The sequence below is a fragment of the Denticeps clupeoides genome, chromosome 13 (genome assembly GCF_900700375.1).
Source record: "Denticeps clupeoides chromosome 13, fDenClu1.1, whole genome shotgun sequence".
NCBI classification, from domain to species: Eukaryota; Metazoa; Chordata; class Actinopteri; order Clupeiformes; family Denticipitidae; genus Denticeps; species Denticeps clupeoides.
In genome coordinates, this window is record NC_041719.1 from 16,554,247 (window position 1) to 16,626,335 (window position 72,089).

A 72,089-nucleotide genomic window follows, 5' to 3' on the forward strand; every position below is an offset into this window, starting at 1 on the left:
AGTCAGTCACCCTATTGCCAATCTTAGAATCACAACAGCCATTCAAGATTCAAGATTCAAGATTGGTTTATTGTCAGTACAACAGTATAGACAGTATACCGTGTATTGAAATAAAGTTTCACACAGACCCTCCATAGTGCAGTCATATATATATATACACACACACACACACACACACACACACAACTAAACTAAACTAACTAAAACAAAAACTTAAATACTGCACAGATCTCTATAAGAGAAAACGAAAAGTCTTGCAGTGTCTTGCAGTTACAGTTCTGATGCTGCGGAACCGTCAGACGGTAGGAGGGAGAACAGGGCGTGTGAGGGGTGGTGAGAGTCCTTCATTATCTTCTGAGATCGACGGATGAGGTGTTCATCGTAGAGCTGGGAGATGGGTGGAAGTGGAACCCTGAGCCTTCTGCTCAGCGATAGCGCAGTTCCCGTCCCATACAGTGATGTAGCAGCAGGGAACACTCTCAATGGTCTGTTGCTCTGGAACCAATCCACCAGATGTTTTATCTCCTCTCTGTTAGCAGACTCATCGTTGTTGGTAATGAGCCCCACTACTGCTGTGTCATCTGTGAACCTGATGATGTGGTTCGAACTGTACTGTGCAGCACAGTCGTGTGTCAGTAGAGTGAACAGCAGTGGGCTGAGCAGCATCCCTGTGGGGAACCTGTGCTCAGTCTGAGCGATTTGGCTGGTAGGCGAACTGAAGTTGGTCAAGATTCTGTGGAAGTTGGGTCTTCACGTGGCTGAAAACCAGCCTCTCAAAGTACTTCATAATGATGGGTGTGAGTGCTAGTCAATGAGGGCTGGTAGTCAATGAGGCAGGACACAGTTGACTTCTTTGGCACTGGGACAATCTTGGTTGTTTTTGAGGAAGGTAGGTACCACAGACGAAGAGAAAAAATTGTCTAACTTAATTGAACGTGAGATGTAAAATGCAAAAATTGGAGGACCAGTTTTTATTTTGGAGTTTTAAAAAAATGAACCGTCGAGATGTTCCTCGACTTTTGTTTTGTATTGATGAGACTTTTATTTTGATATACATTCGTTGCTAACGCGACCCGGAAGTTGCTCTGGGAAAGCTGCACGCATGAACTAGTGCAGGTAGTTACTTCATCAGAACAGAAAAGAGGAAAAAAAACATGCCGTTTTAATGTTGGCCGCTGCGTGGATACATACACGTGACTAAAACAGATTTCACTATTTATCATCTCCGTAAGGAATATCGGGCATTACAGTCAGACGTCAAAATGACACTCGATCATTTATGGAGGAACCTGCGCGACTGACGGCGCCTTCATACTCTCCGCGATGGGAATCCTGCGCTTGTTCTCGAACACCATGCTCCGCATCGGCACATTTAGATCATACCAGATCGTCCTGCTTGCCTGCGCGGCTCTGGCCGTCGTCGCGTTTTACTACTTTGGCTCAGAACGACAGAATTTCTCCAGCACCACCAAGCGCATCAAGGAGACGCAGGCGAGCCACAACGCCAACCGCAACGACGCCGACCTCTCCGTGGACACCGGGCCGCCGCCCGAGGCGGACCAGGTCCGGATGAGGAGGACCCACAAACAGGCCGAGCTGGCTCGCCACTATCACGCCCTGATGATGTTCACCAAGCTGGACCGGAGCAAGGGCCTTCAGGCCAAGTTCCAGGTGGCCATGCGCTCGCTGGTGGAGCACGGCCGCTTCCTGGAGGAGGAGACGCTTCTCCTTCACTTCGTCAGCGACGATGCCAGTCGGCAGCTGGGGGAGAAGATGCTTCCTGGCCTTCTTTTGGACGCGTCCTTTAAATATGACGTGAGTCTGTCACATCGCATTTTACATTTCTGGCTTCCATAAACTTTGGTTGGAATGTTGTTTCCCTAACCATGATCACACTAATCATGAACCAAGATAAAAAGAACCCCGGACCAATGCCTCCACAGGGTTAAAGAGCCTGATGGGCGCATCAATTCACACGTCCGTCTGGACTCATCTTAAGCAATGCCATCTTCAATATTCAAGAGAGGTTTATTTTCAACACAGACCCCCATAGTACGACTACAAATGATACACACACACACACACACACACACACACGCGTATATATATATAAATATATATATATTTTTTAAGTGAAAAACTGCAGCACAGTACACTGTGACACAACAAAACGTGTCCTCAGCAGTGTGTGGGGACGGGGCTCTGCTCAGTGGCACCTTGGCAGATCGGGATTCGAACCAGCAACCTTCTGATTACAGGCCTGTTTCTTTTGCCCACTAGGCCACCACTGCCTAGTGTGTATATATATTTATATATATATATAAGTGCTGAAATTAAGCTAAACTTAAATTCCTACAAAAGCTCTAAAACTTTCTGTACACTACATTTACATTTACGGCAATTCCGGTTCACTAGGACCCCAACTATGAATACAATCTTTTTATTCACTCTATTGTAGATTCTGTACACAAGTTTCGACAACAAGAAAGTTACAATTGAATCTAAATATTCTTTAAAGAGGAAGGTCTTGAGCTGCCGTTTGAAGGTGCTCAGTGACTGAGCTGTTCTGACCTCGAGGGGAAGTTCATTCCACCACCGAGGGGCCAAGAGAGAGAAGAGTCTGGATGAATGTCTTCCTTTTACCTTTAGGGACCAGGCGAGCAGTACTGGAGGCTCGGAGTATACGAGGTGCAGTGTGAGGTATAATAAGGGTTGTGAGGTAGGATGGTGCTACTCCATGTTTGGCTTTGTAGGCCAGCATCAGTATTTTGAACCTGATGCGTGCAGCTACTGGGAGCCAGTGGAGGGAGCGTAGCAGAGGGGCGGTGTGGGAGAATTTGGGAAGGTTGAAGATCAGTCGTGCTGCTGCATTTTGTATTAGTTGTAGAGGTCGGATGGTACATAGTGGTAGACCAGCTAGAAGGGAGTTACAGTAGTCCAGTCTTGAGATTACTAAGGACTGATCCAGTATTTGGGTGGCCTGTGTTGACAGATAAGGGCGGATTTGTCTGATATTGACACTAAACATCAGCAACATCATATAAGACGCTCCAAATGGCTGTGCATTGTGCAATGGAACGGTTCCAATCCGGACACACAAGACAAACATACACAAAATGTCAATGTGCAAAAATGAGCAGATTTAGTGTGTAATGTCAAAGGGTGCTTAAGACTGGAAGTGTATTGTTGAGTTTAATAGCTTTGGCAAACACTGGTCCTGGTTCAAGGTGGTTATGTTTATTATTAACACGTGTGCCTGCTAGTGACTGTGATGCTGGTTCCCCACAATTTTTCTGGGTTTTAATAATGCATTAGACAATTCTTAACCCAATTTTAGTTCTTTCAGTGACCTTGGTTTGACTCTTCTGACAGAGTGACATAAGCATGAGACGGAATTCACTCACTTTGTCACTTTAGAATGCCATCTGAAACAAATTAATCTTTGTAGCATTTAGTGAAAGGTTTTTGCCTGTTTGCTTATTAAAATACAGGTGGCGGGGGGGGGGGGGGTGTTCGGTGTATATGTTCAATGTCACATGCAGGACAGGCTCAAAAGCCTGAAAAGAGCAAAACTCATTTTCCAAATTTATTGTCACTAATGGAGTATATAGTAAACGGTTTTTGCACATAGATTGTGGATTTTGAGTCTGAACTTTCAGGCTGTAATGAATTAATATTAGTTGATTAATAATTATTGCCATTTTATGTTATAAAAATATCATATTTTTGGTAGAATTTGTTAATAAACAGGAGTTAACATTCGGACAAATGCACCCTTAGCGTATAGATTAATACATATTCTTTGACCACATGGGGGCACTATTTCACTTCTCTATTTAGTGAACACTACTTTGTTCTCCCCAACTCCTGTAACTCTTAAGAGTTACCAGAATTAGTCCCTCCACAGACTTCCCAGGTATGCAGGGAATGCAGCCATGGCCTAGGCTGCATCAGAAGGAGTTACCTTTGGAAAATACCCTTTAATAATAATGAAAAAATACTGAATTCAAATTCCGAATGAGCTGCTGCATGTGAATGTTGTTGGTTCTGCATGCTTTGCTGTCGCGTTATCATCATAAAAGCAGGTTCTTGTCTTTGATGACGGGACGGTAGAAAGACAGAACAACAAAACGGATCCTGCAGCATTTCTGCATTAGCCAGGTCTGATCGGATTACCACAGGTGGTTGAAAGCCAGAGCGGCAGATTACAGTTTCTTTTAATCCAGTCCTTCCTTACTCATCATACGCCAGATGCCATAGGTACTTGGAGTCATGTAACTTCTTTTGTTCTGTGACAAAGGCTGCATATATAGAACATTTAGTAAATTTAAAGGTGGATAAATGTAATATTTAATACTCTGCTGTTAGTTGTGGAAGGCTCTGGGTGGTAGTAGTCTAGTGGGTAACACACTCGCCTATGAACCAGAAGACCCAGGTCCAAATCCCACTTACTACCATTGTGTCCCTGAGCAAGACACTTAACCCTGAGTGTCTCCAAGGGGGACTGTCCCTGTAACTACTGATTGTAAGTCCGATTGGTTTTGAGGCCTGAGTCACCGGTCTTGATTGATGGCTGTTGGTCCTCTTCTCCAACTTTTAATTTTTTTTTTTTTAGCTCCAAACATGTAGTATCCTTCTTTGCAGTTATAATGCATTACATATTTGACACATATTTTGTCAAGTTATAGTACATCATTCATCATAGTCATCATATGCTAAATATTAGTAAATATGAATAATAAAAGCAAACTTAAGTAAATATTAGTGAAATAATATGATCATTATATGTTTATACATATACCATGGTGATTTACTACCTTGATATGTGTGTATACATGTATATAGCATTATTTTGTTTTTATATGTATTTGTGAATTGTATTTCTTTGTATGGTAAAATAAGTGTACAGTAAGTAAGTGTAACTCTGGATCCTTAACCCTCCATTTAGCTATGTGATAAGTGTGTTGTGTAGCCGTGGAGTAATTACACATATCATACTCCCTTCCTTTGAGGCTTGCTGGCAGACAATAACCATCACAGGTCCTCTAGGATTTAATACAGTGAACAGGCTTTTAATTTAATGATCTGCTGTTCCTCAAGTAAGTAATTATTCCGTAGTCCTTTGTGTGCAGCAGCTTAACCCCGATTCCTCTGGTCAGTAATTGAGTTTGTTGGATCTTGCTGTACAATAGAGGCTTTTGCTTTGTTGCAGAGTCGCCTCCTTTTACCTTCATGGCTGCTCCCTTCACTATTGTCCTTCAAAAGCCGCTTCATGAGATACTTATTAACATGATTAACAAGTGTTCAGGACTGTTGGAAAATGAATCCAAGAGCATGAAATGCTGCCATCACATCAAAAGCGCCCTGCTTTGGAGAGATATGAATGTACAACTTTTTGCCTTGTTTATTACATAACCTCGTATGTGTTATTTTTATGGTCTTTTGTCTTCAGATTTGTTCTATAATGTAAAAATGCAAGATCCATTTATAGGTAGGTGCGTTCAAACCTTTCACTGGTAGTAAATAAGTATGTGGTTTTATCTACTTTTTATTGCAGAATGTGAGGCTTGGAGGCTTTAGGTCTATTTTGGTCTGCTGACTGGGTGCCTCTGTCTTGCTGATGGAGTGAATTATTTACAACACTTATGACTCTTTATATATATTATATTTCAATGAATACATGTATTGCATTAATTACAACACATTTCACTCACCCATATTCGCACACTTTGTCAAACATTTCATCACTATAAATTTGAAAATGGAACAGTTTTGAAAAGCCTAAAACCCAAATTTCTACAATGTGTTGCTTATTTTAAATTCCAGAATGACCAGGTATCTGGCAACCGTGCCTGAACTACCAGGAGCAGGTTTACATCGAACAGACTCCTATATTAAAAAAAAAATTTTATAGCCTTTTCAGATTTTAATGTTAGATTCCCAAATGATTATTTTACTTTGTGGTGAAGACTACCTGAGGAAGTAGAACATGTCTGCAAGGATCTGGCCTTTTCTGGTTTCAGGTGCTGTTTCATGATGTAGCTGCTCTGACCGAGAAGCTGTACCCCATCGTTGAGGCCATGCAGAAGCACTTCAGCGCTGGATCTGGTGCCTACTACAGCGACTCCATCTTCTTCCTGTCTGTAGCCATGCACCGCATCATGCCCTCGGGTGAGATGTTAAAGGTAGTCGCCACACATATACACATAAACCTCCTCTGTAGATAATTCATCCATACTTCTGAAATATTTGCTAGTCAATAATATTAAAAGTGTCCAGGTTGTTAAACACTCTGTCTTGCCACCCTACACACACAGGTTCTGAAAAATGGACAAACCGTAAACAGTGTGTGTGTTTCAGCGTCCATTTTCGTTTGATACCATCTGTTTCATGCAGAATCAAAGCGAACAGACAAACGTGGATTACAGCGCGACCAGCTGCAGTCCATCACATCTATGTGTGTGTGTGTGTGTGTGTGTGTGTGTGTGTGTGTGTGTGTGTGTGTGTAATCTTCTCAGACTGGGCAAGGCGTTTTAATTCCATTAGGATCCGGGCTGGTTGAGAACTTTAGCCTTTTTCGGAGAGGGCTGGGAATTATCTGTGCATGTTTGTCCTTGCTCTTGCAGGCGTAGAACAGACTTCGGGTCCTCTGTGGTTCACAGTGGAAGCATGAGTGGGGTGGGGAGCCATGACTGTCCATTTTCCATTTCTCTTCTCCTATCTGATGTGTGAGCGGATGGCTGTCCCCGCCCCTGTGCTTAGTGTCCCAGGACGGGTCTCCGCCACCTGCGTCCCCAAAATAGATTAAGTGCTTAAGGATAGTGAGTGAACATCTGATGTGTTTTGCGCTCCTTCAGCCATGTTCTCACCCAGAATGAAGTGCTGTTGATGCTTTGGTTGCTCTGCTGGTGGAATGAATCCACTCTCCAGGCTAATGCTGTAGATCCCTGAGCATTGCTGGATACTTGGAAAATATTGAACTCTCCCTATTATTTGAAGTATTTGTGTAAGACTGATGGCTTCACTTGAAATCTTTCTGTAGGTATATTTTTGGAATCAATCAAAACATCAGACGCTCTTTTGCCCGTTATTATCGACCCATCAAGAGGGAAATAATCCATAATTGCATTTCATATCCTTCTCTGTGAACAAATGTTAATAGTTCTAAATGAGCATAACACCTAAAGATTTTTCAGAATGGCAGCAGTGGTAACAAAATGTACATTAATGTAAATTAATATATGGTCACTTTATTAACAGTGACCACAGCTCGATTGCTTGATGTCACCTCCTTTTATTTCTTAAATATGACAGTGTTACCAACAACACAGTTCTGAGTTAATGGGGTGTGTGTTGTGATGAAAATAATGACCCTTACCTGCAGATTTATTCTTGTTTAAGATCATAGCGATCAGTTTGTATGGCAAATGACGTGAAATGTATTATTGGTGCTGTGACGAGAGTAAGCCCTGATGTTCTAAGCTGTGCTCGGTTTTTGTGGTTGAGTGGGTGTTTATGAATGGCACCATGGAAAACAGGAGGAGGCAGTAGGAGGAGGAAAGCCGGTGCATGGTGACGCTTGTTGACATCAGACATGCGGTATGGGGATGAGAAGATGATTTGATCTGAACTACCTTACTTTCTTTCCATAGATGGCTGACTTTGATGTTGTTAAAGACAAATACTCTCTTTATAACGTTGTCCACATCCCTGAAGATGTACTGGGGAATGCCACAGCGGTTGGCCAGTTTTGAGGCCAAAGCTAGATCTTTGTCATGTTCCTAAACCACCCCTGACAATATTTTAAGGAATATCTTTCACACTGCCTCCAACCAGCTCACCACGAGCAGTCCTACTGCCAACCACACGAGGTCAGCAAGGGTGCATGGACTGGTGCGCAGCCAGACGGCCCCAAATGCAGCCAAGCATTTGTTTTCTGACATCTGCATTGAAGCTTTCGGTTATTTGTGCAACCGTAGCTCTTCTTTGGCATCAGAGGACATGGGCCCAGATCCTTATAGTTGCCCATTTGCCCTGGTACAGGGAAGTAAAAAATAAATGTATTTTACATAATAGTTTGTAAGCCATGATTTTCCTGTAGTGAATATCAGAACATTGAAACATGGTCATCCACAAGTCACTTACACAAGACTGATCAATAAACCAGACTGGCATTCCTGACAAAACACAAACTCCCACGAGGATGAATGTAGGAGAGTTCAGGATTCACATAAACATGACTTTTTCTCTGATTATTATTTAGCAGAAAAAGGAAAACACAAACTTCCACCATCAAACCAAATGAAATTTGGTTGATCTGCAATTCAGTGCAGATCAACAAACTTTTCTATGGTCTTACACATTGCATTTCAAAAATTAGGTTGGTCACCATTTTTGCTTATGACCAAAGTGACATGGAGCAAAAGATTTCAGCTTCAGTCTGTCTTGGGTGACCATATGTCTTCCCCATCTTTGCAATATTAGAGAAAATTGTGTGATAAAACGATTCATTTGATTTGCGATATATATTATTATTTATAAGTCCTACATGACCCAGCTACTGGGGATACATGTGACCGTGTTCTTCTTGGTGCTGGTCTCAAAACCAAGTTTTGTAATGTCCGATGTGCAGACAGCCAGACCGGTTAATAAGCTGTGGTGACCTGTAATGGGAGCAGCTGAAGGAGGAAGATTTAGAAGACCTCCATAACGTCTTAAACAAATTAATGTCTTAAACAAAAACTGTGTATTAGCCTTCAAGGTAGAACTCTGGGAGAAGTTTAAAGACTACAACTTTGCTGTCAGAAAACCTATGCCCATTCTCTTAAAACGGCATGATCTTTTTAAACAATGGAATTTGCCGGGAAATACACAGTGTCAGTTGCTCTAAGGTTCTGCTCAACAAACCAGCCTTGCCGGCGTCGGTTATTGATGAACCCGACAGGCGGGGTTCGATTGCTGGAACAAGCCTGGCAGGGGAGAATGGGATATTGATGCGAGCAGACAGGCCCACTCCGAGCTGAGCTGTACAGGGAAAAGTGTGATCATTCCATGAAGTGCAACAGAGCTTTAATTTACCCCATTGCACATCTGTAAAAAAAAAAAAGGACTGCTTATTAAACGGTAGAGGTCAGCAAAATACTTTTTTTTTTAATGATGAAATGACCCATTTTTACCTTTGTCATTCCCATGTCCACATAATTAGCCCTGTGTTTGCAAACTGAGGTCCTTCCACCCAATCATTCTAATATGTTTACACCATATATAAACCCACACACACAACCCCAATTGTCATGGTATAGCCTGTTTTTTTCCTCTTGTGAGTGTAGTTGTTTTACTGTGATTTTATGGCCATTTGGCTCACAGTGGTAGCCTAGCAGATAAGGAAGTGGACTCATAACTGAAAGCTTGTGGGTTCAAATCCCAAACAGTCAAGGTACCACTGAGGTCCCCTTGATCAAGGTACCGTCCCCACACACTGCTCCCCGGGTAGCTTTCATGGCTGCCCACTGCTCACCAAGGGTGATGGGTTAAATGCAGAGGACCCATTTCGTAGTGTTCACCGTGTGCTGTGCTTGCTGTGTATCACAAAAAAAATTCATTTGAGGTTCATTTTGTTGATCTTTTATATAGTATTGTGTCCAAACCAAAATATTGAATTGGATATGATGAAGCTGTACCCATGGATTTAAGCCTTCTTCATCTCTGTCTTCTCCCGCTTATTTGACGTCGGGTTGGCGGGGGCAGCAGCTTGAGCAGGAAAGCCCAGACCTCCCTCTCCCCAGCCACTTCTTCCAGCTCATCCGGGGGAATTCCAAGGCATTCCCAGGACAACTGAGAGACATAGTACCTCCAGGTCTACTGACCATATACTGCTCCACCCACACGAGATACCCTATGGTGGACCAGAATCTCCTCAAAGCCATTTGGAAGTACTTTTCCATGGCCTTACCAAACTCTTCCTATGCTCAAGTTTTTATTCTGGCAACCGTCAAAGCTGCATTCCATTTGGCCCATAGGAACCTTTCAGCTGCCTCTGGGGTCCCACAGGCCAGCAAGGCCTGAAAGGACGCCTTCGCCATCGGAGCCAACTGACCAGAAGTCCAAGTATAGGTAAAATTACTAGAAATGAGTGAAGCACCCTACCAGAATTAGTCGAGGCCGCTTCTCAAAGATTTTCCAATCATTAACAAAGACGGTATTATTTTGTGGACACCACTCAGTCAACCAACTATTCAGCAAGGAAAATCTCCTATATGTTTCATTGGCATGTGGGCTTGGGATGGGACCAAGGCAGAGAAGGACCTCAACATCTTTTTAGCAAGCTTATAGACCTATTTTGCCAGCACTTATTAAATTTGATGTCGGCTGTCTAGCGCCAGTAGTGCAGTTGACTGTGGTATTTGGAGACCTTTGCATTTTAACTTTCTTAAAACCAAATCCCCATTTATAAAAGAGGGAAAAGGGGTTAGAAGTGCGAATCTGCAAGAATGAACATGACTGGGATGCCATTCAGTCACTCAGATACCTCGCTGCTCAGGCTCTGGAACCACGGAGATCGTAACACTAGCTCTCCGGGCGTGTCAGGACTACCTACATCCACTGTCTCTGTGCAACTAATTTGTGACACGTCAGACTGTTTGTACAGACTGCAGCCGGAGTCGCGTACGGACAGAGGTAAGAATCTAAGAATGCCTCAGGCCTGCTAAACATGTGAAGAGTCCGAACGCGCTCTTATTACTCTGCCACCTTCATCATGGCAGTCACTAACCTTCACTTTTGACAAATAAATGTGGCTTTACCGGTAGTGACTGCAGAAGCATAAGTAGAGAAAATAAACATTCTACAGCTAGAATAAGAGATGGAAGAAGAATCCATAACTTTCTTGTGTGGGCAATTGACAGACAACAGTTAAAACCAGTCCCCCTACCCAAAGGCGGAGGGAGGCTTCCCTCCTGTCAACTGGGGTAAACACCAACGTACAGGCCCCGAGCCTAGGGGCAATGAGTATGCCTACACATACCTCTCACCAAGGGCAACTCCTCTTAACGAGACTGGTTCCAGAGCCCACACAGTGCGTCGAGGTGAACCCGACTAGATCTAATCGGAACCTCTAAACCTCACGCACCAGTTCACGCTCCTTCTTCACCAGAGAGAGCAGCTTCCATGTCCCTAAAGCCAGATTCTGTAGCCGATAGTAGGGTCAACCAAGGTACCCGCTTTCAGCCACCATAACACCAGACCTCCTTGTCCCCTACCATAGGTGGTGAGCCCATGAGAGGGGGACCCACGTTGCCTCTGAGCCGGCCGGGTCCCATGGGTGCAGCCTTACACCCTAACCCTGATTTTCATGCTGCTATAACAGACACAGTGAACAGGAAGCATCTGCCAACAAAGCTAAACGTGCACTCTTTAATTTAAGCCTATCTTAAGCACTAGTGAATCCAAACCATACATGCTATTCCTCTATAGGGAGCTACAGATAAAAGAATGAATGTAATGATGATAAATGGGCGGATGGCTGGCTGTTGATGATGGTTAAGTGATGGTTGAATGATGACAGCTTGATGATTAACAATGAAAATTTCTGGAAACTATGACAACACCTTACTTAACTCACAATTGATTATTGAACAGAATAAAGATGAAACAGCACTTTTCCACCACAACACTGATGAAATATAAATGTAGAACAATCATGAAGAACAATCTGTATTTGTTTAAAGCTCCTGTAAGGAGGCCACCAGTTACCTAGGTGATGGGTCCTCATGGGGTTCGGAACTGAACAACTGCTCATACAGTCACCGCGCATCTCAGAGCGAGCACTTCCGGAAAATGTCACATGCTTCACACACCGGTCCTCCTCCACCCCCTTTCATCCCTGACCTCAATTAGGTATCAATCATAACATGAACTGGACAAAGGACGAGGGAGTACCAAGCTCAGGGTCATGGGGGGAAAAAAAACACGTCAGTACATTTCCATTTTAATATGTGGCATATTAACAAAGGAAGGTGGGGAAATTACGTGGAACAATTGTGCCTGACCTACTTTCCCAGCAGACGGCCGACATTTACGCCTGTGTGTTTTTGAAAGCTATTCAGGCAATCAGCTGTCTGTGAGCAGCATCCGATTGACATGTTTTACACACACACACACACACACACACACACACACACACACGCACATGCACACAAACTGACATACATAAAAACACGTTTCTTCAAAAAGTGCAGGGGACTCCAGCGGCTCTAAGTGCTGCCTTCACAAAGGAATAAGTGGTAGCACAAGCACTCTGTAGGACTCTGGAAGGTTCTGTTTTGTAGGCCTAGTTCTCAGCCAGTATCGAGACATATCACACAAAACTGGCATTCAACGCTTAAACCAAACTAGGATACTGGGCCATTTGTCCTCATCTGTTCAGATTATTATTGTTATTTTTATTAGTGTGAACCTTGGGTCGTGACTGGAAGAACCTGCATGTGGATTCAAGTGGTTGAAGTGAACATCGCTTGGGTAGATTTAATGTCTTTTTTTAAAAAAGTGATAAACCATAAACCACATGTAGGTCTTTTAAATAATACCATTCATTATCCGCAATATAACCAAAGTAGGGCTGGCTGATATGGCGAAAACACTGATCATCTTATAATATTCTGTTTTGAACGATTAGATTTTTTTTTTTTTACTATTTTGCCCAGATGAGACCTTGAAATTGCGTCCGTCTGGGTTTTTGAGCATGTCATTGGCATCCTACACACCTATACACTGGTCTCGTGCTCAAAGTATCGGTAGCACCCCCTCCCAACCTTCCCATTTCCGTTTTTTTTTTTTTTTTTTTTTTTTTTTTTAAATTGAAATTGGTAAAGCTCTGTAGAAAACAAACTGAATAGACATTGAAAAGTCATCCATCAAGTAACTGTGGCAGCAACTGCTTCTTTTCTTCTCAGCAAGTGAGACTCACTGTTTCTTGAGGCCCAGTGACCTACATTCTGCCTGCTCGCAGACCAACTTTGTGCAACAGAGTGGTGTCCTCAAAGTCGGTAGCTAGATTTGATCGAACATCATCTTGAGCCAATTACAGTGTGATTATGAACAATGAAATTTACACCAGGCGACATTTGGCTTTCAAACAAGTTCTCCTTTTACATCTCCCCAATATTATGCTGAGACTTCTGACCCATCAGACTTCTGAAGTGTCCTGTTGGATCTGGCACCAGAATGTAAGCAGCAGATCCTTTAAGTCCCGTAAGTTGAGAGGTGGGGACAGTGGGTTTGTTGTAGTTTTTCCCCACAACGGAGTCACACTGCCTTCACGTCTGCTTGTCTTCTTCCCATAATGCACCCTGCTGTAAATAAACATCGCACACACCCGATCATCAACATGATATTAGAAGAAACATGATTACGTACTTTTCCCGCCGTGGGCCCTGATAAAATACAGCATAACCATACTGGTCATACTGATAAAGACAGAATAAAAAAATAAAACAAACAATTAAAAGTTTCTCAGTTAAGTTACCTAGTTTTCGTGGAACATCATCCCAAGCTAAAACCAACTAATATATTTTTATGCTAGTTTTTCAGAAGGTAACAGGGGGCCCTTCTGCGCCAAGCTCGTTCTGATGCCCTTCTGCATTATGTCTGTGGGATCATATGAAGTTTGTCTTTTGAGCAGCGTCTCATAAATAACATCCTATCTAGCAGAGCGCGCCCTAAATTTCATTTTTCCCCAAATCAATACGTGCCTGCAAGTGAAATAGAAAATCTGACCTACTTTTGTTCTAAGCAGGCAAGCTGGTGCTTATTGATGTTCCTCTTAATTAAGATGCCCGATGAGCACAAGTGGAGAAAGGTGAGGTCCAAAAAGCATCTGAGGAGCTTAACTGTTGTCCATCATCGTTGTGGAGCACTGCGCTGGACACCTCACTTGGCAGTAAATCATTATTCAGCAACACCATAGCAACAGGCCCCAGGCCCTGTGAGTGTGTGTGTGTGTGTGTGTGTGTGTGTACGTACACGCGTGAAAGAGGATATAAACCTTTTGTTGACCCCAGCAGTTCTGGGAAGCGCCTTTTTTTGCTGCAGGGAGCTGGTGAAATGACCAAACGGCCGCCACCGCGTGCCACTTTCTGCTTTTGTGCTCTTGCCCCCATGCCTGGCAGAAGGGGGACGTCCGAGTGCAACACGGAGTCACTGTTGATCGTAGCGTAAAAGCCTGGGTGGGTTTCTGCATTAGCCTCCCTGCCTTTTCCAGCCCTTTAATCCCTCTTTTTAAAAATGGTGTGAGAGCGTTGTGCGAGGGCCGGCGGTTTGGGGAGAGGGGGGGGGGCAGCCAGTTGGTGTCGGGTTTAGTCCACATCCGCCGCCTGTTTGCACAGACACCTTTTGTTCAGCTCAGTCGCGCGGAGTCCCGTGTCTAGTGGGGTCTTGCATTATTATCCTTATCGCAGTAAGATTAGCTCCGGCCTCCGCGTTTTTCCTCTTGCCAGCGAATGTCATTGTCTGCGCAGACTAGCGTCACAATGGACCCGAGGCTTTCGCTAGATCAGAGCTAGCGTGAGCAGTCTGACGTCAAGTCACCCTGACTAATCATGTTCCGCTGGGGTTCCACGTTTTTTTTTTTTTATTAATTAGATATTTGGTCATTTCGGTCCATGAGAGCATAAACCGGCAACGTGTATAAAGGCGCTGGCCTTCCGATGTGTTAGAAATGACGTGCAGAAATAAAGCCATAAAGATATTTCAGAGCACAGTGTTAATGCTGCGCGTGGTTAAGAGCGCGGCCGTAATTAGCCTCGCGCCATTTTTTCTCCACAGAGCTGACTCGCATTGTGCAGCTGGACCTGGACCTGAAGTACCAGGCGAACATCAGAGACCTGTTCCAGGAGTTCGACGGGTTCCCGCCAGACGCTGTGATTGGAATAGTGCGGGAAATGCAGCCTGTATACAGGTAGGTGTGACACACACATACACACAAAGTGATCGTCACTGTGATGCACTGCTGCAGAGCACACGGTGACACAACAAAATGTGTCCTCTGCATTTAACCAGTCACCCTTAGTGAGCATTGGGCAGCCATGAAAGGCGAAATTTGAACCTGCAACCCGAATCCACTTCCTTACCTGCTAGGTCGCCGCTGGCCACCATATGAGACAGAAGTTTAAAACAAGCTTTGAGGAGCACTGGGCTGCCGTGTATGATCACGCCGTTATCCTAGAGACAACTGGTCAGTCATGAGATGACAGGGTCTCTTGTGTTTACCACACACACTCATCAAGAATTCCATTTTTTTTTTTTTTTAATGCTAGCTGAAAAAGTCTTGTTGTGCGGCATTCTTTTTTTTATGGTAATAAAGAGGTTCTTTGCAAATTGAACAATTGACTTTACTGCATTTCTTCTACATGCACAGCCCAGCAACAACAACCAGAACAGAGCCAGACATTTAATAGTTTGCTGCCTGCCGCGAGGAATTCACTGCGGTGTGGCGACCGGGTCTGCAAGCCGGCCTGGTGGTAAATGTAACAGGATGTGCTCAGGGAATGGGCTTGGGCGCATCACACCTCTCCCATTGGGGGCACGTGGCAGGGAGGGCAGGGCGGCAGTGTGGGTGGCAGCAGGAAACGGGTCAGTAAAGTCATATGTCTGGACAGTGTGGCGCAAATAAAGCGTGAGCTGCCAGGACGTGCCACTTTCACAGACTGTTGGTGGGCGGGGCGTGAGGATGGCTCCCTCTGGAACCCAGTTGTCCTCCAGCCGTTGTTGAAATGGTAGGATTGTGAGGGGATCAACAAAGACAAGGTCCTTTCTGAGTGTTGCCTCACTCTTTCTTTTGTGTTGTGAAGGTCAGCTTTTTTTTTTTTTTTTGAGCGGCCAACAACAGGATCCCTGCTCTGTGTTTGTTAGGGTAGATGCCCCACTGGAGGCTGAAGCAGGTTTTTCTGCCTGTGAGCTGCTCACATGACTCTCTTGTTAAAACTGAACGCCTTTTTGCACAATTTGTCAACTCCAACAACCCAATACTCAGTGTTCAGCTTGAGTATTGCATATTACATATAGATCAACATGCCTCGCCGTTTTTCTTTTTCATTCGCGGATACTAGCTGCTACAGGCAGCTCATCAAAAATACTTAAATAAGTCACAGTCCTGAAAGTACCAGGATCTTTATTAAATGACCAGGAGACATCTTCAGGTCATCTTCTGTAGTCTCAGTACTATTTTTTTTTTTTTTTCATTTACTGTTGCTAAGTAAGCAGCTCAGAGCAGAAGTTGCTTTAATCAGCTGCTGGGATGTCTCTGGAGCGTCACCGGTGGGCTGTGCAGCCCTGGCGATATGATCTGGCACCTGCGCCCACAGGAAAATCTCCTGGTGCCGTGTAATTAATGTTTAGTCTCTTTGAACATTGTTTGTTACACCTGACTCCCTTTTCCACATGCGTGGTGCTTTCGTCATCTATTCTTCCCTTTGGAGTCTTTGGTGGTTGTTTAATGACAGAAGGAGTGAACATGATGCAGGTAAACATCATGATGCTTCTTGAATGCGAATAAACATCATGAACTTCAATGACCTAAGAACGATGGTTCGAAAGGAATGGTCCTCTGGTCTAAATATTTTGCTTTTAATCTCATGTGAATTGAACAAATATTACAGGGAAGTGATTTCTTGTGATTCTTGTGATTTTCAGTTCTGACACAGTGCTGTCATTGAACATGTAATTATGTTCAAAAGCTGTACTTTGTAATAATAAACAATGGCTAACACTAGTTATGTACTTAACAAAAAGTGGAGACCTGGCCTCCACAGTCACCGGACCTGAACCCAATCCAGATGGTTTGGGGTGAGCTGGACCGCAGAGTGAAGGCAAAGGGGCCAACAAGTGCTAAACACCTCTGGGAACTCCTTCAAGACTGTTGGAAAAGCATTTCAGGTGACGACCTCTTGAAGCTCATCGAGAGAATGCAAGAGTGTGCAAAGCAGTAATCAGAGCAAAGAAACTAGAATATAAAACATGTTTTCAGTTATTTCATAACTCCACATGTGTTCATTCATTGTTTTGAGGCCTTCAGTGGAAATCTAGCAATGTAAATGAGAAGGTGTGTCGAAACTCTACCATACCAAAGACACACACACACATACCCACAAACACTACCACCACCACCACCACTGTTAAATTAATTCAATGAATGTGTGTGAGACGTTTATTTTTTTGGAAATTTGTAAAGAGGACATTTGTAAAACACTGTTAACATTGAAGGTTCCCCATTTTATTGTCAAACCTATGTCAACCCTTTACCTTTACAAGGGTGGTACTAGCCTAGCGGGTAACACACTCGCCAATGAACCAGAAGACCCAGGTTACTACCATTGTGTCCCTGAGCAAGACACTTAACCCTAAGTTGCTCCAGGGGGGGACTGTCCCTGTAACTACTGATTGTAAGTTGCTATGGATAAGGGTGTCTGGGGGGGGGGGGAAGTAATAAATAAATAAATAACCTGCACATTTCTGGCATTTATCAGACATGCTTATCCAGAATGACTTACATTCAGTAGTTACACTATTTCTCACTGTGCACTATTCTCCAGTGTCTCGCAGAGTGTTTGGGCTCTGCCTGGACTGGACTCAGCCCTTTTCAGGAGGAGGAGCGTATGTAGTATTGAAAGGATAAATAAGGAAATTGGCAAGAGCTATTGATTTGAATCCCTGTGAGGATAGAAGTGGTTTTCTGGAGGGTTTTGACAGGCTTCCAATCTCTGGACTTATTCAACTCTCATGTACTTGAATGAACCTTTGAAAGTTCACAATGCGGTGAACCGGTGGAATTGGAGGCTTGTGGTCACATTCAAATCCACCGGTTACTTTTTCATTGTGTTTGTCTTCCGGAAAATTTGTGTGTTTGAAAATTGGCAGATTGGATGCTTTTGTATTGAATGTCGATCCACACCGCCAGCTCACCCCCCTTTTAGTCCCCCTTCCTCTGGGATCACCAGGAATCGTTTTTTTTCTGGGGCTAAAATGGCGGAAGTAAGGTTGTCACACCAGGGGTGCTGGCAGCCTTGGAGTGAAGGGCAGGATGCGGGCTTGGTGATTGGAAGCAGAGTCCCTGGCACGCAGAGAAGAAATGGATTTTTCATCACATTGACAGACACACACCATTAAGTTATTATCTTTCACTGTTCTCCACGATTTGACTTGCAGCACATAGAACCAGTAATCAAATGCCAGGCTCATTTAACTTGACAAGATGTCTCCATGAAGACTGAGTGTGTGTTTAAACCCGGGGCATCTTCCTGGGGGGGGTCCTGCAGGTATTTTTCACTGCCTCGCTGTTCTGGTTTAAAAGGTCTTGACTCATGTGTGCGTGTTTCCTTTATCACTGGTTGTGTAGAACATACGTTTATATACCCACCACTTGGGCTGCATGATAAATCTAATTGCAATTGCAATCGTGATGTCTGGTTGTGCGACTACAAATTATGAGACTTATTTCATATTACTGCCTGATTTTGAGTTTACTGGCTGCTCGGTCATAGGTCTGTTAACCGTTCCTCCCGTGTTTGGAACTGGAGTTGGGGAACGCAGGGTAGAGCTGGAAATCTTGGCTGGTTTAGGCTCAATTTCAATTTCAATCATTTTTCAAGTCAAGTCGAGCTTGCGCGGCAAGTGATTGGTCAGCAAACTTATCCTTTCTGAATGACTCCTGCTTGTAAATTTGTTGTGGTGATTGATTAAAGGTTTTCGCATGTTATAAATTAGTTTTATTGAATGTTACTTTTTTAATGTAATTTGATGGTCAAATGATGCTTTAATTATCGAGAGAGAGATACGTAAATGGATGCTGAGGAGGTGAAAAGAATGTTTTAAACCCACTCATTTTGCCACACAAGCTGTACTTGTTGGGTTGGGTGGGATTCTGTTGGACCAGGCCGGGCCTAACTTTTTAGACTTGAATACAGCTCTAACGCAGGGGAGGCTTGCAGCTCCAAGCCCGAAGATGGTTCAGTCCAGAAAATTGGATATGCAACATATATAAAACTGTGGGGCTAACTGTTCTTCCGTGGCAAGCAATGAGCCAAATAAATACAGAGAATTCATTATTGCAGGGGGTTAAATAACTTTTCACAGGTATTTAACCGAACACCACACCTCAGTTCTTACTCAGTTTTCTTCATCATCGCAACGACAGCCCAGATGGGAATGGACATGCAGTCAGGCAACGGTGAACTTGAGGTTAAAAATCCAAAAACCACAGGCAACAAAACAATTTTGTATCAGCACCTTAAACATCCCATTTATATCCAGCAGTTCCTATATATGGTTAGTTAGTGGTTGGCCTTGAGGGTTAGGAAACAGACACAAAACCACCAAGGTGCCAATGAGCAAAGCAATGACCAATGGCTGACCATGGCTGCCCACTGCTCACTTTTTCTCTTTCATTCTTTTCATTCTCTTTCATATGTAGTACATCTTTCTTAAAATGTACCTATTTTATAGAAAAACATATTGATTATTCATTGTTATTAAGCAGTATTGAGACAATGACATTTGAAGTGATGTAAAGATCATATTGTATTTTGCAATATTAATCTTAAGTAATCGCAAAATCACTTTTTTTTATATTCCTCAAATGGTGCAGCGCTGCCTTCCACCTTGTACTTTATTGCAAACAACTGATTCACTTTCTAGATGGCTGGGTGTCGGATGAGGTCACCACACGTTGATTAACCTATGAATTAAGAAACATACAGTAGGCAAGTAAGTAGCGGTGACTGAGGAGATTGTACAGGAGGATGAGGAGTGTTTATTATTTGGTTGCTCTGTGGATTCTGACTCATCTTCAGGCATGAGGAAGCCCTCCTCAGCACAATTCATTTTGTATTTTTCCCCCCAGTTGCCAGGTTCTGCCTCTCGGGTGTGGAGAGTTCTTCTTCTGGCATTTCTGAAGGAACTACTTTAAAGGTCCACACCACAAATTTGTTGCAGAAGTTCTCTGCACTTTACCCATCAGCTTGTGAGTGGACAGCCATGAAAGGCACCCGGGGAGCAGTGTGTGGGGAAGGTACCTCATTGGCACCTTTGTGGTTTGGATTTGAACCCGCAACCTTTCTGTTTCCGCTTCCTTAGCGGCTAGGTCACCACTGGCCCTTTCTTTAAATGTATCTATAGAACGTATACTGGGACGGAACTTCTTCCAGTCAGCAGTGGCATTCCAGTGAGGTACAGCTCATCCGGTTGGGAGGACTGGTGTGATGCACTGGACCAGTTCCAATATCGAGCCGTCCAGCCCTGACACACATGCCTATGGCAAGACCCCCCCCGAACCCCACCCCCACCAAACTCCTGTTTGGCGAAAGTATTATAGCCAGGCCATCTGCCACCCTCTGTTCGCTTCTTCATTCATCAGAAATAATCATGGCTTCGTGGAATGTCCTGTACGTGTAGTGCAGACTTTATCTTTCTGGTGGTTTAGTCGCAGCATTGCCAGTTTCAATGTCTCAAGAAAAACCCCACACACATGCACATTCGTGTTGTGAAAGTATTTATTATTCTCGTCCATACTCAGCTATTCACGATTAGATTAGAACATTTAGTGGTTCAGCTAAAACGGCTTTGTCTGCTGTGTAGGGTTTTTTCTTTCCAGCCATGCTTCTCATGAAGGGCTTTGGTTTTTTTTTTTAGGCGGCTTTTTTCCTGTCCGGGTCTTCTGCTTGTCTGCAGGCTGTTCTTTGTTTGTTGTCAGAATTGGATGTTTAGAACGATGGAAGGAGGAGCAGCAGAAAGAAGTGATTGTTAGGATTCGGCATCCTGCCCTCTCAGTCCTGCTGGGACGCTGGCCGCGCCCGCACGGGAAGTGATTTCGCAAACAATCTGCCTTCCTGGCAGCTTTTTGGAGGCGTCCAGTTTTCTGCAAACAGATCTGTGCAGCGGATCACGTGGTCCCCGTCCTCCGTCCCATCCTCCCCCCTGCTCTTTGTGTGTTCCAAGTTCGGAAAACCCCCATTAACTCTGCAGAGCATGGCTGCGGACATGCGGACATGCGGACGTCACTTACAGCATCTGGCCCCCCCCCCCCCCGCGCCTGCCTGTATTTACGGTATATAGCCCGGCGTCGACGTCAACCAAGGGCTTCCAATGTTTTTAAGTGTGCTCGCCCAAACGGTGATTTATTGCTCCGGTTAAGTGCGGCTACAGGTAATAAAAGTTTGTTTTAATCCGATCTTGCCCATCCATCTTTTTTTTCCCCTTACAAACAATTGAATCTGGCTTGTGTGGCGCAGAGCCGACCTGCGTCACGTCAAAAGCCTCCGTATGAATAATGTTAGAGTAACTTCACCACCTGTTTTCCCAGCAGTAGTCGCCCTGGATTTATATATTTATCACCTTCTGCTGTCTGCCCTGACAGAGGCTGAAAAATCACTCTGGCCAGCGTGGAGAGGTTGCTCCAGCCCACGATCTTGTGATGCATTGTGGAAAGGGTGGGACGCAGCCAGAAGAGTTGTGACATACAAATGCCACAAGGTAATCTTAAGCACGCTGTCAAAAGAATGTTCAGTAATTGCCAGCCTCTGAACACTCTGTGATTTGCAGTAGGCAGGCATGCAGGCAGCAGTATTTTTGCATGGTCAATGCTGGTTGTCTGAGCTGCTGATTTGGTGTTAAAATGTCATCCCAGGTCATTCAAGGCTTTCTTGCGGACAATAACAGTGGATTGTGAATTTGTGTCATTGTGCTGAAGACACTCAAGGTGATTAAACTAAAGCCCTGTAGTGGGCTAGTGGGTAAGGGAACGGACCTGTTATCGGTCCAAGGTGCCACTGAGCAAAGCACCGTCCCCACACACTGCTCCCTGGGCACCTGTCATGGCTGCCCACTGCTCACCAAGGGTGATGGTTAAAAAAACAGGACACATTTTGTTGTGTCACGGTGGGCTGTGCTGCAGTGTTTCACAATGACACTCACTTCACTTTCACTATTTGGCCAAGGCTGTACCTATACAGCACATATTTCAGTATATCTTTATCCTAGGCCTCATGCAGCTTCCCTGAGGACACCCCCCCCCATGTGTGTACATATGTATATGTATATTAGGGGTGTTAGAAAATATCGATTTAGAAATATATCATGATATATTGTGGTGATAATATAAAATATTTTCTTTAATACCACTGTGAATATACCTGGGTGGTATACAAAAAAAATCTCGATATTTTATGTCCCTGTTTCGTTACAATATCACCACATAAAATATCAAGCACATATTTCAAGCACATATATCATGCTGTCAAACGTTTTTTTTTGTGAGGTCAGCAGAGATCAGCGTGTGACTACAACCTCCACTCCTGTAGATGCCGCTATACAGCTGGGTACTTTAAATTACTGCTTGGCATTTCAGGATGTTTCATGTGTGACACACACATTCACATATATAAAAATAATACACACACTACTCACAATAATTTAGGGATATTATGAGAGACTTATTGGATGTCATTACATACGGTGTTTGTTTCACTTCAGACATTTTTCGGATAGGGAGCCAATTGTATTGGGGTGATAGGCACACCACATTTTGTTTTTTCCATGTTATGGTTTTATTGTGTACAAGTGTGCCTTATATTGGGGCCAATACCAAGAGACAACCTTTCTCAATGTGGCATCAATTTCAACATTCTGTGGACATAAAAAGCTGGTATTTTCAGTAAATCATTCCAAGTTCATCATTCAAACAGCCATGAACACATAACGTAACTTAACGGACGAGCAGTGTCACCTGGCCATGGCGTGCCTTCGGGTCGGTGGCAGGCAGTCGAATGTTGCTCGTCTCAAAGTGTCATCAACAGACTTGCATCAAAACACAGAACTACTGGCAGAGTTCATGAGTGGAGCCCCACCGCTTTGGCTTGAATACCAGACAAACGTTGCAGGTGACTTTACTGACACCAAGACACCACCATGAACATTTGCAGTGAGCACAAGACCATGTGACCTGGACAATGCAGCAGTGGTCTACAGTTCTGTTCACTGATGAGTGTCACGTCAGTGTTGCTGGAGAAGACGAGGTGAGCGATACGCTGAGGTCCCCAGGGTTTGCTTTGGTAGAGGAGGTGCCATAGTCTGGGCAGGCATCACCAGTCACTGAGGTGCCACTGAGCAAAGCACCGTCCCCACACACTGCTCCCCGGGCGCCTGTCATGGCTGCCCACAGCTCACCAAGGGTGATGGTAAAAAGCAGAGGACACTTCTCTTTCACGTTCACTTTAAAATTCAGAGCAAATAGAAAAAGCGCTCATGTAAATAAAAATATCCCTAATATCCCTAACGTATTGTGAGTATTGTGTGTGTGTGTGTATATATATAGATAGATAGATATACATACATAGATAGGTATTACACTGGGAGTTGTGGATTTATAAATAATAAACAGTTCATGAATGTTCTCCTTACTAGTGGTGTGCCTACTCCAGCTGTAGTTGGCTCTTGGACCCACACTGTGAAAGCCTTCCTCAGGAAACAGGTGAAAAGTGTGGAAAAGGCGATGTTCTCTGCTGGGTTTCTTCCGGTCCCTGTGTTTGCTAATGCACACAGTTTGTCACCTAGGAGACCTGATTAATGAAACATACCAATGACTGCGCATCAGCCACCTATACTTGACTTTAACAGGAGTAAATACTGATATACAGTAAATTAATTTAGGATGTTTATAGATAAATGCATCAAATATTTTGTGTTGCTGCACCGAGCTCTTTAATTGTTACGAATAAAACAAAAAGAGGAAAATCCTTCCTTATCTAGTGCCATTTTTCTGCCAGTGTGAAGGGACGTCTTCAACCTGATATAAACTTGATACCTGTTGTCATCTTAAAAATATTTATGTTTAAAATGTAAAGCTCATTTAAAAAAAATATTTGGAAAAGAATCTGTAAATTCTGCTTTTGTGTGCAGTATTTCATTTTAAATGCAGGCCAGTTGTACGGACTAAATACATCTTCATTAATAGTTTTTGCTGTGTTTTGTGATGTTTGCTTCATTTTGGAAGGTAAAGCCTGAGTCCTTACGTCACCTTGTGAACAAAACAGAATAACATTTTTCTTCAACCTCTTTGAAAGATTTACAGGGTCAGGTTGACTTACAACATAATGGTCAATATAATGTGTGGATCAATATAAAGTAGGTTCTAAATTCTATTGCCAGAAGAATATCAATAAGGCGCATAGGATAAGTAGATAAATTGATAGATGAGCAGATCAATAGATCAACAACGTTTAAATGTTCGTCTGTGAATGATGTAACCTGTATCAAAGGGCAAGCTAATCACACCATCAAGTCCTCCAAGAAATGGCACGAAAAGAAGAAGCAAATGATTATTGACTGGTCCTGTCAAAGCATTATTTTGGAAATTGTTTGAAATTGTAAGTACATGCAAGAATGGGAATTTTGCATAGAATTCTGCAACAGTGTTTGTTTTACTCAAGGGTCTCATACAGGCATATGTACTTCACTGTCGATGTTTTATTTAATTACACATGTAATTAAGTTACTAAGTGCATGGGTGTTCGGAGTCTGTGCTGTACCTTTTGGGAACGGCACAAAAGCTGGTTAGTGGCGGGGTCTGGTTGCGGTGCTGGACACATTGTCCTGTTTTGAGAGTGAGCGAGTGCGTTGGCTGGCTGACTCTGCCGCACACATGGGGAATAGCGGGTGATTGGTCCTTATTCTCAGCCGTCAGGCTCTTGGCCAGACTCATCTAAAAGCACGGCGAAGCAGCTCTTGAGATCATAAACCCATGTTCCTGGGTGTCTGTGAAATTTCATTGGCCTGTTCTGACGTACGCATCATACTATTACTTCAAATAAATGTCCAGAGTAGGCAGAAAAGCCTGGCAGCTTTGTCTGTGCAGATGGCCTTTGTATCTCTGACCGCGATTCGGAACTGATTGTTACCGCGACCACTGTAATGTGATTGTATCGTTTTGAGGGTTATTTTGTAATTTTCTTCGCTAGTGCATTCTTGCACAACCCTGTGTTGAGGTCTTGTTTCCAGGTTGTGGAAGGTTTCCTTTGAATGGTTGCTATTCATTTAGTGAACAGTGGAGTTGGGGTCTGGTTTAGGTTTGTTTTTGGTTATGTCTTTGTTTTTCGTCCAACCGTTCATTTGATTCTTTAGAAGAAAATTGTATGAATGACTATTCAAAGTGACCCATCTACGGTGAGGGTAGTTCACTCCATGAATCACCAACATAAAAATCTGTGAAGTACATAGGCCATCAGCGTTTTAAGCGTGCTGTTTTATTTACGGTCCATATTTCTTTTGATGAGTATATGTTGCAGACAGTATAGAAATAGTGCTGTCTCTCTTTTTTCAGTCTGCTGAGGTCGAGCTTTATTCTGGTGGATGGTGGCCTACCAAAATAAATTCTGCTGTAAAATAGAGCTGAGCTTTTATTTTTTTGGTTTTGGCTTTGTGCTGCTCTAATTGGGTTCGAACTATGGCTGTCAGTGGAGTCTTCTGCCGACTGGTGCTGCGACTGACCTGAGTAACGGGGTAACTCGTATTTTTACCGCACTGCATGAATTTTTTAAGTCCTACAAGACTGGCCTGAATGTGCGCTGCTATTTCTGCTGGGATGCAGTTTTGTCTCTTCTTGTTCTCGCTGTTGTTCGCTCGTCAGGTTCATCTGAGAGCATATCCAGAACAGGAATGGCTGGTGACCACCAGATGAAGGCAAGCTTCCCTAGCCGGGCAAAGCCAGTCTGGGCCGACACTGACTGACAGTCACCCCCTCAGGGTCTCCACGGGCTGGGCCCAGGCCCAGGAATTCAGAATGTCATGCTGCAGATCCCCTTACTGAGAGCCAGGGAGAATTCACAGACGTTGCGTTACTGCGTTTGTATTTTGCCCCCTTGCATAGGTAACTCTATTGCACCTGACCCCTTTATTTTAGCCTGGAACTTACTTTTTCAGTTACATTTTTTATATATATTTTTTACTTCTTTAGTTTATGCTTAATATAGGTTGAGCCTAAGGAAAAACATATATTGATAATGTGTAAATAATTCATCATGAAGACTGAAAAGTTTTGCCCTGGTTCCAGTTTTGGCATAATCGATGACTGAACCAGTCAGTTGCTCACTAATGACACCCAGCATATACAGAAAAAAAATCGATGGCACCAGTCATCTGTGACTTATAGTGCATATTCTGCAATTCATAGCAAAACAACAGTATTTATCATGAAATAACTCTTTTATTGAGTACATATTGAGTTTACTCTATGACTTTCTTGCATATTAAAAGTTTCTTTAGAAAAAAAAACCTCAACACAGCGGAGCTGAAATGCACAGTTTAAAAGAAAAACCTGGCCACATCTTCAAAGGCAAATTGCAGGTTGTGCTTTCCTGTGGCTTCAGCCTCACTGCATTCACTTCAAAGATTTCAGCTCAGCAGATATCCAGAAGAGGGAAAAAACTGTAAGTTTAGACCAAATTGGTGTCACTAGCAGGAGGATAAAAGCTGAGGTTTCATTTCATCTTGCGCTCTGTGTTCTGGCTGATAGGAATGTGAATCCCCGGTTGTCCTTTACTGCAGACACGCTGCACTTTGCTACCCCACACCACAGATTTATTGTAGCTCCTTAATAACTTTGCAGGTGCAGAGTTATGTAAATCTTCAGTTCATAGGTAGTAGTTATTATACACACAGGTCATCTTTGATCATGTGCCTGGGAGATGCATGTTCTGTTGCTTTGCCAGCTTTGTTTATTGCAGGACTCCTGGGAACCTAGGTCAGAGGTCGTGAACTATGGAGGTTGGATTGAAATGGATTATCCAAATAAACCTGGATCATGAGTTTGATAAAGAAATGTAGTATTTTATGTGAGATTCCTAATCAAAAAGTTGTTGGTGTCTTCCAGGGGGTGGGGACAATTGATTAGTTCTAGCCCTCTGAAGGGAGGTGGAGGTGGGTGGTCGTCTGGTCTGTAGTTCTGGAATATGCTGAATAGACTAGACTGAATAAATAAATAAATAAATAAATTAGAAATTAAAGTGAACATCTTGAGAGAGGGAAAAAAAACTCAGTTAAATGGCCGCTGACATGGTTCTGTCTTTTGAAACTGTCCTTTATTGCTGTGGTGTCCCAGACTCCTCTCTGACTTTGTACTATATCCTCCATCCACTGCGGCTTAACTTTTAATCCGTTCACACTGTTTAGCGGGGCATTCCCCCAAAGCTGGGGGATAAAACCAAGCTGCTGTGAATTACCCAGTCTGGATTTATTGGACACTTTTGTGGCACTTGCCTTCAGAGGTGAAGGGGTGCAGCCTCTCAAAAAAAAAAAAAAAACTACACCAATACTGATGATGGCAAAGCAAGGCCCTCAGAATTAAAAAATATTTTAAAACCTATTTTCTTCTTTCATTTTAGCCCGATGACTAGAAGCTTTATCCGGATTAAATTCCAGCTTTATAAGATCATTTATTGCTGTACATTTATATGGGGATATCCTTGCAGGTGATAAACAATAAATATAAAAGGTTGTTCTTTTTGAGCTTTCCTGGGTTAATGTGTGTGTGTGTGTGTGTGTGTGTGAGAGAGAGTGGGGCTTGTTTGTCTGTGGGCACTGCAGATTGCTGAGTTGGCACTGCCCTCAGGTGTTCCATCTGGCCTGTGTACCCAGGCTCTTCCTGTTCTGGGCATAATTCACCTTTACTCCCCTCTGGAGACTACAGAAAGTCCAAATATCGCCCTGTGGCCCACTGCCTGGTAGGGACATCAACATAAGAAGAGTGGAGAAAAGGCAGTTCCCCCTTTCCTGCTTTTCCTGTCAATATGGAAACTTTTTCTTGTTGTGATAACTACCATGAAATTGTGTTATGGCACAGTGAATGAAAAGTTGAGGGGAAATCACATTAATTCTAGTCTCTCTTCTCTCCGGCCTCCAGGCACACTTTTTGGCAGTACCGTAAGGAGAACCCGCGGTCCGGAGTGGGCGACCCACCCCCTGAGGGCCAGCCGGGTTTCAACAGTGGCGTGATGCTGCTGGACCTGGAGGCCATGCGAGTCTCTGCACTCTACAACCAGCTGCTGGAGCCGGAGCGCGTGGCCCGCCTGGCCGACAAGTACCACTTCCGCGGCCACCTAGGAGACCAGGACTTCTTCACCATGATTGGGATGGAGCACCCAGAGCTGTTCCAGCCGCTGGCATGTGGCTGGAACCGGCAGCTGTGCACCTGGTGGAGGGAACACGGCTACGCGGACATCTTCCAGCTGTACTACCACTGCGACGGCCCTGTCTACATCTACCATGGCAACTGCAACACGCCCATTCCTGATGACTGAGGGCTAGGAGGACGTCGAACGTGCGAATCAGTCACCAGCACTCAGTCTCCTGTGGAACGGCAGGTCCTGTCGTAGCACCTGGGTGGAGTCTGAATCTTGAAAACCTATATGAAGTATAGTGCAAAATGGACATGTCTGGGAAGCTACCAATAATTGTTCATATTGAATAATTCAGGATGTATTTTAGACCTAAAATCATGTTTTTTTTTTTTTTTTTTTCTAAAGACAGATGATTGGCAGCTGAAGTGAAGTGATTGACTTTCAGTTGATTTCTTATTCTGTGTTTCATAAAAAAAAAAAAATGAAAGCACCCTGTCTGATATCCGTTATTGGCTGTCTTTGCATTGATCTGGGTTCACCTCTGCTGTCCCTGTGTGGGTAGGAAGTTGTCCAAATGATATTAAGTGACCTGAAGCGTATTATTAAGTGTGTAAACCACACACACACACACACACACCGCATTGTTGGTTAGGTTGGTGAATCTCAGGTATCAGTTGAGCTTTGGTTTAGACCGTCTCTCATGAGAGAGTGACAAACTGGCCCACTTACAAGTTTTAGGACTTTGTTTTTCTTTCCTCCAGGCATCTCTGGCAGGCTAAAGATCGTGTTCTATTTGACTTGAGTGGCTCACTTGTCTGGGTATTTGTGGTCCACCTCAGGGGCAGGAAGTGGTGCTCGGGATCCCGCGGGGTGGATCTCTCTCCTAGCAGAGTGCCAGTTGATGCTGTTGTGCTTGGATGGTAACAGTCACTCTCCTGAGAATTTTAGACTGCTGTAAAGGCACTAGTTACACAGGAGGTGTCAAATCTCTGCAGGCCCCAGTCCCCTCATGTTTTTTTTTTTTTTTTTTTTTTTTTAGCTTCGTAAGGCTGTTCCGAGACTCCAAGGTTTTGTGAGTTTGATGAGGGTGGTATGGTGGAGAGGACTGCCTGCCATTGCACCATGTGGGCCTGGCTGCAGCCTGAATAAAAACAGTCTATCTGCTGGACTGGTCCATCAATTGATGCGCAGGTACATTGGCGCTCTGTTAATGAGTAGCCCTGACCCAGTGCTGCAAAAAAAATGCCAATCATGGAGTCATTTGTTAATTGTTGAGTTAACAATGTTGTATTTATCATTGATCAAAATGATGTTTTTAATGCTTCTTGTTTGTTTATTCTGGTTTGATGTTGATGCATGTAATACAATTTCAGGCTTTAAAAAACAAAATGCACAAAAACGTTCTTCATACTTTTTCTTTTAAATCCTAGCAGACTGGACAATTTGAAGCAATGTCCTGTTTTGTGTGTGGGTTTTACATACTGTATGTACACATGCAAAGTATCCTGTGTTGATCTTTCGCTCTTTGAAATATCAATGCTGTTCATGGATGTTGCACATATGTCTGAATATACAAATATATAAAACAAGTTCATTCCTTGTTCCAAATTCTGTTCATCAAATAAAGAGCATCTTAGAGCCATTCCTATCGATTTGGTTTTTATTGCAGCTGCCACCCTGCCACCTATTTCAGTGACATGACCGAAAAGACCTGTTGTTGTTGCCAAGACAACAGCCCCATCCCTTCCTTTTCAGACATTCATTTATGTATATGACCATTGGCACCTTTTACTGATAAATCTGCAGGTTTTCAGTTTCAGAATCACAAGGTGCTATGACCTAGTTTCATTACCCCCTGCTCTCTCTGTCTAACTGTTTTATGTGGAATAATAAGAAGCTACATAGATCTTAGCAAATTTTTGTTACATAAAGTGCATAGACCATTTTTTGTGTGCATAAAGACTTGATAAAACCTTGATAAAAACCAAATGCAATTCTGCATTACTGCAGCATTTAGCTCCTGTCTTGCCTCTCTTCCCCCACCATATGATGACCCTGTGCTCTGCCTACGCACAAAGCCAGTGTTCCTAAGGCTGCCCATGCAAGCGTCACTGCTAGGTTCATTACAACATAAAACGCCGGGTGGATCCAAATGGACCGTAGCCTCTGACTGTTCCTGACCCACAGGAAAAACAAAGGGGTTAGTTCCATATTGTATTGCTTCTGTGCATGTATGGTTTTATTCCAAACGTTTTGTAAATATTTATTTAGTAAATAAGTATTTATAAAAAAATTGTCTGAATAATTGTTATTATTATAGACCTGTAAATATGCACCCAGTAACTACTGGTTATTTCAAAATCAAGCTAAGGTGTTATTTCACGATCTATAATGATATAATAAAGGGCAGGAGATAGATGATTGACAGCTCACTACTGCACACTACTTCCTCTTTTTGAATGATTTAAACCCAAACTCATCATTAGATCACAGGTGTCAACATTGTTAAATATGGTGTTTTCTTTTCTGTCTTAAAGTCAGTTTGAGCGATTCACTGGAAAACGAAACCAAAATGCATCTGAAACATGGTTACCTCTCGTGATTCAAACTTTTTACTAACTTCAATTGACTTCAGAGCAAATTATTATCATAAACCAGACATTCAGAGTTCAGTTTATATATATGTTAGATTGAATAGTGCATCAGGCTTAATTTAAAATATTAATTGACTGAACCACAGTTTAACTCTTAGTACTGGCTAACTTGTGTTAAACTTGTAAATGTCCTGTGCATCGCTAATTAGCACATGTCAGTACTTAGTGTCACCTTTGAAATTAAAAAAATTATTATATCCAACACAAAGCCAGACCAGTGACGTGAAACAGTGAAATTTTACAGCAACTGTTTGCATGTCCTCTAGTGAGGTATCGGTTATTTGTTCAGTGCATGACTCTGTGAGAAGTTACGCAGTTAAGACCTGTAATTGGAATCAAAGCACCATCCCCCACACACTGCTCCCCGGGTGCCTGTCATGGGTGCCCTCTCAAGGGTGATGGTTAAATACAGAGGACACATTTCATTGTGTCACCGTGTGCTGTGCTGCAGTGTTTCACAATGACAATCGCTTCACTTTCACTTACTATTCATCTCCAGTGATTTTTTGTGATTTCTCCAGGAATTAGATCCTGATCGTAGCGCACTAGCTGTAACTCTGCAGATGAAAGTGCCTTCAGGATCTTCTTAAATCCTGCAATGGGTGATGCTGATTCCCACTGATTGTCACATATTATTTCCTGTTCTGCAATATAGACAACTGTTGTGCTAGTCATGAGCTGTGCATCGTAGTTGGAGAAATCTTTTGCAGTTTGCACAATTGGAGAAGTTTCACCTCTGCTAATGACTGCAGCCCTGACTAATGACTTCACTTGACCACCAGCTAAATGGCTTGTTATTACCAGTGGTGGAATGTTACAAAGTATTTGTACTTCGTTACTGTACTTAAGTACATTTTTACGTATCAGTACTTTCTACTCCACTACATTTCTACAGTTTATGCTGTTACTCGTTACATTTTATGAACACAATTTCCTCAAAATCCTGCATGAAAAAATAATTAGCCTATTGCGTTCTTTTTTTTTTTACATTTTCAATACAACGTCCTGCTATCGGAACCTCCTTCAGTCTTCTCCTTCTATCTGTCATACAACTGAACAATCATGGCCAAACCTGTTGGAAAATGAACAAAAAGCACTGATAATGCTGTGCTTATAAGGGCACCAAATGGCACTTATACTCTCATGTTCGTGAGAGAGTCATTTTTACCCTCTGACCTTTGATTGCCTGGCCAGTGGTAAAGTTTTCATTTGATGGTCCTTCATTTTAAGTTTCTTATTCTAAGATCTGCCCTTTGTATTTGTATTGTAAGTGTTGAGTTACACAATATTGTTTTTTTCTGCAATCAATAGATCATTGACAAGATTTACAATTACATCTGTTTTTCATATAGACTTGTGTTTTGTTAAAGAAAAAGCTCTAAACAAAAAGTATTGATAATGCTAGGTTGATCAGGGGACTGAATAGCATTTATACTGGCATATTCTTAAGAGCCAACGGTCAATTTTTATTTTCAAGGTCCTTTGTTGTTTCTCATTCTAACATCTGCCTTTTGTATTGACTGTGTGTTGTGTTATCCATTATTAAGCCAATGTTTTTTGCTTTTATGCAATCATTGGAACATAAACTTTGTATTTACTAGTTTTACAGTTGCGCTACATTTGTTTTTCATGCAAGCCAGGATAAAGGACTTTAGAAAGCAACTCTTGTTGAACAGAATGTGCTGGTGATACGAAGTTGATTAAGGGCTCGCAATGACACTCGTACTGCCATATTCTTGAGAGTGCCACCCCACCACTGGTGTTTGGTTACTGTTGTGTTTCCCCTTTACAGGGAGTGCAGAATTATTAGGCAAGTTGTATTTTTGAGGAATAATTTTATTATTGAACAACAACCATGTTCTCAATGAACCCAAAAAAACTCATTAATATCAAAGCTGAATGTTTTTGGAAGTAGTTTTTAGTTTGTTTTTATTTTTAGCTGTGTGTGCAGGTGACTATTACTGTGCATAATTATTAGGCAACTTAACAAAAAACAAATATATACCCATTTCAATTATTTATTTCTACCAGTGAAACCAATATAACATCTCCACATTCACAAATATACATTTCTGACATTCAAAAACAAAACAAAAACAAATCAGCGACCAATATAGCCACCTTTCTTTGCAAGGACACTCCAAAGCCTGCCATCCATGGATTCTGTCAGTGTTTTGATCTGTTCACGATCAACATTGCGTGCAGCAGCAACCACAGCCTCCTAGACACTGTTCAGAGAGGTGTACTGTTTTTCCTCCTTGTAAATCTCACATTTGATGGCAGTAGGACTGAGAGTTGAGCTTGACTCCATCCTCAACCCGAAAAGGCCCCACAAGCTCATCTTTGATGATACCAGCCCAAACCAGTACTCCACCTCCACCTTGCTGGCGTCTGAGTTGGACTGGAGCTCTCTGCCCTTTACCAATCCAGCCACGGGCCCATCCATCTGGCCCATCAAGACTCACTCTCATTTCATCAGTCCATAAAACCTTAGAAAAATCAGTCTTGAGATTCTTCTTGGCCCAGTCTTGACGTCTTGTTTAGTGGTGGTCGTCTTTCAGCCTTTCTTACCTTGGCCAAGTCTGTGAGTATTGCACACCTTGTGCTTTTGGGCACTCCAGTGATGTTGCAGCTCTGAAATATGGCCAAACTGGTGGCAAGTGGCATCTTGGCAGCTGCACGCTTGACTTTTCTCAGTTCATGGGCAGTTATTTTGCGCCTTGGTTTTTCCACACGCTTCTTGCGACCCTGTTGACTATTTTGAATGAAATGCTTGATTGTTCGATGATCATACTTCAGAAGCTTTGCAATTTTAAGAGTGCTGCATCCCTCTGCAAGATATCTCACTATTTTTGACTTTTCTGAGCCTGTCAAGTCCTTCTTTTGACCCATTTTGCCAAAGGAAAGGAAGTTGCCTAATAATTATGCACACCTGATATAGGGTGTTGATGTCATTAGACCACACCCCTTCTCATTACAGAGATGCACATCACCTAATATGCTTAATTGGTAGTAGGCTTTCGAGCCTATACAGCTTGGAGTAAGACAACATGCATGAAGAGGATGATGTGGACAAAATACTCATTTGCCTAATAATTCTGCACTCCCTGTACTGCTCTTAACAGAAGTGTTGAATAGTTTTGCAGGTACATAAATGATTTAAAGATATATCATGTCCTGATTGGTTTATCTTAATGGTATATTAGTGGGTAATACCTAGTAGATAACTTGTCATCCACATAACTCTAAGGTACATACAGTATTGCAGAGTGCACGCACAATAAGCACACCAAACTTTCCAATACACATATACTGACACATATAATGACAGTACAGGCATAAGTCAGTATATGTACTATGCTTTTACAAAATGGCACACCCCAGATGTTGAGACAAACCATTGTGTGAGTACTTTTACTTAAAAAAAATACTTTTAAAGTAAGTACTTAGGACTTTTACTTAAGTAAGATTGTTGATGTAGCACTTCTACTTTTACTTGAGTACATATTTTGCAGGTTACTTGTACTTTTACTTAAGTACTAAGCTTCAGTACTTCCTCCACCACTGGTTATTACGCGAGTCCAGGGCATATCAGGCGAGTTAGGCAGAAGTTCCTTGTCGTATAGATTCTGAATAAACACAGTGACCGTGTTCTCTCCTTTTTCCTTTGTTTTCAGATCGGGTATGTTTTGCACTGTCCTGTGTACATTGCAGCTGCAGTAAATAACGTCACACTACCACAGCTCCACAGTCTTTTCTGCACCTCAACCAGATCCTCGCAACTGTAGTTCATGGCAAAGTCGATTTGCAAGATGCAAATATCACTGTCACTTTGTCCATGGCCTGTATACGTTTCACGTTGACGTGCAATTGCAGGAAACTGCAATGAAGCTTTGAAAGCAAAACACAGATGCAACTGTGGCGTTCTTTGCACGCAAGTCATTTGTTTGCATCTTTGCACCACTCTTTCCATGTTCCTTTCTGTGATAGCTGATCATCTGGAATGTGGATCTTCTCACCATTGCAGCAGTTTGAACACAGTCCTTGCCAGCATGCAAAATTCTGGGTGTCAAGTGTTGTCATTCCAGAATTTGGATGAGTCACATTTGATTTATGTGCAACTTCAGGTTTTCACATGTCAGGCACTGATACTGATCAGCTTTTTGACAATTGACTGTCATAATCAAGAACATAATTACCTGGTATTAGATCCCTGGGTAGCACTTGTTCTGGTAATACCAAAAACATTTATTTCATAAATTGTGTTCTGTAAATTACTAATGACATCACATAGATATAAACAATTGACAAAGGGTCAAACTTTGAACTAAATGACCACTACTCTTTTATCCACAAAAACAAAATGGAACCATCTAACATGTGCAGAGCATGCAAAATGGAGCGTTCGTTAGGACAGAGGAAATTGGCCTTCAGTCGTAGTCTTTTAGAGTTGGATTATTCCTTGATTATCTTGCTGGCCCATTATCTGATTCTAGTATTGTCCTGAGAGTGTTTGAAAGGTAGGTGCGTTACAAGTCAGGTGCTTGAAGGTCACAACCATCTGAGCACAATGACTTTGAGAATCAAGCAATATCCTGGAAGTGACTAACTAGTGCTCCTTATGCCATTCATTATACTGTGGCTCTTGTCGGGTCATTTCTTGAAAAACTACACTCCTGTCTCCCATTTGTTGCAGCGACCATGTGCATAAATCATACATGAGTCAAAACAAAAAGACACCTTGTTGAATAATCAAGATTAGAAAAAGCCTGGTAAAAGACAGTTAAACCTACGTGTATTAGCACTTTACACTAAACAACTGAGATTAAGGGAGCAAGCCACAACTCCAGTAAAACATCCATTGATTGAGTTGGAATAATTTGAAATTCAGATTTTGTCAGGCCAGTATAGGTGCATGGTGGTATTGTGAGACAGGCCATGCTTTAAAACATAACACTGCAACACAATGCATCTTAGTCTTAGAAAATTAGTAATTGCTAATCATCGTTGGTTGTTTATTTATTAGTATTTAATTTTTTTTATTTCGATATTGTACCTTTAATGAGTTTCACTAATGGGTCCCATTTGGTAAAGTCATTCAAATACAGAGGCATAAGCAAATTAGACCCTATCGAGTTCCAATATTGATTGTCTGAATTTCACTCTTGCTTGGGCCACTATTCTGTTTGTCGATGGATGTGCATAGCAGATAGTCTGCAGTAACAATGGAAGAATGATATTAATCTCTGAGCTCTGAATCCACAAACAGAATCCTTCATATGGGCAGGGACATATTAATGAAAATTTCATCATCCAACATCATAGACCTCTCTAGAGAAAGAATGAATGACATGGTGTTATGGATCTATGATGTGGTTATGATATGACAGCTAATTCCTTCATGGTATTAAGATCAGAGACTTGTATTTCATCTGTAAATTGGAGCTTGAGTTACCAGTTAAAAATATGGTGTTAGTAGCTTGGTGGGAAATGCACTCGCCTATGAATCAGAAGACCCCAAAGTCACAGGTTCAAACCCCACTTACTGCCGCTGGGTCCCTGAGCGAGACACTTAACTCTGTGTCTCCAGGGGGACTGTCCCTGTAACTACTGACTAAGGGCATCTGATAATTGCTGTAAATATAAATATCTATAAACAGAGCAGTCTGCTTCAGAATGTCTGGGGTGTCAGTATATAAATCTAGAATTTATCTTGTGTTTGGCTTTTGAAGACCTTATTAACATCTCCCTTGCTGGTGTGTTTCGGAATTTCCCAGTTTGACTTTTCAAACTCATAATAGAATTTGCTGAATATGATGGGCAGTTGCTGGTCGTATAATAGTTTGGTCTACGTTAAACCAGGCTGCAAAATGACTGTTTTGTAGAAAACAGACTTTATCTTTTGTTGTAAGGTCTTCTAGCCCACTAAACCAGAGTGGGCTAGTATAGTGCACCACTGTTCTGTCATACAAAGGCTAGGTTGACTTGGTTTTACTTGTTAAAGTTGACTGGTGATGCTGTACACCACTCTGGGTCATGGCTTCTGCAGTCAATTCTTGGACATTGGGAACATGACAGTGCCAGCCCACCCACACCATTCCCTCACTCACATACCAGGGACCAATTTGGAAACATCAGTCCACCTAGTGTGCATGCCTTTGGGCAGCAGGAGGAAACCCAAACCAACTTAGGGAGAGCACACACACACACACACACACAAAGAAAGAATTTTTAACCATTGATCTCATATGTATGATGCCACTATGGTGCTTGTTACACATTAAATCAACCTTTTATGTTCAAGTGATTACTGAACATGGATTTGTGTGCCTTCTGTGGGTGATTGACAACAAAACATTAAAAGTGAAGGGTTTATAGTAATATTGTAGCAGAAGCCCTTTGAAACAACAGTAAAAAAATAATGTAGTGTTTCCAAATGGTTTCTGCTGGCTAATAGTACTAATCAGAAATCTAAAGATCTTTGCTAATGATGCCTGTTTCATGAAAGGCCACTCTGCTCCTCAAAGGTGCCCTTTTGTTTAGAAGGATATAGAGACGCATTATCATATAAATGATAATGTGAGTCAGCTCAGTCTTGTCAGAAAACCTCGGCTACTACAGCAGGCTGGACTCTAACTCAATCAGGGCAGGCACGTCACACATGACATTTGCAGCGCTGGGTTACTGACATGCCACCTCACATGCGATTCACCAACACCGTGCCCTCATCTTCCGCTTTTTTTCTCTCGTCCATCTGTTTTGTTCTGCATGGTCGCAGCGAGAGGTCAGTGCTGACAGGCACAGCTGTGAGAACTATGAAGGTGAGGCCACTTTTGTCCCACATAATTATAAAACACTGCGGCCTATTTCCCCCAAAATTGTCCCTTCAGGTGCTTTCTTTTCATGAAATGTGTCATCTGCTGGCCCATAAACCAACAGGTGTGTGAAGTAATATGAGCCCAATAACATCTACACTGGACTGTACTATAGATTATACAATTGTATGTGTGCATAGAGTCGTTTTCTGTCAAGTCAGCTCAGTTTGATTATCCCGTCATTAAGTAATAAAACCACCAGCTATTTATGAAACTAGGTGCTGAAGCTACCTGACAGATTTGTGTATAACAATAATTGATGTACCTTATAACTGACTATAATTTTGTCTGGTGCAGCATGCCGACCTTGGGCTTTGGATAAACTCACAACCAATTCTCATTCATATTCAGTGTCTTGACAGTTGAAAAAGAACACTCATAAGACCATATCACCCTGTATCTTCACCAGGGATGTTTTCATTTAATTTCCTTTTTTTATTCCAGCCTCTGTTAGAATTGTATAGAAGAACATATTGAAGAATGGTTAATATTGTTATTTTAATTAATTATCCTCTACAAATTAAAATAATTTTAAAATAACCATTTTTAAAAAAAAAAAGGGTGTTATAACAAAGAATTTTATACAATGCACTGTTTCCAGCTTTATTGAAATAATTTACTGGGAATTAAATGAATAAATCAATTGCTTGTTTTTTTGTGTGTGATGCACAGACAAGTAAATCCCTTCAGGATTGATCATCAGTAATGTTTATACAATTTCTTAGAATGAAGAATAAAGTTATTTATAGAAATGGGAAACTGGAACGATTTCTGAAATCATCTCTGTTCCTGTCTTTACATTCATACCAAAATTTCATTTTCTGCTCTCTCTGCCCATCATCCCAACTGCAGCAGACTGGCAGAAGGCAGTGTTCATTTTTATCCTTCTGTTCTTTAATGACACCCACAGACAGATAGTGGTTATTTACCTGCCCTGTGGGCCCTGCAGGGACCCTGGCGTGATGAACATGTTTCACAAATATCAGGCCGACACCAAAGTGATGAAAGTGAGGTCATGCTTTGACAATTAATCCAAATCATGAAATTCTATTTATTTAACAAAATGAGTGTCACATTGACAACTGTTTCAAAAAACCCTCTATTACTCAAACAGTTTGTTAAAAATGTTTTGAGGTTTATGAAGGTCGGCTGTGAAGACAGTTATCCCTATAGGCCTTTTAATCATATTTCATGGTAAAATTCATGTTCCTGTTCAAGATCCAGGAACCAAAGGCAAATGCATAAAACCAGAGAAAAAGAAATTTTAAGATAGTGCCTTGTGAAATTTAGTTTTGCATGACAAACACAGCAGTTTGGCAATAAATGTGGTATTGTGTGCTTCATATTTTTGCTCTTGATCACTCAGCAGGAATGCTGCATGTTGAAAAAAGCCACAAAGCATCATCAATTTCCCATGATTACTGCAACAATTGAAGAAGAGTAAGATACTTTTGCACAAATATTACCTCTGTTCTTTAAACACTTAAGGACAAGTGCAGATCTGTTGGAGGAGGAGAGCTTAAAATAAATGCCGCAGTGGCAATCAATCACACAATTCATCAGCGAGATTTTCATTTCCTGTAAAAACCAGGACTGTTTCTTTCAGAACAGAGTCTAAATTTCCTTTCTTAATGGTAAGAAAGACCCCTGCAGAGATTCCAGTCACCCGCTTGCTTGCTGGACACTTGATTGAGGGACAATCAGAAAAGTGCCGTTTGGACACACGTGCCCCCTGCCGCTCACGTTCCTGTCACCTCAACCAGGTGCCTGCAAACCTGCCCCCCCCCGCCCCTCCTACAGGGCTGCCATTCATGGTCCGTGTCATACGATGGCTGAATGGTTTCCTGGGCCAGCTGAGACTGAATGGTTGGCTCTGTCAGGGGTCGACAGAAGAATGAATGGCTGTGATTCAACGACTGCAGTGGTGATGACCACCTGAGATGGAAAAGAGGTCACATCTGAAGAGTGGTGACCCATTACTGTGGTAGTTAAAGTTGATTGTAATTGTACAGCTGTATTTTTCAGACCTTATCAACTGTTTCCTAGTGCAATTAATATGTCTTAGTTAAATTAGATTCTTGCTGGTTTTTACTGCCTTTGTTATTGGTCTGTGGTTCGTAAGACTAAGAATGGTTCGAAGATCATTGATTCCTCAATTAGGTTGTGATGGAGAAGGTGTGCGGTTGCTAATGCTCCTTTTTCCACGAGTTCACTGCATTATTAGCATTGCCTTTTCACTTCATAACACCTGAAGGTTGCCCGTAATAAGCAACAAAGGGATTTAAATATTGATGCATGATGGGATGCCTAATTATCTCAAGAATATGGAAGCAGCTGGATGCTTTCATTGTAGCCTGTTTAATTGACTGTTTCCATTCATCTTCCAGCCCATTAGAAATGGTGTAGGGTGTATTGACAAAGGAAACAATGATAGTGATTGTGAAACTCTGCAGCACAGCACAAAGTGACACAACGAAATGTGTCCTCTGCTTTTAACCATTAGCCTTGGTGAGCAGCCATGAAAGCAGTGTGAGAGGACGGTGCTTTACTCAGGCCACCACTGACTGCTCACTCAACAGCGTTTACGGGCAATTGGTTTAATTGCTCAAAATAGGGTTTACAATTCTAGATGTCAAACCCCAGACTCATTCACTCAACGCAGCAGTCAACTGGTGGACCACATGGACCTCACCCATGGACTGATGCACCACACCTGCACCTCTTTATTAATGGTTCAGATAAAGCACACCCTGCCACACCTTTTAATACTCTAACACTGTATTGCTAGTTTAAGTCATTGTCCCAGGAGGGCCACTGAGGGCCATATACTTCTGTATTTTTGAACTAACTCAGTACACTCTAATACACTCAGTACACTTAAATTAATCATGAAGCCAAAGACTTTATGGTTTGGAAATGGAGATTAAATGAATGTCAGCAGTATGTCCAAGAGTATATTATGTTTTAAAGTGTTCACTTAAATAGAATTTAATTTTGGAATTTAGGTTTTAATGGGTGCTTGTGTGTGTGTGAACTTGGTTTCAGCAACTGATATAGTTAAGGTAAAAATGTAAAACATCAATGTTAAAGTCATATTTATATAATATTAGATGTAGGACATGTAGTCCCATCAATGTCTGTATGCATCATGTAATGATATGTAGGTCAGTGTCATGGTGTGTTTTGTTTCTTGACTGCTATTCCTTCATCTTCTCAACTCATAAGTCTCACACAGTGAGGCTCTTGAGAAATGCTATATCAGACAGAGCAACAATGGAGCCTTTTTCCCAAGTCTCCAACCGTGCAGGCATCCTTTGCCTCCTCATAGAAATCCAGCAGAAAGAAGGGAAGGACTTTACTGTTGTTATTATATAGCATCTGAAAGATTCAATATTGTGCTGAGAAAGAAACATTGTCTTATGAAACTTCAGAGTTTGACCCATATGGCTACAATAACACCACATAACTTTGATGTTCATTTTTGTAGCTTTGACATATGTGGGGTCTAAGAAGACAATCAACACAATTGGTGAATTGTTGCTTTAGTGTTGGTCCTCATCCTGATCTTGGTTCTCTCTCTCAGGGAGATTGCATGACCCCTGTATACCATGTGGCCTAATGGGTAATGTGTCTAACTTTGGATCAGAAGATTGAGGGTTCAAGACCCTGCATGGTTGACCCTTGTTCTAGGAAGAAATTGGGTTTGTTATCATGGGTAACTTGGACTTGGACAAGCAGATTTGGAGAAGAGATAGAATTAAATAATCTTATAGTGAAAAAAACTGGCAGGGATAGAATTTTTGGGTGCAAAAAAACAAAAAACAATTCTAACAGGATGTGCAGGAACAGGATGTGCATTATACATTTTGAAATGCCTTTTAATGTATGTCTGTTACATTAAAGATGGCTGACTAATTCCTCTATACCTCAGACATGCATAAAAAAAGGCAAATCCACAACAGGATCTGATCAGGTGAGCCTCCAAAATGTGTCACCTCCCCAACTCATCATTTGCGTCAGCAGAACCTTTAATGTACATCTGCAGCTGCTGTAGAATGAGGTCAGCCTAAGTTCACATTAAAAAAGGTCAACTGATCAATTTTTTTCTCTGCGGGAACTCCTGTGCCGTTATGCCGTGGCATGCCTCCAATCAGACTCATGCCGCTCCAGAGTGCATGTACCTGCCCCCACATCTGCCTCCTCTAGGGAGTCCTTTTCCGGAGTCATTATTGGTGATTAATGCTGCACATAATAGAAAGTGCCAAAACAGCAACAACATTGGAGGTCCTGTACTTCCAGTGATCCAGTCAATGGTTGAAAACTGTCACGGCCAACGTACCACCTCCAGCCCACCAGAGGGAGCAAGATCAGCAGGGGAGACAGCGACCGGAAGCGGAAGTGAAGGGGGTCAGCATCCAGTATATAAGTCATGTGGCCAGGTGGGACACTACCCGTTCTTTGGCGAATTAGCTTCTTAGAGATGCTAACCTTCTTTGTAACACATTTTCATCCTGCCTTTTTTGACCACGACCTTTGCCTGCCCTCGACCTTGAGTTTGCCTGTCCCCTGTTACAACAACGGTATGCTGCCCCAATACAAAGTGGTGTACACTTGAGAAGTGGAACAAAAATCATACATGATTCCAAACATTTTTTACAAATAAATAACTGAAAGGTGGGGTGTGTGTAATTATTCAGCCCCCTGAGTCAATACTTTTGCTGCAATTACAGCTGCCAGTTTTTTAAGGGTATGTCTCTACCAGCTTTGCACATCTAGAGACTGAAATTCTTGCCCATTCTTCTTTGCAAAACAGCTCCAGCTCAGTCAGATTAGATGGACAGTGTTTGTGGACAGCAGTTTTCAGATCCTGCCACAGATTCTCGATTGGATTTAGATCTGGACTTTGACTGGGCCATTCTAACACATGGATATGTTTTCTTTTAAACCATTCCATTGTTGCCCTGGCTTTATGTTTACGGTGATTGTCCTGCTGCAAGGTGAACCTCCGCCCCAGTCTCAAGTCTTTTGGAGACTCCAAGAGGTTTTCTTCCAAGATTGTCCTGTATTTGGCTCCATCCATCTTACCATTAACTCTGACCAGCTTCCCTGTCCCTGCTGAAGAAAAGCACCCCCAGAGCATGATGCTGCCACCATATTTGACAGTGGGGATGGTGTGTTCAGAGTGATGTGTGGTGTTAGTTTTCCGCTACACTTAGCGTTTTGCATTTTGGCCAAAAAGTTCAATTTTGCAGCTCGTTCACCATGGGCCTCTTGGCTGCATTCCTGATCATTCCTTGTTTGGCCTGTGAATTTAGGTGGACGGCTTGTCTCGGTTGGTTTATAGTTGTGCCATACTCCTTCCATTTCAAAAAGCTTGGAATCATGTATGTTTTTCGTTCCACTTCTCAAGTGTACACCACTTTGTATTGTTCTTTCATATGGAAATTCCAATAAAATAGATTCATGTTTGTGTCTGTAATGTGACAAAATGTGGAAAAGTTCAAGGGGGCCGAATACTTTTGCAACCCACTGTAAATTCAGGTGTCCTCAGGATCAGAAGTGGAACGTAATGAATTACATTTACTCATGTCACTGTAATTGAGTAGCATTTGTGAGTAATTTATAATTATAAGTTGTTTTTGAAATAAATAATTTTACTTTTACTCAAATACATTTTACCCATATTTTACTTTGCTAAATTGTAAAAACCCCTGTTAGTGAGTAAAAAATGGCATCTTCTGTAGATCCTAGAGCTGGTTCAATTACCAGTCAATCAAAAATAAGAAAAGACCTACAGCATAGCCAATCAGAAAAAAGCAGTATGCAACACAGCAACCAGGAATTCTTTGCGTTATTCTGATACTTGTGATGAGAACAATGATGCAATCATTTCAAGCACAGAGTACATTGTCTTTTGTTTTAACCTTATAACAAATTCACAATTTGTTTGACACAAACAATGACAACTTGACTGCTGTTACAAAATGTTTCCCAGATAATTAGCATCAGTTTTTCAAAAAATGTCCAACTTTTACAGCCTGCAGCCTGATCGTATGTGGTAGTAAGTAGAATAGCCTGTACAGTGCATCCGGAAAGTATTCATAGTGCATCAGTTTTTCCACATTTTGCTTGGCTACAGCCTTTTTCAAAATGAATTTGATGGTAATTAAACATGAAGTAGAATGGCACAGTGGTTTGTCTTGTTGCCTTCTAAGAAGGAAACCTGATTTTGAGTTTTGTGGTTTTGGCCCATTTTGTATGCTCTTCCTGTATTCGTATTAGTTTGTTAATGTTAATGTTACGGTTTTGCACTGACACCTGAAGAGGGATTTATTTCTCCTTGTATAAGCCTGAGGGTTTGCTTGAATGTAACGTTGATAGACATTTTATAGGCAGATTTAGAGAAATGAATGGATGAATTCTGTTAGTCGCAAGTGCTGAGGACGACTGACACGTGAAGTTGCTCCATGTGTCTCTAGAGCCTGTTTGACCTTTCTACCTCTAAGAATTGCACATTGTTCCTAGTGTGTGCTGTGAAATTCAGCAATTTCTCCTCCTTTTCTTCCTCTTTGACAGGCTCAACCAAATAAACACTTTTGATGCCTTCTTCAGAATCTCCAATTCAGAGGGACAAGGTCACACCGACTCTCCTGTCAGCTGCCATTGAAAGGGATTTTAAGTGTATGACGCAGTCAAACATACATTGTTTACAGGCTGCCCTTCATCTTCATTGGAGCTCAGACTTCAAATTGAAACTGAATCAATGCAAGTGAATGTGAAATGGACTCGATATTTGTTGACCCAAACATGGAAGACAAAATACAATACTCAGAGACAGAGAAGGAAGAACAAGGCCAAACCCTGCCAGGCAGGACAACAAAGAGAATGGAAAGTACATCGGAGGTGTGAGGACTGCATTCTTCAGACTAGGGCAGTGTGCCAACCATGCCAGTGCAGTCTTTTCAATTTTCGCAGTTTTCCCTCTCCCCAGCTGGCAAATTATTCAGTTTGTCCCAATTGACAAGACACTCCAATACTTTTTGTTTGTTTGTTTTGTTTGTCTGCCTTTTACAGACAGTAAGAGTCTTTCTGTACAATACCATTTCCTTAATTGAAGCCTCTTGAGAGTCAGGCATTATAATTATTATATTGTACATAGATTGGGACTACAACGTCAGTTACAGTTTTAACAAAATTTAACAAATCTACAAATCTAGTAATCCATGTTTTACCCAATAGAACATGGAAAGCCAATAGAAAAAATATTCAGTGCTGTCATGGTTGTCCATATGTTTCTATTTAGCATTTGTTAGTGCTAGTTTAGGGAAGATTACTTTAGAAATGGAAAATGTAATGGTGTAACAATTATAATTACTATATAAAATTGTGTAACCTGGCAGTGTTTACTTTTAATGGCAGTACAATAACATTAGGCAATACTAAACATTGACTACTGTCCTCTATAAATGAACATAATTTTAATTCATCAATGTAATAAAGACAATGTAATGACAGCCATCACAAGGTCAGACTTCAGTTCTATTTTTTTGTAAGATCATACACACAACATTAAAGAAACACTGCTAAATCAAATATTTACTGAATAATGTGAGGAGGTATACGGTTGGATTGTGGTCTTCTGGTGGGTGTGTTACCCACTAGGCTACTACTAGCACATAATGCATTTAGTAACTATACATCATTATTTCATTTAACAAAAAGAAAATTAGGTTTCATTGTCACGATGGCTGGACATGGCGAGGAAGAAAGACGTGACAGATCTTCTTGACCCCACGGTAGATTTTGAAGGCCGCCGAGAGTCTGTCACGTCTGGGGAAACGTTAAAAACATGGCATGGACCTTGGCAGGAAACTGGCCATTACCGGAAGTGCATAGCTGGAATCCGGACGAGATGGCGGCGTCGGGGGAAGTCCGTATACCAAATCTTGAACACCACCAGACATGAGACTATGGGGCGGGCGTCCTCGACTGTCCGGAAAACCCATCGGAACATGAAGCCGACAAGGGAACCCGAACCCGGAGTAGCCCCTGCCGGACTGGATCATAAAATTCATGTATACTGCCAACAATAAGCAATGTGCACGTCTGGGGAGCTTTCCAGACACTCGGTGCAAAAATTGTCCGGTTTGCCACATTAGTAGCATAGATTGCTCACTAGCCTCCAGTTTGTGTTCCAGTTCATTGAGATTAGGGCATACTCGCTCCAACATTTACAGCTCTAGTTGATAAATTTGGTGTCTCATCCTGGCCCTTGCAGACCTTGTCAACTAGGGGCTGCTATGGTACAGTCCCTGACAAAAGTCTTGTCGCTTATCTATTTGGTAGAAACTTTTAATCAATCAATTGGTGTTAGAAATAGCTACAACCCTACCGAATGATGTTTAATGCATTGAAATGAATTAGTTTCTCTGAAAAAAGATTTAGCATTTAATCAAGACAGAAAGGCCCAATTTTGGCAAGACAAAAGTTTTGTCACCTGTGCAGAAATTGAACAAATTTACTGCAAATAAAAAAATATGTCAGCAAATTAAGTAGTGGTTCTGTGAGATTCAAATTTAATATCTTGTACGACTTCCATGAGCTTGAAGGACTGCATCAATGCAGTTTGGCAAGGATTCATACAATTTATTGATGAAGTCATCAGGAATAGCAAATAATGCAGTCTTGCATCCTACCCCACACGTGCTCAATGATACCACTCCCTTGGATGAGAAGCAGCCACACACATGAATGGTCTCAGGGTGCTTTACTGTTGGCACGAGACTGATGGTGGCGCTCACCTTTTTCATTCCCAGTATAATTAAGCAATAAGCATTGTACCTTAATACCTGCAACTGTGACTATCCATACTGTATTCATATTTACATAACACAATTTTTTTATTCTTATATTTTTTTTTATCCTTATATTTTTTATTCTTATATTTTTATATATTAATCACACATTCATGTATGTCGTGTTGATAATACACCTGCTCCCTAAAGGCATACTGTTTCTACCATTTTCCTTTCTTATACTGCTTTAAGGTCAAGCATTGCAATTAGCCTTTCACTGCACATCGTACCATCTTTGATGGTGTATGTGACTAATTAAATCTGAATCTGAATCTGGAAATGCAATGATTTCAGCAAGTTATTTTGTGGCAGGGCTGAAATGCAGTGGAAATCGATTTTTGGGGGGATTAACAGCAGACTTTGTGAAATCCAGTATTTGTGTCATTCTCGAAACTTGTAGACACTGTAGAGTGTAAGTATCTTTAGAGATCTCAAGATTTTGAATGTGAGTGCTGACCTCTGTGCTAGGACCGTGAATCCTCGCTCGATCTTGCTCTAATACATCTTTAGCTCGATCCCTATGGAGGGCGGCCACGTCCTCCTCTTTGAACAGCTTGGATCTCAGCAGACACACAGAGTATTGCTAATCTGTAATATTTTGTTTATTGGTATTTGTGCCTGTCTGAATAGCAGCTTGAGGAGCACAGTCTCCTGCCTCTAGTGTATTAAGAATCATGCACCCTGTGCAAGCACCCCCTCCAGATCAGACCAGCAGGATTAGTCCACAGCAGGTGCTGCAAATCCATCTGCCACCGAGCAAGAGAGAGATTTGTGAAATGCCTGAGGTATGCAGTGGCAAATCTGCCCAGAAATTTCGTTTGGCAGGCTAGAGAGCCCTGGAATGGAGGTTTGACATGACCAAGGAACACATCAGTCTGCCTGTGTGACAGGGATAGTTGCAGTGTAGAGAATGAGTGGAATTAGTGTACAGTGTAAATTAATGAATGAGGATGTAATAAGGATCAATATGATTTTTTTGTAAAATGTAAAAAACATGACTATACTGTGACAAGAATAGCGTGGCAATTTAACATAATAAGGCTCAGCTCTTTTCATTTAACACTACTTTCTTTCGTAATTGCTAATTTGATCAATAATTCCTATATCTGATCAGTTCAAAAAAATAAAAAAGCAACAATTGTGTTTTCTCATTGCTGTAAATATTGAATCAAGAGCTCTCCGAGGCAGCGCTGCAGCACTATGGGGAGATTAATAATGCAGAGCCACAGCATCTGAATAATGAACCGCGGTTCAGTAAGAAACAACAACGTCTCCGATTCATTCTTCCTTTGGCTTGTGCGCCCTGAAGCCTTGTGAAGTCGTTCTCTCACTTGCACATCCTCACACACTGACACACATTTCTGCAATGGTGACCTACATAAACGCATGCATTATGCTCTTAGATTCTGTCTCAACCTACAGGCAATCCTTTAAAAAAATCAATAAAATAAAAAACTTATTCTGACAACAACATTTTAAAGAGGCCATTTCTGTTTGAAAATCTTATTTCCTGATTATTGCCCTCTCATTTTGTTCTTATGTTGTGTTACAGAAGCCCCACTAAGTGATAAATTATAAATAGCTTACTGTTATAATAACTGTACACGAATACATAACACTTACCCACTGGAAATGTGGGTCACAGAGGATTTGTGTCAAACCTGTGCAAGAATAACCCCTTTCTCCCCGTTTCATAACGAAACATCATAAAAAAGAACAACATAATACAAACATTACCAGGGTAATTACTTAAGAATAGTCACAGAAGCATGGCCTCTATTCGCTAATCTCTATGTATTACAACATTGTCTATATTTAGGGGAGTTGTGTCACATTTTCATGTGGCTGCCAGGGCCTGTGGACTTGGTGCTCCTGACAGCACAGCCACTTTGTAATGAGGTGTCAGGACAACAAAGGCCACACAAGGCTGACTGGGCACTCTGTCACATGCTCTTTGTGGTTCAAAACCATCCTTCACAAAGGTGCAGGGGGCATGTGTCAGGAGGACAAATAACATCTACCTTAAACATCTACCCTGCCAAGGATAGCAACTGTTTTAAAGACTGGAGTACCGACTGTGGAAGACATTTCATCTCTCTCTTTGTGTGTGTGTGTGTGTGTGTGTGAGTCTGTAATGTGTGTTTTTCACTTTTTGATTTAGGAACTCATTCAGGAATTCACCTTCATTTTGTTTGGTGACTGTAAAGTTTTTTTTTTGTGGCATTTATTGCATATATTCAAAGTATATGGGTACAACAGTTTTTTTTATGTCAGGTAATCTTGTGAAACCCTTTTTCTCAGGCACTTACAATATTTAGCACATCTATCATTGACAGCCAGCCTACAATTTTGTAGCCTTTCTTGAGACTCTAATTGAAGATAGATGCAGTGGTGGCCAAGTTCAGTCCTGAATTGAAGAGAGCTCTGGGATGTTGCTTTAAAGTACCAAACTTAGCTGCACCTTGTCTAACATACTGGGTCCATTATGAAGTAATGTGGGTGAAATGAGCACATTTTAGAAAGTAAATCTATATGCATTTATACAACTTACCATCTATTTGCTTTACACAGAGTGCTCGAAAGATATTAACATTTCTACAACTGCTAAGCTACTAAAGGTCTTCTCACATTGGCTGATGTTCATGAGGGTTATGAGGAAATAAACACTGCTCCCCAAAAAGAACATAGTTGCCCACCTACAGTTAACTAAAGATCATCAAGACAGGCCAGAACTTTTGTGAATGGAGAAGAAGCATTTTTATGACAATTAAAATTGTGCATTTCATTAAGCTTACGGAATGTTATCAGGGAAACGTGTTGGTTGTAGTATCCTCTTTTGTTACATCTGTACCAGGACAGCTTTCCATAGTTGATTGAAAACTGAATTGTGAATTACACTAGTTCTAAAGGAACATTTCTGGACAAAGGCCTGTGTATAAATAATAAGACATATTGATGTCGAAATCAAGATGATCGTAAGTGGCTCACAAACCCAGTATGTGCATTCAGTGTGCAATTTTCAGAGAGCAAAATGCCAATGCTGAAAAGCACGGTGACCCAGTCCACTTGAGGTGAAGCCCGTATGCGGCTCTGATGGCTGATACAGCAGCACTCACTGCCTGGGATTGCGTGGCTAAATAATTCAACTCTTGGCGCTTTAAGCCTGGGCAACTTAATACACCCTGCGCTCCAGCACCTAAGGACATATTTTTATCAGCCCGGTTCAGTTACAGCTCACAAACACTGACAAAAGTAGCCAAGCCGACTCCTCCATCTTATGACATGTTCTATTATAGTTAGCTTGTTTCCTTTACTTCAGTTTTGTTTTACTTTTTGCTGCTAGAAAGGAATAATGCCAAATATATGAGAATTCAGATGTTCCATTAAAGTCTGCTTTGCAGCATAAAAGGGGGGTGGGAGGGCTTCTCAACCAGAATTATTGAGGCATGGAACACAGGATTAAAGGGGCCTTCCCAGAAGATTCAATTTCACTCACTTAGTGTGCATATAACTGGAAAAAGTGGGACCTCTGACGGAAATAGCTTTCTCTACTGTGAGGGAAGGCAGTAAGGATGATACCTCCCACATGAGTTTTGCCACATCATGGATTTGTTACATTTAAACCAGAGGGAGTTGAGAGTAAAGCTGATTAATCAAAAAAATTAAATCATCAGTGTGTTGTAAATGTGTAGATGTGTGTTTTAGCTTTACAGGGAGTGTTTACGTTCACCTCAGTCCTTTGTAATGTAACCTTGGTTGGCAATGACAGAGGTAAAACGTTTCCTCTAGGTCTTCACCAGGTTTTTACCCACTGTGGCTGGTATTTGGGGCTGTTGCTGGGCTCAGGTTTTCTATTGGACTGAGGTCTGGAGACTGGCTCGACCACTCCAGAACCTTGTTCTTGGGGCAGTGGTGGCCTAGCAGTTAAGGAAGCGGCCCTGTAATCAGAAGGTTGCCGGTTCGAATCCCGATCCGCCAAGGTGCCACTGAGGTGCCACTGAGCAAAGCACCATCCCCACACACTGCTCCCCGGGCGCCTGTCATGGCTGCCCACTGCTCACTCAGGGTGATGGGTTAAATGCATAGGACAAATTTCACTGTGTGCATCGTGTGCCAATGCTGCTGTGTATCACACGTGACAATCGCTTCACTTTGTAATGCTTTTATCATAGCCCCTCCTTCGTTGCCTGTGTGGTGTGTATGGGATCATTGTCATGCTGATAGTCGAGGTTCTATTTTGGGCTCATTTAACCACATGACATTCTCCCAATCCTCCTCTGAAATTATTGTCATTATGAAACACTGCGCACAGCACACTGTGCACACAACGAAATGTGTCCCCTTAACCCTTGGTGAGCAGTGGGCAGCCATGACAGGCACTTGGGTGTTGGGGACGGTGCTTTGCTCAGTGGCACCTCAGTTTTACCTGAATCCCAAAAAGGCAACCTTCCGATTACGGGTCTGTTACCCACTAGGCCATCGAGTACTGCATTATGACATAGTGTGTTACTAATAGTAACCTTTGTTACTGTGATCCCAGCTCTCTTCGGGTCATTGCCCAGTTCACCCTTGTAGATCTGGGCTGTTTCCTCAACATTCTCAAGATCATTTGTACCCCCTGAGGTGAGATCTTGCATGGAACCCCAGGTTGGGAGATTGTCTGTGATTCCATTTTCTAATAGTTTCTCCAACATCTTCTCACCTCCTTGCATATTGTAGATGTGCTCATCCCAGTCTTGTGCATGTGATTTCATGGATTTTGTTTTTACATTCTGTCTCTCACAGTGTACCTATGACAAAAATTACAGACCTCTCTCATCTGGGACAAATGGCACAATTGGTGTCTGCCAAATATTTTTTGCCCCATTGCACATTTAAATGTTAAATCCCTTAAAAGTTTAGAAATATAAGTTTTCCTAAATAACATATAAAGAACTATAGGAATGCCCTTACTTCACATTATGAGCCTGTACTAGTTCTCACTAATATCAATGACTGTTGACATGGGCTTGTGACCATAACAGTGTCTTTATTTGAAGAGATTTACCAGACCAGAGAAGAGGGCATGGGATGTGAGCTGAACAGATGTATAAAACACAGTGTGCTCAAAAGGAGGAGAACATCAGTATGACTAGTATGTGTGTGTGTGTGTGTGTGTGTGTATAAAGTACAATCCCTCTCTGTATGCATGAACTGTTTGGTCAGCTCATGCAGTAATGGGTACCTTTTGGGTTGGGATCAGTGTTTCTGCTGATCCATTTCCATTAACCCTGCAAGCGCTCTAATGAAGCCAAATGCGAGGCCATGACCAGCCCTGCTCCTGGGTTCTCTAGAGAGAGTGCAGGCTCTCTCTCCACCTCATTACTGCCATTACCGGGCCACCGCTGCCACTCAGGCCGGGTTTCATGTCGGCCCCTCCCCTCTGACCCATTCCTTTCAGATCATAGTGTAAAAGAAAAAAAAATGGATGTACTTCTGTGTAGAGAGCACCGAACAAAAGGCCCTCAGTGGGTTTTTTTTCTGTAGGCAGAGTTTTCCGATGCAAGTCTCTGAAAGCCTGTGTGTTGAATGACCTTTTTTTTTTTTTTTTTAGAAAAGGATGTCAGATTTTTTTTTGTGTTTTACTTTGGTGTCTATATTATTAAGAACATGGTAAACTCACAGACCACTTGAGTATTTTAACCATGTATTAGCTTTAAACAACCTGCATTTATGTTGCATTACATCACATTTTCACAAGATGATATTTCAGCTGACGCTCTTGTGTCACTTGCACTCTGGTTATTGTTCTCTTGTACTCTCAGTTGCACTAGGGGGGTAACTTTTGGACAACAAAACAAGAATTGTCTATGCTGTATGTTGCAAGGTTAATTAGGGGCATGTGATGGAACCCAGCCCAGATTCCTCTTCTAGGAGTGCGTGTCTGAATTCTATCTATTTGTGTTGTGACAGACCAACAATGTTGGCATCATGATTAATTCACAGGACTTGCAAGTGAATAGGTACCTTTTGACAATGTACCTGAGGTCCTGGCATGTGATGCTGAATCATTCTGTGCCAGTCCACATAACCACCCTTGGGTGACAGTTAGCCTTTCTCCTCCTTCAGAGATGCTGCACCCCTGGGTAAGGGCCACTTGGCTTCCGGGGAGACTTGGGCTGTCTGCGGCATTAGACGGGTAGTCTGGCGTAAGAACCTTGGGCTGCATAGAAAATGGGTCATGAACAGACAGACCCAAAAAAGATTTTAAAATAATAATAAGATCCGTGCAACTGTAAATAGCATATTATACCCCTCAGAGTTACTGTCTTTGTCTCTAGATCTACTGCTAAAGGGATTGTGTGCAAAACATTTAAAGTATTGTGTTGAAGTGGTTTATGGCACATGGTGGTGTCAGACCAAGCAATATGGTACATCCTTATTTATTTATTTATTTATTTATTGAGGGGGGGTATATATAATAAGAGAACAATGCACTGGTTATTTTCTTGTGTGTAACCTTTTAGAGTTGCTCGACTGTGCTTCTTCGAACTCTCAGTGCCCCCCATGCCCTAACTCCAGGCGGCCTGCCCTCTTCGCCTCTCAACCTCTGTCTTCCAGCTCACCAGTCCTTGACTCAGACACCATTTGTGTTTCGGGCTTATCTAGACAGTAAACTTCACAGATTGAGTTGCATGCCGACCTGGGCCAGCTGGCAGAGATTTTTTGGCAGCTCGAGTTACACGGGGACTGTGCTCCATAGAGACCTTGCTGAGAGTAGCTGTTGCTCTGAAGAAATAATGATAGGCCTAAGAGGGCTCCAGTGAACTGTACCATGGCACAGCTCCAGCTACAGTATGCATCGTAGCATCAGTGCTAATTAGCGCTGCTGTTAGAAGATGCTATCCAGACTGGCAGCTAATTGAATAGGTGGGCAGGCCGGGCTGTGCCCATTAGATGCATAATTAACTCTGCTTAGCATGAGTCAAAGAAAAATACATTTCACATCAAAGGAATATTCTGCTTTTGCAGATGACCACATAGTGAATTGAGTTTGTGAGGGGCAGTGGTGGCCTAGGGGGTAAGGAAACTGACCCGTAATTGGAAGGCTGCTCACCAATGGTGAGGGTTAAAAGCAGAGGACCATGTTTTTCACAATGATGATCACTTCACTTGCACTTTCAAATCATGTCTGTGATGGAGTGTCAGATGAGACAAAAGATAGCATTTCTATCTCGATAATGACATCATGTTTTAAATCATCTTACATAGGTCAGTAAACAGTTATTCGTCAAAAGTACTCATTTGTGTTGATACAAAATGACACTAAAATGTCCACTTGCCCATACTTTGTAGACAATATTACTTGTGGCAATTAATTAATTGGATTTCATTTTGATGAGAGCATGCAACACAGAGCTATTACATGCCTCGAATCATAAAATGTCCCTAGATAGCCGGAGGGTGGGAGGGCACGTATGCCAGAGCTCACGGAGTGTGCCGCATCCTAGCAACGACATTTTTAGGTAAATGGGCATGCCAACAGTGACTCTTCGCCCATACTTACTGACAGTCTGAAGGGACTTACAGCACCTTTGAAGTGCTGCATTACAGGGGGATGAACTGGAGTCACATTAATGCACTACTGGACCCCTTGAGGATATCGAAATGACTACGCTACTGAATCTTCACTAATGTTTTCCAAGTTTACCGGGCCAAAAGACATATTTCAAATGACGCTCTGAAACAAGAACCTCAGTGTACATGACCTTGTGAATATAAATCATTTAACACAGTTAGTATATCCCAAACCATGATCCTAACCTACACACATCTGCAGTTGAGACAAATATTTCGGTAGGGTTTCTATTTCTAGCAAGGCTAGAGACATATAGCACAGATAAGGACAATTTGACCATGTGGCGTGCCACTTCAAAGTGACTCCTTTTCATGACCTATATTTTTCAGCCATGCCTTATTTGGATGGCAATTAGTAGCTGAAAGTGTATAGTTTTAACTATTGTGGTCTGACAAAGTGCACAACCTGATTGCGGCAACACACGGACACGTGTTTGGCAATCCACCCCTAGCTCAGCAGACAATGTGTTTCTCTTCACGTGTGAGCATGTCAGCAGTGATTGCTCTGGCTGTAACCTTTCCTTGCTTTTAACACACGGGAGAGAAAACAAGACCAAAACGTCTTAAATTGAAAATACAGGAGGGAGACTGATCAGAAAATGTCTCTTTTTTTATTGTAAACAGGAGGCTATTTTTCCTTGTTTTTCACAGTCTTCTGGGTTTTACATCACAGTATTTGGCAATCATTCACATTGATTGTTTCATTAATGAAATATACAGTGATGTGGAGCATTTGCCAAAACACCATTATCATTGTGGCTTTATGTACAGGGCATCAGGGTATACATTGTGTAAGTGAAGTGAAGTGATTGTCACATGTGATACACAGCAGCACAGCACGCGGTGCACACAGTGAAATTTGTCCTCTGCATTTATCCCATCACCCTGAGTGAGCAGTGGGCAGCCATGACAGGCGCCCGGGGAGCAGTGTGTGGGGACGGTGCTTTGCTCAGTGGCACCTCAGTGGCACCTTGGCAGATCGGGATTCGAACCAGCAACCTTCTGATTACGGGGACACTTCCTTAACCGCTAGGCCACCACTGCCCCGGTAGGGTGGATATATACACATCAACACCTATACAGTTGCCATAGGATACATATTCTGCCATAAAACCTTAATACAGGGTGTCTGCACTGTATTTGCTTGATGTTCATATTTATAATGTATCTTTAATTTCCTGACAGGTTCTCTTGACAACAGTCACTCACTTGTCCCGTGAAGCTGTTGTTTCTATTCAGGGAGACCACAAAAGTCAGTCGTGGAGGTCTATGGCCACGTTTGATGACTCCACCTACGGCACATGTCTAGCTCACGAGGCACATGCTCTGAAAAGAGATGACATGATGAGATGAACAAAAATAATCTCTTTCCTACGCACTAGACTGTCAATTTTCCCGCAGAGGTCTACCTGTATTTTTATACACCACCACCACCAACAAAACACATTTGTGCTGTTGTATTCATTACTTGAGATATCTTAATGATTTTGGTATTTGTAAATGCATTTGATACGGACTTCTCAACCATTTGGTAGGGGCCAGATCTTTTTTCTTAGTGTGAACATTAAAGTGTTGATGGTAATGGTGTTTAGCTTTTAAAGGGAGGATTAAAACAGACTATGGTCAAGATTATTCATAGTCATGTCTATATATTAAACAACAGCACAAGTCCAACAGGTACTTGGTCACACAGCCACTCTCACAGTCATGTCTGTGTGATTGCTGCTTTATCGTTATGTATTTATTTACATATTAATTAATTAATTTAGATTAGTAGATGCCTGGTTGTGGATGGTGAGCAGGTAAAATCTGTCTGATCCTGATAGGTGATTTAATACAGGTGATGATTCAAGGTTGGTTGAAAATTCATAGCTGCTCTGAAATAAAATCTGAGATTCAGGCTTCACCTGAAATGTGAGAATCTATTTTTCATTTGAGAATGACTGCCAGAAACACCTGGTTAAATTTCCAGTAAATTTAATTGTCAGGCTCCGTCACACCTCACAGAAGAAGCATCTATAATGCATGATCCTGTGAATTAGAATTATCCTCTGATCTTCTCTCCTCTGTATGAACTGAACTCTGCAGTATGCTTACAATTAACATTTACAAATGCTTTCAATACTCATATATTTATAAAATGTAAGAACCCTATTTTATCTAAATATTTCCTTAAAATTACAATTTTTAACCATCATTTGAAGATCTCAGCTGTTTGGGCATTTAGTGAAATTTCATTCCACCGCCTAGGATTCAAGACAGAGAAGAGTCTAGATGAATACTTTCCGAGTCCCTTGAGAGATGGTGGTACCATTCGAGCAGTGCTGGAGGATCAGAGAGATTGGGGTGCAGAGCGTAGAGTGATGAGAGATCTGATGTAGGAGGGTACTGACCCTTTCTTGGCTTTGTAGGCAAGCATCAGTCTTTCAACAAGTCGTGCGGCAGAGTTCTGGATCAGCTGGAGAAGTCAAGTAGCACTAAATGGCAAACCAGCCAGGAGTGAGTTACGGGAGTCCTTTTTGAAGATGAGATTGAACAAGTATCTGTGTGGCATGAGTCAATAAAAATAGACAAATTGTCAAAGGCGAGTGAGATTGGAAATGTGAGATGAGTAGAAGAAGGAATAGTCCATAGCTATTGTCCATGGACAAGTTGGGACAATTCTTGGACAACTCTTAAATAAAAAAAAAATCTTTTGTTAAAGACCCCCTACCAAAATGAATGGTAGTGTACTCAAGTACTCAAGTACTCAAACACATACTGTGGATAACCGATACAACAATCCTGCATATTACAGTACAGTACACTATTTTACAGTGGTTTTGTGGGGTTGTTAAATGATAGATTTTGTGGCATACTGCAATGTTTTTAGGCATTTTTATGTAGTGTAATTACATAGGAACATGAAAATAGTTTTTTTTTAAACAGGACAGTATGATATTTTGATTAAACAAATCTTCATACCACAAATACATGAAAGCACACAATTAATTGGATAAATTAATTTAAACAATTAGACAGTAATCTAGAAATGTAATCCATTTGATCATTCTCAGTAATGTCTGGTTTTAGGATTTATTTATTTAAATCAGTAATGTCTGGTTTTAGGATTTATTTATTTAAATCAGTATACACACACATATAATTTTACAATTATCAACAACAAACAGAAAAAGAAACCAATGTAACCACCCTCAAACCAACTGTTTGTAAAGAGAAATTAAATAATTAAATAAATAGAATAGTCTAATTAAATTAATTTGGGGAAAGGGGGAGTCTCAGTTCTATTGTATTATAAACTAAATGTCAATAGGACTTTCTTCTCTCTCTTTTGGATTGTATTAAACAACCATCACACCGAGTGGGATGGTGCTGCTTACTGAAATTGTATGTACAATTTTTAATATGTCATTCCACCTTTCACACAACCACATTCTGCATGTTGTTTTTCTTTGTTCATGGGATTTGCATCATTTTCTTTAAATTAAACTACCTATAGCTACCCAGACCGACAAAAAAAAAAATCCTGAAGGTTTAAGACTTTAAATGTTTGTCTAAGTACAAACATTTGATTATCTAAAGTCAGTACTATTCCAGGCAGTACTATTCAATCAATCAATCAATCAATTTGTACAACATACATTGTCACAAAGCCAAACAAATAGAACAGTACTCAAAGCCCCAGGTGAGCAAACCAGAGGCAACAGTGACAAGAATAAAACTCCCTCTAACAGGAAGAGAACCCTGAGAGTGTCAGGATGGACAGCACCTGGGGACTCGCCTGTGCTCAATCAGGACGGCAGTTAAAAGGCCCTGTGGAGCAGCCGGTCGGTGCTGAGACATTCTTTTGTGAACCGACTTTCTTTGTGGACCTGGCAACTGTTTGGTAGTGTTGTTGTGAGTTCTGGCAATCGCCACGTGCCTGCGGGCTAGTTTAAGTTTTCCCCCTTTTCCCCTGTTTTCGGCCCTCGCGCCATTTTGATTTGTATTGTTAATAAATCATTGTTTGCATTATGTCCCGCCTCTGCTTTTCCTTCCCCAGTCAGCTTGACAGAGAGGAGCTTAGACTCAGCAAGAGAAACCAATTCTCCTCTAGTCAGCACTGGATTACAATAAAATTGTATTCATGTCACATACGAAGCTTAGACAGTCTGGAGTGTTGACATCATCAATTTCCTCTATCACATCTAGAAGTGTCCACTGTGGCAAACTCTCATGAGGTCCTGTAGCAGAATCTGTTTACTTTATCTCGTGGACTGTTTGTTCTCTATGCGCTTTTCTTATCAAAATGTACACAGAAATCTCCCAGCTATGCAATTTGAAAGTGAAAGTGAAGTGATTGTCATTGTGATCCACTGCAGCACAGCACACAGTGACACAACAAAATGTGTCCTCTACATTTAACCAGCACCCTTGGTGCGCAGTGGGCAGCCATGAGAACAGTGCTTTGCTTAGTGGCACCTCAGTGGCACCTTGGCGGATCAGGATTCGAACCGGCAACCTTCTGATTGCAGGGCCGCTTCCTTAACCGCTAGGCCACCACTGCCCCATAATTTATACTTTTTATCATTTTATCATTTTACAACAAACAGAAAAAGAAAACGACTGTCAACCAATGTACCCACCCCCCACCTTCAAACCCACCATTTTTTTTAAATATAATATTAAACACATTTGGGAAAAGGGGAAGAGTTCTATAGTATTTTAACAAGTCATATGTACATTGGGGAACTAAATTGTTCTATATGCATTTTTCTTATAAAAATGTACAAAAAAAAACAGCTACACAATTTGTATTTTTGTATTTTAATGAGCAATGGTTATCTATCATAATGTGCATTTTCATCTTGACATGTTCATCAGAGCCAAATCTAAACACGTTGGATCTGCAAAGCTTCTGTGATGTTTGCTGAAATAGAACTCCCTTCACTGGCAGAATTTGTCCAGACATGCATTAGCCAAAGCAAATTTAGCTTACAAAGGCACAAATTGGAGACGTCTACCTGTTGTCGATTCCAGGTAAGGACTGATTACAAATGCCCTTATCCATAGCTTCTTACAATCAGTAGTTACAGGGATAGTCCTTCTGGAGACACTCAGGGTTAAGTGTCTTGCTCTTTTTTGGTCTTCTGGTTCATAGGCAAGTGTGGCTACCCTGTAGGCTACTACCAGACCCTCAAGCCTAATGATGTACTCTGTTAGTGAATTTGGGCTTTAACTAATGTTGACGTAATTATCAGCATGTTACTAACCATTTACACTGCAAGCCCTCAGACATGCAGCTGTAGGGACCATAAGAAGCCGAATGACAGACAGCCTCATCACTGACATTGATGGAATATGGGTCAGATCAATCATAGCTCCTCAGGTTGAGTAATTGCTATTCCGTTGTATCCTCAGATACAGTTCCTGATTGCCACCAGCTTGATGAGAACCTGAAGAACACAACCTGGCCTTGTGAGCAGATGGATTGCTCTGTTTCTGAGTCAGGGGGATGTCTTGATGTGTGATGTGTGAGCTACTCCAGTTGTGGATGTTGCTCAGTCACCGTGGATACTGGAAGACTTTCATTCTTTGCATTATGATTGCGATCTCTATGTTACTAATATTGAATGAAAGTTAATGACACTATTTATATTCTTTAAATGTGTTAGTCCGAATCTGTGCACACCAGCCATAACATGATTCTTATTAATGTCATATTTACTGCAAACTTTATTTCAACTGTTGTCACTGAACCACTATGGAAGCAGTTACATTTTATTAATACATTACATAATTTTTTATTTTTATTAACTATGCAATTAACTATTGCTAGTGTGATTAAATATTAGATTTCAAAGAGAGATCACAGAATTCACAGAAATGTTCAAATGTCACCTAATAATAATGATAACTGTTATATTAACTAGATTTAAAACAGGTGAAAAGGCAGCAACAAAGACTTTGGTCAGACAGTCCATTTAAAAGAATTGGTCATCATTTACATAATGCCCACATATTACATGTAATTTAAGCATTTCCCACCATCTCAGTTCCATACAGGACAAACAGCTCGACATGATTAGTGTCCCTTAGTGAATCGCAACCGTTATTGATGTCATGCCTCTGCACCGTTCGTTAAGAATGGATGCAATTCAGCACAATCACCCCTCGTGGATCTGCCGAATCCGGCCATTATTATGTGCTCCGCTGGAACTTGTCGGATAAAGGCCATTTTTTTCTCCCTCACCTCCTGCTGCCAGAGTCATTAGTATTTATTTAAACTGCATTAGTCTGAAAACCTGCCATCAATAGCCATACAGACCTTTTGTACTGGGGCAGCTTGGTCAATAAGCAGTGGCGCAGTGAAACTCCAACTGAGCAGGCACATGATGAGTCCAGCCTGCGAGCGAGAGGGATGTGCCGACCCACTTCTGCTGAGCAAAAGCCCTTAGCTGCCCTTTTCAGCTTTTTCACTTCTGGCTCAGGCTGACCTCTGTCTCGTGGCACATTGTGTGTGTGTGTGTGTGTCTGTGTGGAGGAGAGTGTTTTTAATCACTGTTGTCTCCCTGTCTAACAAATAGAAATGATGCAAGCATATAAAGTAGAGCTTTCTTCTGTGTCCACAGTGACCCAGCCGTTCAGTCGAGTTCCGTTGTCTGCACATCTTTGGCCTTTGGCTTGCAGTTCTTTTGGCTCTTCAGATGCTCAGAAACTCAATGGCTCTATTATAAGCAGTTAAAATGCTCCTCGCAACAGAGTTCTGAGACTGTCTCATCCTCTGTTGTGGAAAAAAAAAAAATGTAAAGTACATTAAAGTTGTGTGAAATACTGTTATGTGTGGCTGCGGGGATGACCTAAAATTCTGATAGTTCTGTGTTCTCCAGTCATGTGAGCCCCTCAGTCTGTCACGCCGGCGAGCTGATGGGGGGAGGAAGTGCAGAGGCGGGACGTAATAAACAAGGATTTATTTACACGGCACGAGGGCCAAAAACGGAGGAAACACAAGGGGAAAACATAAACTAGCCCGCAGGCGTGTGGCGATTGCCATAACTCAAACACAAATCAAAACAGTTGCCACGAACAGAGTTCACGAAAATCCCGCCGCTCCAGACTGGCGGCTGCATGGCGCCTTTTAACTCCTGTCTGGATTGGCCACAGGTGATGTCCTCCAGCTGACGCCAATCCTGACACAGTCTTCCCATCCAGCTCATGGTTTTAGGGTGCTGAGGCCTATCCCACCTGAACAAGGGTAAAGCAATAACAGGGTGAACATCAGTTCACCTAAACAGAACTCAGTTTGGTAGTGGAAGGGAATCAGAGCACCCATGGGAACCCACCCATGGGAACCCCTCTGTTTTTCTAGCTAGATCAGATTACTGCGCATGCCATGTCTGGCACCTAAAACTCTCCCACCCTTTTTGTTTTCAGAGTAAGTGCGTATGAAGTTAAAAAATGTACAGTGCAATAGACAAGGGCACTTTGAGAAAAGTGTCACTGCTGGTGCCCATACTGATAACATGCTATCAGAAAGCCAACTGATAGGAGCTGAAGAATAAAAGCTTGCTGTTTAAAAGGCAGAAAAAGCACAAAGCATTCTGGTCCCAGATGGAGTGGAGCCTTCGCAGAACACGTTAGCCTGAACTGACTGTTCAGTCCCTCATTCAGGCCACTCAAAAACATCATTACCTGTGAGCATTATACTGAAGCTCTCAGTGAGGTGAGAAATCCCTGTGGTGTTTCCTGACTTTTGACTGTACTCAGTGTCTGCCTCTGCCGCTGGAACATTTGTGACCTGCTTCCATTTCGTTACAAAGAACACTGTGTTCGTGCCAGTCATGCATAGTCATGCATTTCCTGTATTTCCCATTTGCACATTTCAGCAGCAGTTCTTTCATTTTGATGCTTTCTTCCAAATATATTTAAATATAAAAGTTGTGATTTTTCTCATCAGTTTGAGATGATCAACTTCAGCATTTTGTAATCAAACCTCTGGATGGTAATATGTATGGTTTTTCAGATTTCAATGCCAGAATCTTACCAACTCTAAACTGTACATGTTTGATGTGCGTATCAGTCATTTCTAAAATGAAGTAGGTCAAGGAAAAATGAGTATGAAAAGAAGTAGACTCTGTTGTGATTATGCAGAGGTCAGCCCACTCAGCCCACTTTCTTCTATGTAAGAAGCTCTGCAAAGTGTCCCTCTGCCCTCACTGGTGGATCCTGAAAACGAAAATTGCTTTGCAAGATTATTCATAGAATAATCAAGATCAATTTGGTAATTTACTAACCAAGGGTAAATGTGGAGTTCACTATTTATAACAGCAATGATATCAGATTTTTCAATAAATTGATGCTGATATAGAATCTGAAAGGCCACAATCAAATGCAGGAGACTCTGAAGCAGTTTCATTAGCTGCAGCCTGGCAATGTTCCTGCGCACCGAGCATAAGTGGTTTGATGAATGGTTCACAAAGCATGAAAACAATACGGGATGTTTGCCCCAGTCACACAATCTCAGGGCTCACTGAAGTGGTTCTGGTGACTCACAGGGATAATTAGAATGCTGTAAAGAGCTTTGTTTCATTTAAAGACAACTATGCATTGTTCTCACCCTTTTTCTTACGCCAAGAAGGACTGATTTGAACTAATATTTGTCTTGACACAGTGGAACTGTTTACATCAGATGACCCATCTCCCCATGGGGTCAGCCCCTCGTAGACCGTCTGTAAAGTTGGGACGGCCCCCACACAGCAGACTAGCTGGACTTTATAGTAGGGGAGCCAATAATGGCTGATGAATTAAACAGTGTGTGATAACAGAGCATGATGTTATCTACAGAGCGTGATGTCTTTCTACTGGTCTCTTTACATATTTTACATCAATTCGCTCCTCTAGAAGATGGTGGACAAAGGGTTTTACTACAAAATTGCAATAACCAATCTGAATTGGTTTTATATGCTGGACATAGGTTGGCACGGAAATGTTGCTCCAACATCACCACCTGATGCATCATGCTGCTTTAATTCTACCACACCAGAAAAGACCCATGGGCCCAACCAACTCAAACATTTGGGAGGGGAGAACTCCCTTAGATGGTTGAACCCACCTGACCTACTGCGATGCTGGGGCTCCACTGTCACATGTTTGCTGCGAGAAGATGAAATAATTATCAAAATTATTCACCCAACCCAGGCCAAAAGGAGCATTGTATGTGAACGTACCCATCTGCAATCCTCTTGAATTTTAAAGAAAGAAGAAGAAAAGAAGAAGAAGAGTTTCCCAATTAGTTGTGATGGTAGATTGTTTCAAAAGGGCCCTGTTTAACCTGCCATTCTGAGCCTGTGGTTGAAGACTACCAACAGCAGTGTGTAGCCCAGTTTGGCTTGAATGGACATTGAAATGTATCATTTGTTTCTGTTTCACCCATGGTCTTCATCAGTAGAAAAGGGTTAAATTCTAGGTGCTCCACAAGATTATGGCATCTGTGGATGTAGATTACACTGAAAAACTGTCGTGTAAAAGTGAGATGGACTGAGCCGGTACGAAGGGGTTTCCTAATAAGCTTTGTTCCTGCCTGCGGGCTGACATGCTATCACTGCATGGTGAAGTGGGAATGTTTCTGTAAATCCTGCTGTAATCCCCGCCATGTAGAGTCATCATGCGCTCACCGTGCAAACAGGTCCAGGGTGATGCCGTTCGGCCCTGGTGCTCTGATGCAAGCTGCTGAAATGACTCCATTTCGCACGAACGCAAAGTGGATTCCACACATCTGCCCCGCGCAGGTCCTCCCCCGTGGGCTGCTGACATAGGCAGACACCGCGTTCTCATGGAGGAGCAGGAATGAAGGAGTAGACGTCAGACATGGAGGAGGAGGGTATTTTCTTATTGGATTTGGGTTGGGTCAGATAATCAGCATTTTCAACTGCAGAGTTAATAAAATCGAATGAGGTTACTGCATATTTCAAGCAACATCAAAGAAAATAAAATCAATCAAATAAAAAATAAATGATGTCAGAATGTACATTTACTAAGATTATTTTAAATTGTTTGCATTCCGAATGAATGATCATCATTCATGAGCTATTTAAATAATACCTGTCATTGTATTATTTTAGAGTTCTACTCTGTTGTTGTTGTATGATAATGGTGATATGTGAAAATGTTGTTGTATGTATTAACATTTAGATGTACAGCATTTATCAGATGCCCTAGTTACAGGGACAGTTACCCAGGAGACACTCAGGGTTAAGTGTCTTGCTCAGGGACACAATGGTGGTAAGTGGGGTTTGAACCAGTGATTTTTTTTTGTCTTCTGGTTTTGCCGTTCATAGGTGTTACCCTCTAGGCTACTACCACCCCTTCATGCTCTGCCATTAAATAATTTGGTGTTGTACTATGCTGTGTGATGGGGTTGCTGTTATATTCATTTTTTTCTATTCTGGTATGTGTTTTATTCTCTGTTTAAGATGATTTAAGATGTGTGTATCATGATTATGTTCATGTTGAATTCTGTTGTCTGATGATGTTATACACTATTTTGTGTTTATTTTTGCTTTTGCTTTATGAAGCTGTTTACATTGTATTCTGTTTGTATAGCTATATAATTGTGTATTGTACTCTATTTTTTTTGTTTGATGTTGGTGTTGTAGTTTCTAACTCTTTATGTATAAGAAAAAAAAAATTAAGAATTTCAATCAAAAATGTTTAGACCCCATATTTTACTGAATGCTGATAACCATGCAATGCCTGTTTCGGACTGTGCACATAAACCATGAGATGAAGCTGTAAAATGCTTTACAGCACCATTGAATGTGTGACTTGGTACATTTCTTCTATATCAAATTCTATATCAAAGGGTTAAAAATGGACTTGCACCTCAAAGATCATAGCAACCCCCTTATTGATAATGTTTTTTTTTAGTGATGCTCTTCAGTCGGCACTAGTGACCTCACCTTTTTACGCTTCTTTGGATTCTTATTGTCAATAATGGAATTACATTTGGACAGTGGTTGACAAAGTGCACAAACTATGTACTTGAGTAAAAGTACTTCAAAAAGCAAAAGTACAGTGACTCTAATGTTCAATTTTAATTTACTTGTTAAATCAATTGATTTTAGTTACATTTTTTAAAACGATAGATGGAAAATAGATTTGATTTGGTGCTGAGGCAGGCACAAAAGGCATTTGATAATGAAAGAGTCCTTCTTTTCCACAACTTTGAAAAAGTTTCTCAATAAGGCCATGGATGTCCTGGCAAACTGGACTATTGCAGGTCAATAGCCCCTTACAACGCGCCAAGCGCATCTTAGTACGATATTTGACAATGAAATGTACAAGAGTAAAAGTAAAAAGTCTCCACAAATGTAAATACTTTACATTGCCACAAAGAATACACCTTTAATTTTATGTTCAATAAATGTTTTAGTTTGTTCAGCTCTAGCTGTTACCAGAGGTATTGCAAGTTAGTTAGTTATTGCCTAGAGCACCAAGGTAAGACCCTGAGAATTATGTACTTTCACTACAGACAATAATCTGCAGTAAACTGAGAGTTAAAAAATGATCTACAAATTATTACAAACTGTGCAAAATATTCTAAAGAAGTAAAATACATAAATTAATCTACTCAAGCATGTGATCATGAAGTGCCAAACCAATCATGGTCGACACAAATAAACATCAAGACCTGCAGAGGGGAATAGTTTGGTCCCAAGGTGTGGCCAAGATCTTAACGGAGGAAGCGCCACAACTTCCTCTCCTCCCGCAATGAGCAGAGCGTGTCACCGAGGTCGAGAAGTAACAGTTCCACTCAGGCAGTCTGTTCAGTTTACAGCCAGTCTGATCTGTTCAGAGCACAGCTGCTCATGGATAATTACTGGCAGAGAATTACACACACACACACACACACACACACACACACACACACACACACACACACACACACAGAGAGAGATAGAGAGAGAGAGGAGGAACTGAAAGAAAAATTGGTGGGAGTATGTTTCACCATGTCATATCAGTATGAATCCATGCTTAAAAACAAAACTGATTTATTCAAACCGCTGTATGTTTTTTTTTTTTTTTTTTTTAAATAATACATGGAAAATTATGTTATCTCTGTATTTCAGTGAGCTCAGTGTCAGAGGGGAAAGAAATGTTTTATATCAAAATGGAACATAATGAGAACAGGCATACAGGCGAATGTGACGCCAGACTAAAATAATCCTTAAACCTCCATCCGGATCAGTAAAGACGGTGGACAGACAAGGTCTGTGTCACAAAACTGCCTAACCAGCCGCCTCCCGCCCACCTTCACTTGCTATCTAAAGTTGAAAGTTCATGAACCAGACAAAGGAAGGGATGAGTGAGTGAGTCAGGACTATATCCACAATGTTCACAAAGTTCTCTGTCACTGTTGGGACTTTTGTCAAGTTACGTATTCAAATTTTATTAGTGAGTTCTGATAAAAAGGGTTTCCGGATGTAGCCAATGGCTGAAGAGGCATTTCTACTATCACGACACCAATGAAGGGGAGGACCCGTGTGCATGTGCTTTGTACATAAAACAGTTTCATTGAATTACCAGACAAAAAGAGGATTGTACTTTGGGGAAGTGGAAATGGGGAAAAGAATGGATAAAACATAGATGATGATGATTGTGGTGATGATGATAAAGGTATTCAGAAAAGACAGGCTAAAGGCAAAGTCAGAAAACCTTTAATGTGAACCACTGATGTGGAGGTGGGAGGGATGACATGCTGTATACTACCAAGGTTACAGTGCATGCTTTTAACCCACAAACCTTACGATATTCTGATCTATTTTATATCTTTGTGTCGCTCAAAGTAACCGAAAAAATTTGTCAAAAGAGCATTTTGCTGATAACACATACAGATCCAGGCTTTATTGTTTATTTTTCTCTTTTCTTCAGCCCTGAAGCAATCTGAACTAAGTTTTGTCCACTGGGAGGTAGTATTGGGGTTTCCCGCTGGCTTCTTGCCCTGAAATCCTCTGTGCTGTTAAGCGTCAGACATTAGAACAGTAGAAAGAACATTGTGTGTATCAACAGCCTGTCTCTCACGAGCCGGGAATCCGGTGCGCAGCGGCTCACACTGCCTGAGTCCGGGCTGAGCGCTGAGAGCGATGTCACCCAGGGATGGTGCAATAACAGGAGTCCTGTAACCATATTCAAAGGGGATTGGGTCTGAATGTCACCCCTTAATAGCTGTTTGGTTTTAAGTTTTCTTTGTTAAAACGGTCCGAGAAGTCTCTTGCGAGACGTCTTATGGCTTCATGATTAGTGTCTTTTAACAAGCATGCGCTCTCTGACAGCAAAGGCTATCGACGTCACACACTGACACTCATGCAAGTGGCAGATTTCTCCACTGAACTCACTGTTCACTCCACTGTACATGTCGTATTTAAATGGACATATATACCACAGACAGCCAAATGGCAATCTTTTTATTTCATTCCCTTGGATGAATCTTGGTATAGAGGTCTGTGAAAAGCAAAATTGACATATATACATTTTACTATACATGTTTTAGTCCATGAAGCAGAATAATTCTGTATCTATGTTATGATGTCAATAAAAGAATCTAAAATGACACTATTGACTCTTCATATTGGGGGTCTACTTAACTCGTGAGAGCCTTCGTCCATTAGGGACACCCTACCTGCTATACTGGAGGGTGAGCGATGGATGGATGTGCTGTGCTGAATGTGAGCATGGGCGTCCGTTACTGGCAGTGATGGCAGCAATGGCTGTCATTTACCTTATGTGACAAGACTTTTGTATCCAGGAGAAAATCTCCAAAATGGACTGTGCTGGGGAAACAATGGAATTTTAACCGAGATAAAAAAAAATTTCAAATGATGACTGAAAATGCAATATTTCTGAAGTGGACACGGTTTTACTGTGTGACTGTAAATATCTGATAAACTCCCCCTTTTTTCTGTAATGATGTACAGTATCTGTTCCGTATGGACCATTTAGAACCCAAATCGGCCTGATGTTTGTCATAAAATCTCATCACAGTTAATCTGTGAGCTGGATGAGGCCTTGGGAGACTGCGAGTGCAGCCTGCTCTGAGGAACAGAGCCATGAGGGAGCTCCTATCTCCACCCACTCAGCCTTGTCTGCGCAGAGTCATTAGACTTGCTTTATAAAAGGCACTCTTTATAAAGAATCTTCTGCCTTATATCTGAGTCTCCAGGCATCTGGGGCCAGGAAACCCTTTCACATGGGAGCTGAAGCTGGCCGACTCCCAGGCAGGCATGGAAGTGGAAAAGCCCTCCGGGAGAAAAGTACTTTAGCCAGAGCAGGAAGGGCACCAGCCTGTGCTGGCCTAATACCGCCTCTGTTCATTCATCTGCAGTGTTTATTTATTTATTTACTGGTTAACGCCATGTGTACAGTGTGACTGTGGTTTGTCACAGCACATTACGTCCCAGTCTACATCATAAATACAGAACTAAAGAGCTATGAAGGGTGATTTGGCTTGATTGGACATGAATGGAAGGGAGGCACCAACAGCCCTGCTGCCCACTTCCCTCCCTCCCTCCCTCTCTGCCTTTCCTGTTCTCCTGCTTTATTTCATGGTTATTGTGGGTCCTGCTGCTCCAAGGGCGCCATGATTCTGACAGCACTGGTTCTGGCAGCCAGTCTGGGTTTGTGGGTGTGTGTGTGTGTAGTGTGTGTGTGTGTGTGTTTGTTCGTCAGTAGAAGAACTCTAATGCAGGATGGTGACAGAGCATGATTTTGTCTGACAGCACGGGCAGCAGTTCAGAGTTTTAAACAGAACTACAATATAGGCATAGGTTTTCTGTCTTCGATTCAAAGTTATGTTTAGCTTGCTTATTTAGATTATGACATCAGCATCAGTTTCAGATTTTTTTTTTTGTAATTTTAAACATGTGTTACTGAATACGTTGTGACACCTTCTTATCTCTTAATTTTAAATAAATTTAAATGGATTTTATTCTGCAGTAAACGGAAAATTGCACCAATTATATAGCGGTTGGCTGTATGCTCTTGTCCCCTTCAATTCCAGGATGTTGTTTCATTCTTCGTGCATGTGTTTGTGTGTGTGTCTAGGGTGGGTGGTTTTTATGTGTTAGATCTATGGGAACTTATTCCCTAATGAGGAGCTTCTGTGCTTCCACAGCTGTTTTGATGTTCTTTTCACCAGCAGAATCATCCCTTCGTGAGAAACATCCCTTTGTGTTATATTTTTACATGAAAATGTTGTATTTAAGCACAAAGCTTCCATGATATGTGGAGTCCTGCAAGTGCCAAAATGAAATAGATGAAAACATCAACAAAGAACTAACTAAAAATTGTCATGAATGATTTAAAATGGGAAATAAAACAAAATCAGTTAATCAATGTGTCATATTGAAATATTCAGCACATCATGAATTAATTCTGTCTGTCAGTCTGACCCATCAAAGTAAGGATGGACTAACTCTGATCTAATCTGTGTCCATTCATGGGTGCTACCTGCCAAAATAACTAGTAAACTCCTCAGTAAATTCCTCTGCTTTAACCACTACATATTCAAGTTCATCACCCCCTGCAATGATGTAGTATACTAATCTTACTATGTCTCTTTGAGCTGTGCAATGTGTTGCAAATGACACCTCTTCAGACCAAACCAATCATCTCTGCAAGATCAGGCTAGATCAGCATTAGTCCTGCCAACTTATTTTGAAGGGTAAGACTGACATTAAAGTGCACTGAATGTGCCCAAATAAAAAAACTGTGAAATATTTGAATTTGAAGCATTTAATGAATTAATAAGGTTTTTATAGTTTGTTATAGTTAGGTAGCTATAGTTAGATATTTTAATTTCCCATTTAAAAATTACATATTTTATTATTACTGTATTTATCTATTTAATTTTGGCACTCATAACACTCCATAGTGATATGTCTGTGCAACAGTGTAAATATAGCCTAGCTCAGTTTCCGATCTTTCAGCATCCTGTCTGTTGAACTCTAAAGTTCAATAGTTTTTAGTGTTAGATTTGGATAAATGTAATGCTGAAGAACATTGATCTTCGAGACATGGACCCCACATGATCGCTGAAGTCAGAGTAAAATGAAGTTTTTCAGCGCATCCCACTGATGATTGGTCGGATTGAGGTCTGGTGAATTTGGAAGCTTTTTTAGTGTCACAGCGCAGATTCTGCTGAAAGAGTTCACTCTTATTAGAGAATATGTCCCATGACCCAAGTTTCTCAGCCAAGCATTACACAGCCTCAACCGTCTTGCCTTCATCCTACAGTTCACCCCACAAGATCTATTAGTTGCAGTTGCACTAACCCAATTTTCTAGCCAATCTAATGTTTCTGCTTGTAGAGGTTGATCTGATTCTTATGTCATTTGCTTGCTTACTTCCATCTCATCAACATCAAGAACTCACTGTTCACTTCTTTACCTATTTATAGCACCCCTGGACAAAAGCCACTGTAACAAGATGAGCATTAATCACTTCACCTGTCCTGTAATGTCCTAGTGGGATTGAAAAGCCTGTGTAAAAACTGTGTAAAAACAAAATACTTACTTCAAATTGAAACACAGCACTACAATATGTTGTCTCTGCACAATTAATATTGAGTAGTCACTTGACCAAAAGCAAAGGCAACCTCAGATAACCTCCCACCAAATACAAACACAGACACATACCGGATGCCAGTGGACCAGCACGTTTCACCATGCCATTGTAGCAAACCCAGTTACAGAAACACAAAAACAGCAGAGAGAATAAGGATGTCACATAATGTTTAAAATAGGTTGAGACCTAAGCTAGACTAGCTTGATGCATCATATGCCAAACTGTAGTTTCATTTATTGTTGTTTCTGTTAATCATGGCCATATGAAACGGCAGTACTGTCATTTAAGTTAAAACTTTGCATAGAAAATTGCAATACACTTCTAATTCCACAACAGCTCAGGTTTTTGTGGAGAATGGAGATTGTTTTCTAGAATTATTGCCATGTTTACCGATTGCATCATGGGGCCATTTCACACATGGCTGGAGACAGATGAAGCACTTTATGTCCATGTACAAATGTCCTTCCTTCTGTGTGCTCATCTGGAAAAGCCTCTTTCCTTTCCCCTGTTCCAGGAAAAAGACCCATTAGCATACCTCAACATCACTTCTTCCTGCAAGCAGCTGTCTGTGACCTTCATGTTTCTGAATTTTCTGAGGATGTGCCTTGCCAAATCTGATCCATTCTGTAGGTAAAAGTTTTAATTATACACTATAATATGAGCAACATCAGAATGGAAATGTATGTGATCATTTTATCTCAAAATTCAATAAATCTAAGATGCTGGTAATTCATCATTTAAGATCTGGCAACATTAACAGGCAACTATTTCAGCTCGCAATGAGTGAAAAGGCCTGATGGGTCTTTTCCAGCTGATTCAAATGTCTTTACTTCCCATATCCACTCAGCCAATGGAATAAACAGTAAGTGGAAATCATAAAGAAGCTTGTATTTTAATGCTGAAATGATGTTGTTGTTGCCTGGAGACCCAACTGTGTTAACATCACACTTTTCCTTGGTGACGGCTCTCTTCTTTCTAATCCTGACCCTGCTGAAGAGCAGGATGCTCAGATAACGGAAGTGGCTATTCGTCTTTTTCTCTACCTGGGGATTGTACCTGTAATCCAGTTGCCTTGTTTCTCATCTCAATATTTAAGGGAACAGTGTTGTTCTGAAGCTGTTTGCTTCTTCATTGACTGTAAACATTATTTTTCTCTTGAGTTGACATCCATCCTGGACAATGGCATTGGCTGAGGCTTCTGGTAAACATGGAGCTCACACACAAAGCATGGTACAAACACACAACACACAAAACATACCACAAGCAGTAATTATGTATATGGGTCATCAACAGTGCCCCACATTTAGCAAACCCTTCCCCCACGGTTCAAAA

The 72,089-nt window shown here is 41.6% G+C and overlaps 1 protein-coding gene across 1 annotated transcript; it reads left to right on the forward strand.

The window, feature by feature from the left end:
* The first annotated feature begins 1,071 nt into the window (after positions 1 to 1,071).
* Positions 1,072 to 29,175, forward strand: xxylt1 (xyloside xylosyltransferase 1). Its single transcript, XM_029001794.1, has 4 exons — positions 1,072 to 1,815; positions 6,024 to 6,171; positions 14,821 to 14,953; positions 27,941 to 29,175. The coding sequence occupies exons 1-4, from the start codon at positions 1,324 to 1,326 to the stop codon at positions 28,335 to 28,337; spliced, it is 1,170 nt and encodes a 389-aa protein (XP_028857627.1). The 5' UTR covers positions 1,072 to 1,323; the 3' UTR covers positions 28,338 to 29,175.
* Positions 29,176 to 72,089: the final 42,914 nt, after the last annotated feature.

Bases quoted from the DNA above. Each gene is read 5' to 3' on its own strand.
- xxylt1 (XM_029001794.1), top strand. From the start codon at position 1,324: ATGGGAATCCTGCGCTTGTTCTCGAACACCATGCTCCGCATCGGCACA. The intron at 6,172-14,820 runs GTGAGATGTTAA...TTTTCTCCACAG, and splicing joins GCACCGCATCATGCCCTCGG to AGCTGACTCGCATTGTGCAG. The intron at 14,954-27,940 runs GTAGGTGTGACA...TCCGGCCTCCAG, and splicing joins GAAATGCAGCCTGTATACAG to GCACACTTTTTGGCAGTACC.